Here is a 72,089-nt window from a genome sequence, read left to right as displayed (position 1 = left end):
TATAATTGTTTGACAAATATATACAGTGTTCCCTTGATTTTCACAGGTTCGAACTTCGCGGAAAGTCTATACCACGGTTTTTCAAAAATATTAATTAAAAAAATACTTTGCGGAGTTTTTCCCTATACCACGGTTTTTCCCACCCGATGACATCACATATCATCGCCAAACATTCATCTGCCTTTAATAAATATTTTTTTTAATAAACTTTAATAAATAAACATGGTGAGTAATAATCTGAATGGTTGCTAAGGGAATGGAAAATTGCAATTTAGGGGTTTAAAGTGTTAAGGGATGGCTTGTAAGCATCTGTTCATAGCCAAAAATAGTGTACTTTGCGTAAATTCAACTTTCGCGGACGGTCTTGGAACGCATCCCCCGCGAAAAGCGAGGGAACACTGTATAAATAAAATAAATAAGTAAAATAAATAAATAAAATAAATATAAGTTATTAAAAATACTATTAAGATACTGTTTCAAAGATCCAAGTCTCAGTTTGCTTACATAGATGCTAAACAGATATTATCTTGAGAGGTAAAGGTAAGCCTTGATATTGGCATGTAAAATAATGAATGGACTTATTCATAAAATAGGTTGAAACAAATAGTTCTAGCAGGTTGAACTGTGCACATTTTTATAACCAAACCAGGGCTAAAAGTGCCAAGAACACTGACTTTTTACCTAGAAAGTTGCTTCTTTAGTGCCAGGATTAGTACTAAATATGTGTTGCATTTCATGAGATCACTTGCAAAATACATACAGTTAAGTGCGCAAAGAAGATGAACTGAATTGGACCTAAGAATTAACTCCAATTTCCCCCCCTTGCTTCTTTCCTGAACCTGTTAATAGTTTCTTCAGTTGTAAGAACTATCCAGGGTAGAGGAAAAAGTATTCCGACTACCCTTCCTGATTAATTATCTTCTGCTATAGGCCATGTCTAGAAACTTAGCCTTTTGGGAACAGAACACAGCTGCTGTTTATCTTGACTGAACTCAACAGGATTCACTTCTGTGTAGCAGGCATAGGATTATGCTATAAAAACCCAAGTCTCAGCTTGGGAGAAATAAACTAAGCCATTTCAAGGCAAAGATACTTTATATTGCAGTTCCATGTTGGGAGCCAGATTGGAAGCTTCAGGTTGTGGTGGATAATTTGAGATTCCTGGAAGCTCTTTTGCCCATAATTTTGATAAACCAGAAAACTAATAAAACCCTATTGTTTAGCTTTGATTTTTTAATGTGTCTTGATGGTCTACATAAAAAGGTAATCACAATTTTGCTCTAGGTGCAAAAGTTTGCTCAGCCACGATTTACTCCCTCTGCAGATTGCTTAGCAAAGTAAATCTATTCCTCAGTTGTGCAAATGAGGTACATTTCCTTGTGTAAAGTGGTTTGTTCAACCTTGAGATGTGTGTGTTTTCTCATTCATGAGCTTTAGCACCCCTTGCTTTTGTAGATCCCTCAACACAAACATAAGATGGAATATACACTGCTCAATAAAAAGGGGAACACTTAAACAACACAATATAACTCCAAGTAAATCAAACTTCTGTGAAATCAAACTGTCCACTTAGGAAGCAACACTGATTGACAATTTCACGTGCTGTTGTGCACATTTAATTTTGTACAGAACAAAGTATTCAATGAGAATATTTCATTCATTCAGATCTAGGATGTTTTATTTGAGTACATATTCCCTTTATTTTTTTGAGCAGTATATTTTTGTTGACTTACAAACTAACAGTCTGTTGTAGTATCACCTGTTGAACAATATGTATACTGGGAAGGATGCCAATGGTTCCACAATTAAGTGTTTCCAAGATGTGTACAAAGGAATTGTTGCTCTTTAGTTCAAAGTATATAAATCCAGTTCAACAAAACAATGAATTAAAGTGTGTAATGCTTCCCTACCTCTCCACACACACAAAAAGGACAGTTATTTACACTGGTACTTGGAAAAGAAATGGCCTAGAATTTATAATAGCCAGAGGGCTGAACTTTTCAAGACAAGAATGCAAACTTCATGCATTCACATTAGTGTCAATGCATCTTAAAAGCAAATATTTCCTTGTAGTCAGTTCTGGTTTACTAAACTGAATCAGAAATAGAGAAATTCATTCTTCTTGGAGAATGTGACACAACCTAGAAGGCTATTTGATTCTGTTGCACTGGCATCACAATCTCAGTTTAGGACCATACATTTGCTTTACCTATTTAGTTGCTTTTTCGTTACTTAGCTCTTTACTTTACCTTCTGAAGTCCCAATCAACCAGAAATAAGACTTTTTATTTACCATAATGGATGCCATTTCTCTCCTGATTCCATTTCCTGACATAAATTGTTTCAACTCCTACCCTCAAAATGACAACATGTAGAGCACTGCACACCAAGATACAAGAACAGTTTTTTCCCAAATGCCATAATTCTGCTAAACAAATAATTCCCTAAACACTGTCAAACTATTCACTGGCTGCATTACTGTTACTATTAGTCTTTTCATAATTCACCCATCTCCTTCCATTTATGACTGTATGACTGTAACTTGTTGCTTGTATCCTTACAATTTATATTAATATTAATAGCTTCCTGATCGCTTATTTGTGTATGACCAGTGAAGGGATACCAAAATTTTTACTACCACACTGTGGGCATGGTTTGTGCAGGATGTCCTGCATTTTCTTTCAACATCTTTCAATGGAACTCTATTTTTACTACCCCACTGCGTTCCCCCCCATCTGGGCAGTAGCCCACCCCTGCCTATGACAATCATTAAGTGTTGTACCTCATAATCCTTGACAAATGTATCTTTTCCTTTTTGTACATTGAAAGCATATGTACCAATGACAAATTCCTTGTGTGTTAAATCACAATTAGCCAAGAAAGAATTCTATGCTATGCTATGCTATGCTATTCTATTCTCCCTTTACCTCTGTGTAGCAAACGAATAACAATTCTATGGTGACCAGGGAAGGGCCACTTGTCTCTGGCGCTACTGGTGCACCCTCCAAGGCTGTTGCAGGTGTGTGCGTGTCTGGCATGCATGCGTGTGCTCGTTGGTGTGAGATTTGGCTTCTGTGCATGCGCGGAGAGTGAAATCTCACGTGAGGACCCACACGTGAGTGAGATTTTAGCGATTTTTGCTTCCGTGCATGTGCAGAAGCAAAGAATCAGCAAAAATCACCGAAACTTTGCTCACTCGAGCATCCCCACAGGAAATTTTGCTTTCTGCGCATGCACAGAAGCCAAATCTTGCACCAGGGGGGGGGCACAGTTGCACGGGGGGCACATCCTGGAATTTCCTACCGGAACTGCGCACCAGACCACATAACCAGCAGCTTATTTACTGAATTGGTGACCCAATGACGGGTCAAAGGAAAGCTAACCCATCCTCAACTGCTAATAATCAAAACACACGTGTCAAAAGCCCTGCCTGTGCTACTCGAGGAGGTAGCCGGGTTGGCGGTGGAGTTCCCCGGACTTATTGTCCTGGGGGACTTCAACCTGCCGTCACTCGGCGAAACCTCTGGGTTGGCACAGGAGTTCATGGCCACCATGACAGCCATGGACCTGACTCAAGTAGTACAGGGTCCGACTCACGAGGGAGGGCACGCACCTGACATGGTATTCCTTTCCGAGCAACTGAGTAATGGTCTGAGACTAAGGGGCTTAGATGCGTTGCCTTTGTCATGGTCAGACCATTTCCTACTACGGCTTGACTTCCTGGCTCCAATCCTTCCCCGCAGGGAGGCGGAACCAATTAAGATGTTCCGCCCCAGACGCCTGATGGACCCAGAGGGCTTTCAGACGGCGCTTGGGGTTATACCAGAGGCACTTGTCCACAGTTCGGCAGAGTCTCTTGCGGAAGCCTGGAACAAGGCCGCAGCGGAGGCTCTTGACCGGATTGTGCCTTTGCGACCTCTCCGAGGCGCTAGACCCCGTAGAGCTCCATGGTTCAACGAGGAGCTCCGGGAGTTGAAACGCCAGAAGAGACGTCTAGAGAAGCGATGGAGGAAGAGTAGGTCTGAATCCGACCGAACACTTGTAAGAGCTTTTATTAAGACTTACAAAGTGGCGCTCAAGGCGGCAAGATGCGCGTACCATGCCGCCTTGATTGCATCAGCGGAATCCCGCACGGCCACTCTGTTTAGGGTGACCCGCTCCCTTCTTAACCAGGGGGGAGTTGGGGAGCCCTTGCAGAGTAGTGCCGAGGATTTTAACACATTTTTCGCTGATAAAGTCGCTCAGATCCGGACCGACCTCGACTTCAATTGTGAAACAGAGTCGACTGACAACGAGTCAGTCAAGGTGACTGGGGCACGTACTTGTCCACCTGTCTGGGAAGAGTTTGATCTGGTGACACCTGATGAAGTGGACAAGGCCATTGGAGCTGTGAGTTCTGCCACCTGTTTACTGGATCCGTGTCCCTCCTGGTTGGTTTCGGCCAGCAGGGAGGTGACGCGGAGCTGGGCCCAGGAGATTACCAACGCTTCCTTGGGGAGGGGAGTTTTTCCATCACTCTATAAAGAAGCGCTCGTGCGCCCCCTCCTCAAGAAGCCCTCCCTGGACCCAGCTGTGCTTAACAACTATCGTCCAGTCTCCAACCTTCCCTTTATGTGGAAGGTTGTCGAGAAGGTGGTGGCACTCCAGCTCCAGCGGTCCTTGGAAGAAGCCGATTATCTAGGTCCCCAGCAGTCGGGTTTCAGGCCCGGTTACAGCACGGAAACAGCTTTGGTCGCATTGATGGATGATCTCTGGCGGGCCTGGGACAGGGGTTTATCCTCTGTCCTGGTGCTCCTTGACCTCTCAGCGGCTTTCGATACCATCGACCATGGTATCCTTCTGCACCGGCTGGAGGGGTTGGGGGTGGGAGGCACTGTCCTTCAGTGGTTCTCCTCCTACCTCTCTGGCCGGTCGCAGTCGGTGTTAGTGGGGGGCCAGAGGTCGACTCCTAGGTTTCTCCCTTGTGGGGTGCCTCAGGGGTCGGTCCTCTCCCCCCTGCTATTCAACATCTACATGAAACCGCTGGGCGAGATCATCCAAGGACATGGGGTGAGGTATTATCAATATGCGGATGATACCCAGCTTTACATCTCCACCCCATGCCCAGTCAACGAAGTGGTGGAAGTGATGTGCCGGTGCCTGGAGGCTGTTGGGGCCTGGATGGGTGTCAACAGACTCAAGCTCAACCCGGATAAGACGGAGTGGCTGTGGGTTTTGCCTCCCAAGGACAACTCCATCTGTCCGTCCATCACCCTGGGGGGGGAATTATTTACCCCCTCAGAGAGGGTCCGCAACTTGGGCGTCCTCCTCGATCCACAGCTCACATTAGAAAAACATCTCTCAGCTGTGGCGAGGGGGGCGTTTGCCCAGGTTCGCCTGGTGCACCAGTTGCGGCCCTATTTGGACCGGGACTCATTGTTCACAGTCACTCATGCCCTCATCACCTCGAGGTTCGACTACTGTAATGCTCTCTACATGGGGCTACCTTTGAAAAGTGTTCGGAAACTTCAGATCGTACAGAATGCAGCTGCGAGAGCAGTCATGGGCTTACCTAGGTATGCCCATGTTTCACCATCACTCCGCAGTCTGCATTGGCTGCCGATCAGTTTCCGGTCACAATTCAAAGTGTTGGTTATGACCTTTAAAGCCCTTCATGGCATTGGACCAGAATATCTCCGAGACCGTCTCCTGCCGCACGAATCCCAGCGACCGATTAGGTCCCACAGAGTGGGCCTTCTCCGGGTCCCGTCAACTAAACAATGTCGGTTGGCGGGCCCCAGGGGAAGAGCCTTCTCTGTGGCGGCACCGGCCCTCTGGAACCAACTCCCCCCGGAGATTAGAACTGCCCCTACTCTTCCTGCCTTCCGTAAACTCCTTAAAACCCACCTTTGCCGTCAGGCATGGGGGAACTGAAACATCTTCCCCTGGGCATGTCTAATTTATGTATGGTATGCTTGTGTGTATGTCTGTTAGTATATGGGGTCTTTTTAAAATCGTTAATATTTTAAATTGTCAGATTATTTATGATTTGTTTCCACGTGTTGTGAGCCGCCCCGAGTCTTCGGAGAGGGGCGGCATACAAATCTAAGTAATAAATAAGTAATAAATAAATAAATAAATAATTACCAAGCAATACTAGTATCATGATGCTGTTGCCATTGTCTCTCATTTGCTCCCATTTTCCTCATTTCATGCTGGTGATATATGGAGTTTTCACACTACACAAACATGGGAGAACCCAACCCCTTTCACTTTGGGCTAAAACAGCTTACAGCAACGAATTGCTAAAAATTGTCACTCAGAGATATCTGTAGGGCTACGTGTTGAAACACTATACAAAGAAAGTCATTCTATGGACTTAGGTTTAAGCTGGCTGCAAAAAATGTGGATGGCTGCTAAAAGGCAGGAAAGAATTTGTCTAACCCTTAATTATTGTCCAGACACAATAGCCCTGAAAGCTGTATAGGAATAGCAGCCATCTTAAATCTTCTTTTGTTCCTTCGCAAGAGGCAAATGTTTTAAGCTAATATTACTTTAGCAGAGATATTTTGTAAATCATCTACTCTGTGGGAGAGGTGTCAGTATCTATTTCTGTCTCACTAACATGATGGAATCTGATTTCAAAGAACAATCTGCAAGGGACTGTATAGCCGAGGCTGCTCACGGTATTCAGCACTTGCTCTCCTCTGTATCACATGCCTACATGACAGAAGGAGTAGCCAGTTTGGGCACATGTAAGGAAGTACTGGGTTCCACTTACCTTTGCTACTGGTTTGGGAATGGGAGTGTGCGGGAGTGTGCAGAGTGCTTCTGTGCATGTGCAGAGCATTTTTCATGATGTTCAGGAGGGTGGGCAGAACCTCCCGCTGTCGCTGTGAACCAGTAGCAACCAGTGAAGGGCCACTCATTTATGCCGCTACTGGTGCGCCCTCTGAGGCTGTCGTGGGTGCATGCACATCCAGTAGGCCTGCACCTGCCCATTGGTGCAATATTTGGCTTCTGCGCATGCGCAGCAAATGAAATCTTGCACAAGGATGCATGTGCGAGCAATTTTTGCCAATATTTTTGCTTCCATGCATGCCCAGAAGGAAAAAATTGGTGAAAATCACCAAAATCTTACTCTCGCGAGTGTCCTCATACAAGATTTCGCTTGCTGCACATACACAGAAGCCAAATATGTTGGGCAGAGAGTTTTGCGCACACGGAAGATATCCCACCAAGTAGCCACAGTTAACCACTATTCCTAATGGGTCTAGAAAGTTTAGAACTACGACGCCTTAAACATGATCTAAGTATTGCCCACAAGATCATATGCTGCAACATCCTGCCTGTCAACGACTACTTCAGCTTCAACCGCAATAACACAAGAGCATGCAACAGTTTAAACTTAATATTAACTGCTCCAAACTTGATTGTAAAAAATATGACTTTAGCAATCGAGTTGTTGAAGCGTGGAACTCATTACCGGACTGCGTGGTATCAATCCCCAACTCCCAACATTTTTCCCTTAGACTTTCCACAGTCGACCTCTCCAGATTCCTTAGAGGTCAATAAGGGGCGAGCATAAGTGCACTAGTGTGGCTTCCGTCCCCTGTCCAATTGTCGCTCCTATATTTTATATATTGTTCCCTGTCCAATTGTCTCTCCTATATTTTATATATCTTTCCCTGTCCAATTGTCTCTCCTTATTCCATTTCCTGACATATATATATTATATATCTTTTCTCCCATTCATATATCCTTTCCTCTAGTCTTCATTGACGTATTCTATTCTCATATCTTTTCTTATATTCTTTCCCTGATATTTTCTACTACATGTTTGTATTCTCTTTAACTTTCAATTTGTATTGGACAAAATAAATAAATAAAAATAAATAAATAAATAAATAATTGAAGTCTTCAATGAAACACATCAACAGTTTTCTTGTAAATATATATATTTACTTCTCTTACATCAAACTATCATACCATACTTTCATATAACTCTTATAATATCCACCATTGCAATCACTAAGCACTAAGCACTAAACTACAAATCATTCTATAACAAACCACTCTCTGTAACAAACCACCCACAGTAACAAAACCACACCCATTCAAGGGTGTTCCTCTTTATATAGGATACAGCCAATCAGGTTGTAGCACAATCAGCAAACCCATGATTACATACTGATTATGGCTTACATCAGCCTCTCCCATGGTTACAAACCGTTTACTTGCATTGTGATATAACCTTCTGAAATGAAATTATTTCTGACATAGGGGCATGCTTGCACACGTTAGGGATGCACAACTGCATGCACATACTGGATTTCCCTACCAGGATGGCGCACCGGATAGTTTAACCTGGAACCCATTACTGGTAGCAACCCACCACTGATGCAAGGTACATATGAAGTTCAACACACTCAGCTTGCTTTCCAGGGAGGAACATAAAAAGCATCACTGGTAGATTGCAGCTTGAGGAGGAAAAAAAAACATCTCCCAAGGCTGAAATGATTTTCAAATTACTTCTGATATTACTCTTTGCCCTGTTCCTAGCTCAGACTAACAACACATCCATCTTGCTGAAATTTAATCGGAGGGTTTGGAATCACAATTTAGATATGGCAATAGAGCTGCAGTTATATAGTATTTATAGAAACCTTGACTAGAAAAATAAGAGGTGGGCTCCAACAGTACAGTAATATACAGAAAATCCTTGATTTACAGCCATTTCTTCACCAGTCATTAAAGGGTACAACAACACAGTAAAAAATGACTTATAACTGGTTCTCACACTTATGATTGCTGCCGCCTCCCTACATTCATGTGATCAAAATTTGGTACTTGGTAATTGGCATGAATTTACAACAGTTGCACCTATCCAGGGCCATTTGCCGTATATTTCGGAGTATAGGAAGCACCTTAGTTTTGGGGGAGGAAACTAGTGAAAAGAATCTGTTTATCAGGTATTCATCTGGCTAGTGCCCTTAGCCAGCACATAATTTTATCCTCTGGTTAGGGCTTTAAAAAACTTCATTCGGAGAGAGTAACAAGCCAGTAAGAGCTGGGAACATCATTAGCACCTGGAAAGAAACTTTTGGAGCAAATAGAGCAATGGAAAAAACCCTTCAAATACTCAAGGCTTGGAAAATATTCTTTGCAGAGAGTAACAATAAAAGAGCTTGCAAGCTGGTAAGAGCTGGGAACATTGTAAGCACCTGGTTAGGGCTGGAAAGAAACTTATTTGGAGCAAGTTAGTGCAATGAAAATAACCTCTGGAAAATCTTAGGGCTTGGAAAACATTCTTTGCAGAGAGAAACAATGAAAGAGCCTGCAAGGTAAGAGCTGGGAAGATCGTTAGCAGCTAGTTGGGTCGGGGAAAAAAAAGCTACATTCAGAATATAAGACACACCCAAACTATCAGCATCTTTTAGGGAGGAAAAAGGTGCATCTTATACTCTGAAAAATACAATAATTGCCATTTGTGATCTTCCTTGCCAGCTTCTGAGAAGTGCAACCAATGTGGGAGGCAGAATTCACTTAACAAAGGTTTGATTCACTTAACAATTGAAGTAATTTACTTAACAAAATATTTTTTTAAAGACTGTAAAATCAGGTGTGACTCACTTAACTGATTACCTGTACACAGTATGCCCTACTGCCTAATTTCTTGCCCTCAGACAGGTAGCTAAATCTGCTTGTTCCTGAAATTTGTCATGTTGTAGCAATTTTCGTTTCCATTCTCACAAATGTGAAAACAAAGCAAAGCAAAACAAAACAAAACAACAACCCTTCAAAATCTGCAACTCTATGCAGACATTTCTTCAAAGCATCATTTGAAATTGGGGTCATTTCTGCATAACAGACTTGTGCTCTCGGTGACCACAATTGTACATTACCAGCAGGAAGTCAAAAGTTATATTTCTTAAGCAGTTTTCACACCTTGCTGTATGTCAAATGACCATAATTTTGACTTCAGAACACTTACCAATAAAATAACTTTGAAATGTAAATTAGAAAATAACCTGCCTGATATTGTTTCCAGATCAGAAGAGAAGATAAAGATTTCTTTAGCTAAACTGGTGATAACTTCAGATGGAATCAGATTAAAGATCAAATTGCATCTTTACCTTGAAGTTAGTCCATTAAGGCTAATTTTATCTAGTTGAACAGTCTTTCAATCGTTTAGCTTATTTTATAGAGTTATTTTTTTCTTACTCTGCTGTTACATTCCAAATGAGGCTTTCATCTAGCAATAACCATTCCATTAAAGTTAAAAAAATAGAATGTTGATAAATATATTACTAGTGGAAGTCACCAGGGTTAATATAGTTCTAAACCACATTAGAGCGGGAAATAAACTGATGGCTGCCATAATGTTTCACAAGACTTGTTAAGTAATAAGGAAGTACATACTTCAAAAATATTTCTATAGAATTATTCCTGATCAAGTGCATAGAAATCAAGTGCAGTACTTCTATGATGATCAGCAAATCAGAAAAAAAATCATTTTCAGGAGCTGATTAATTAAACTTAATGCTAAATTCGGGATGTTTATTGCCACACCTTTAAAAAACAGGATGCACTGATCTGTCCATACTATAGTTACTGCCTTGCAGTAACTACTCAGGGGTAAGCAGGTTACAGTTGTATTTGCTGTTGGTTAATGATGTCATTAGAGAGTCAGATTGGTTAAGGCAGGGGTGTCTAACTCATATAATCACATTCACAGGTGATGTATCGGGACTCCCCCCCTTCATTAAACTGTGCATGGGTGCGGCCAGCAGAGAGCTGGGGTGGTGCATCAGGTAGAGTGCTGTACTGCAGGCCACTGAAGCTGACTGTAGATCTGCAGGTCAGTGGTTCAGATCTCATCACCGGCTCAAGGTTGACTCAGCCTTCCATCCTTCTGAGGTGGGTAAAATGGGGACCCGGACTGTGGGGGCATTAGGTTGGCTTTGTTAAAAAGTGCTATTGCTAACATGTTGTAAGCCGCCCTGAGTCTAAGGAGAAGGGTGGCATAAAAATAAGTAAGTAAGTAAGTAAGTAAGTAAGTAAGTAAGTAAGTAAGTAAGTAAGTAAGTAAGTAAGTAAGTAAGCAAGTAAATAAATGCATGCATGCATGCATGCATGCATTCATTCATTCATTCATTCATTCATTCATTCATTCATTCATTCATTCATTTATATGCCGCCCAACTCCCAAAGGAGTTGCATGTGATGCATCCATCCCATGGACCAGGAGTTTGACAGCCCTGACTTAAGATGCCAAACTCACTGGGTCACATTGCTGTTATGTGACGTTTTGTGACATTTTTCCCATTCAAGGAGCTGGGATGGGAATGGCCTGCATGTAACACATCCGACTCATGGGCTGCCAGTTTGACCCCCCTGGATCAAGCTAGAAACCTGAGATTTGGTGCATGGAAACTTATGTTTTAATAAAAGAGTTTTTAAGATGACACAAGATTCTTTGTTGTTTCTACAGATAAGGAAACCTTGGCTTACAGTCTTCAGGGAATGCCTAAAGAAAGATCTTAAGACTGGCATTTGGGTCAGTCACTTTTTCTTAGCCCCAGGAAAGAGGTAATGGCAATAATTTCTGAACAATCAATCTAGGCCAGGGGTAGGCAAAATTGACTCTTCTATGACAGGTAGACCAACTCCCAGAATTCCTTAGCTAGCATGATTGGTTTAGGAATTCTGGGAGTTGAAGTCCACAAGACCTAGAAGAGCCAACTTTGCCTATCTCTGATCTAGGCAATCTTGGAGGAATCGAATAAAAGTGAAAGGAAGAAAAAGAACATCATTAATACATTACCTACATATAGTTGAGGAGGGGATGTTGTACTCTAATATGTTGCCTATATTAACAACAAAATATCTGGAGATTTCTAGTAAGATGTTGCCAGTCAGGAAGGGAGACTACTCAGGCAATCTGAGTTTCTGGAAGAGAGGGGAATAAGGGTTGCTACTAGTTATTGAGTCTTTTCACTTCCACTAAAAGGCTTGGAGTCTTTTAAACTTCTTTTTGGAAGTCCAAAATTTTTACCCAGGAAGCTAGAAGAAAACTGTGCAGGTGACAACAGATACAATAGCCGCATCTGTTTAGAGCTGATCTGTAAACTACATGTCCTCAGACTCAGCCATCAAAGGAAAACAAATTGTGTTTTCTTTCCCAGAATGGATGAAAGAGGTAAAGAAGCAAAGGAATCCAATAATAGGGACTCTGACCATAGCAACCTGGACAGAATATTGGGGCATCGCCAGCAGTGGGCTAGGAGCTGGAACGCTAAATTGCGCTCACCGCTGCGGCTTGTAAATTCTTGAAGGGCCAGCGCGATTTTGCTGCTTCACCTGTGGAGGCAGAGAAATCATGCACGTAGCCACAGGTGTGCCCGTGTTTCAGCATGCACAGAAGCAAAAAACCTTGCCGAAACACGGGCGCACCTGCGGCTCCATGTGTGATTTTGATGCTGCACCTCCACAGGTGCAGCATCAAAATCGTGCTGGCCCCGCAAGAACATATGAGCTGCGGTGGTGAGTGCAATTTAGCGTTCCGGCTCATAGTCCACTGCTGGGCATCGCCCTGCACAAGTTAGAGAAAAGAGTTGAAATGCAGAAAAGCGGGTTTGAAGTCAGCTTCTGTTCTAAATTATTTGCACCTGGAAGACTGGTAATTTATGGTTTTGGTATGGACAAATCCCTGTGACAGAACCAGATAGTTTGACAACTGCAGTAGAGAGCTATTATGAGGGCTCAGCAATTGAAAATAATGGCTGGAAAGCTACAAATGATTTGGAAAAGTGCATATGTGTGTCTTCCTTTCCCAAAGTATGTAGAGTGGAGTGTGGAGAGAAAGAATCCCTTGCTTCTACTTTAACATTATTATAACAACTTCTATTTCTTGCATTTTATTCCTATCTGACATTTTTTTCTTCGCTCTACAGCTGTACGAGTGTTAAGTATCTGACAATTTGAGATAAAATGAGATTTGGTGCATGGAAACTTATGTTTTAATAAAAGAGTTTTTAAGATGACACAAGATTCTTTGTTGTTTCTACAGATAAGGAAACCCTGGCTTACAGTCTTCAGGGAATGCCTAAAGAAAGATCTTAAGAGGAAGTATGGAGCAGCTCATTTAAATGCTAGACAGTGTTCGGAGCACAGCATCACTTACACATACTAATAAGGATCAATTTGTATGCATTAGCTAAAGACTTGCTGGAAGTAATTTAATATTTTGTAAAACAAAGGCCTTTATCATATTTGAGTTGCAGCATGACACTGAGCAAGGTCACCAAATAAATTTGTTTATGTGTATCTGGTCTAGGCTTAAGATAAGAGCACTATAGTTACCAAAGACAGGGATCAGGGTTCTTAATAGCTTTTTTGGGTTTTTGATAAGCAAATATCTTTTTGTACCTAAGGATTTATTTGTTAAAAGGTCTTAAGATATTCAACAGTGACTGTTTTCCAAAATATTTTCTAATGGATGCACAGAACCTTCATTCTCCCCTGTGTCCTTTTTTCCAATATCTCAGCTTTTGAAGAACATGTACTTATTTTTAATAATGTGAACTTTATTAACTCTATAAAGGTATAGCCTGACTGTAAATGTTAGATATTTCTACACCATGTTGATCTCCCATGAAATGTCCTTTTCTCAAAACTGGATATTTTGCAGAAAAACTGCATGAATGTTGCTATTATTCTGGTCAGCAAGTTTACTTTCAAGATATTAATATGTTCCTCCTACCATTAACTATTTTAATTTCAGAACTTTTAGAAATATTCTTTGAGGCGTTCCATGATTTAATTGTGTCCTACTGAAAATTAGATCATTCCATCTGAAAAAGTAATTGCCATATACATTATGTCAGCTAAGACACGACTGTTTTGTTATTTACAAATCCTGACATTGTCTAATCCCACAGAAGTATATTGTGACCAGGAATACTCATGTTGGAGAAAACCACTGGTTGAATTCTTGCACAACTAACCTGGATTGAATTGTACTGTTCTGCTCTCTTCACAAGACTCCATCCCTCTGTTGACAACATACAGCAGCATGTGGACACAGGTAATAGGGATCGAAATTCCATTTCTTCCTAGTTCCTTTCCATATTACAAACACAAGTTGGATAGCCCCCAATTAGTACAAGATATAGCTGTTAGAAATCTAACAGAATAACAATCTGAAAATAAATATTTTTACATTTTTCAGGGACTAAGAATCTAAGAACTTGTGCTAGCCCAATCTGATAGTCAATTTCTTAGAGGCCCTTGTGACATTACTACTGTCCACCCCTTTCTTTCATGGCTGCCATTTTAGAAATAGTAGTTTCAGGAAAGAGCAATGAACTCCGTCCTTTCTTGTTATCCAGAGTCTATTTTCTTCAGCCCCGTCCTCTCAGAGACTGTGGTATAATTGAGTATTTTTCATTCTATTCGCTGAGGAAACATTTGTAGCATTTGCTTGTTGAGAATTCATTCTGTGGCATAAATTGCCTCACCTGACAGGACTCTACCCCTTCCCTAGGACAGATTTACACTTTCTGCCCTGACTCAGCAACAATCCAGACCATCCGTCTCTCTGTGGGTGCAGAATTGGATGTCCTTTTGACTTCGTTCTTGCATTTTGAAGCTTTGATTCAAAACTGTCTTAAGCTCTTCAGAGGGTATGGTTTTCCAACAATTTCATCTGACAGAACCCCACTCCCTTCCATCATCTGAGGATTGGCCCATGAGCTATTTTGTCCTGGATGTGGATGTTTTCATTTCTTTTTAATCTTGCGGTTGATCCAACAATGGCCTGATAAGTTCATGAAATATCCTTACTCTTAGGAACTCATGCTTCATACAACCCTTTCATCTCTAAATGGGCAACCCATTCAATTTATAGATGAAGGAAATTTCCCTTGCTTCTGCACAGTACTGCAAGTACTCCCCCCTCCCATTTCCCTTTATGTATGTATGTATGTATGTATGTATGTATGTATGTATTTACTTATTTACTTACTTACTTATTTACTTACTTACTTAGTTACTTGTTTACTTGTTTACTTGTTTACTTGTTTGTTTGTTTATTTATTTATTTGTTTGTTTGTTTGTTTGTTTGTATGCCGCCCCTCTCCGCAGCCTCGGGGCGGCTCACAACTACTTTGTTTCTATGAGACTGAGCCATAGCTTATTCTTTGCTATAAGATTTTCATGGACCTACAGAGGAACATGGGAATGAAAGACCCCCATATTTGTTACATTCTCAGAGTGAAGCACATAGGCCTCAGTCAGGTCCTGACTGAAGGGAAAATAATGGAGGGAAAATACTGACTGCTGATTGGATGGACTCTCTGGCAGCTCTCTGAAAAAGGGCTGCCTGTCAAACAGAGCCTTTGCTGGGTTGTAAATAGTTGCCAAATAAACAGCTATTGTTTTGAAGCCACTTCTATCTGCCTCTTCTGTTCACCCTGTGTAACAATCTTGTGATTTGTTTTACTTTGGTTAAAAAGAACAAATTCTTTCTCTACATTCTGTTTTCTGAATTATTGTAATTCAGAAAATTCTCTCCTGCTGTTTTGCAATAAAGCCTGATGCAATACAATTTTTTAAAAATAATTGGATTCCAAGCAGGATTCAAAATACAATGTATTTAACAGATGTTTCTGAGGCTTGAGGCTGCTATTTCTGAAAACGGATGTATTAGGTTACGAGGTGTCCACTAATCTGAAGAGGAAAAAAACACAACAATATTCATTTTAATGTGGATTTCATTGTAGAGAATATCAGCCTGTGGCAAATAGGATGCTGCAGAGGCCACGGGTTGCATATATGTTGGAGGGAGAGACCCAGTGATGGGCTCCTACGGGAACTGTCACGAATGCAGTTCCGGTAGCAAAATTTGGAGCTCCACCCCAGAGCACCCAATTTGCACTGAAAGATGTTGAAACAAAATGCATAAGCCATGTCCAGGGTGTGGTAGTAAAAACTTTGGTAGCCCATCACTGGAGAGACCTATCAATTAAATTAGGAAAAATAGGTATTGTTCTACTGGGCTCTATGGTATGAGTCTCCCGAAAATTCAAGGGTTAGGGCTAGGGTTAATCCTAACCCTAACACACACACTTGAAAGTTCAAAAACAATGTTCTTTATTACAAAATTCAAAAGAAACAAAGCACCCTTTTTGTATTGCAAAGAACACTCGTCCCAAAACAACCTGGTAGTCTGTACAATCCCTTAATCAATCCTTAAGTACTTAGCTAGCAGCTGTGAAGGAACGTCACAGCTCTCCTTCTTCCATGAAGTGAAACACACACACTTTGCTCTGTTTTGGTTTCAAAGTCGTGAAAAATCAACAAAGTCTGGAAACAGCAAGGCACAGTCCTGAAGAACAACGATCAGATAATCTTCCACAACGGCCAAGCCAGCACACTGCTATTTATATCAGCAGCTCTAATTACTGGAGCCCCACCCAAACGCAGGTGGCCTCTCTTATCTCCTGTAATATTTTTTCAATTGGTCTCTTCGATGCATAATTCTGCTCATGCATGGGTCTAACACGTCCTCATCCGAATCGACCGAAGATAATGGAGATTGGCTTCCTGGGCTGAGTGCCAAGCCCCCCTCTTCCAAGTCACCCCCACCTTCTTCTTCGTCTGAGGAAATTTCACTACCTGACTCTAGGACATGTTGATGTTTCCCCTGCATCCACCTCCACATTTCTTGGGGCAGGAGCTGGGCCAGAGCCAACCACAACAGGCATATTAGTTGTTAGTGGAGAAGCGACCACAACTACAGTATTAGCACCCTATCTACTGGACAGCGTAGAAAAACTAGCTTGGTGGATAGCAGGTATCCCACTAACTTTATTTTTTACTTCTTGGTATCAATATTTCTACTCTGTGGCAACATTAAGGAGGAAATGAAAGGAGTTTCTAATATCTACAACAAGAACTTTTTTCTCCAAGCATTAGACAGATTCTAATACGTTTAAGCGGAGTTCAGCCTAGTATTTCTCAAACTCTATGAGCCATAAATAATCTTGCTGGAGAAATATGGGAGTTCTATGTTTTCCAGACTTAATGAAACCTTGCAGAGCTGAAGTCCACAATTACAACCTTTGCTACAGATCTCTATTTAAACCAGAGGTGGAATTCAGCAGGTTCTGACCAGCTCTTGAGAACCAGTAATGGAATTTTGAGTAGTTCAGAGAACTGATAAATACCACCTCTTACCGGCCCCGCCACCATCTATTCTCTGCCTCACAAGTCCCAACTGATTGGGAGGAAATGGGGATTTTGTAGTAACCTTTCCCTGCAGTGGAGAGGGAATAGAGATTTTACAGTATCCTTCCCTTGCCATGCCCACCAAGACACACCATGCCCACCAAGCCATGCCCACAGAACTGGTAGTATTTTTTCAAATCCCACCCCTGATTTAAACCACAACACTGCAAACACTATCCAATAATAGACAAGCAAACAAGCAAATATTAGGGCAAACTGCTGCATTATGACTATAGGGACCAAAGTTCAAGTCTATTCTCAGCCATGAAAGGATGACTTTGGGCCATCCTTTCCCTCTCAACTCAGCCAACCTCACAAGGTTGCTGTTGCAGATCTCATGAAGGAAGTGGCCCGTATACAGGTAGTCCTCAATTGGCACCTGTTGTGACCCATCAGTAGCCTGCGCAGCTGGCATCTGAGTCACACAGTGGGGAGGCTGGCGAGGACTCAGTGCCAGAGGCAGGGATGTAACCAGGGCCTTTGGAACCTTCAGCCCCTCTTGGCAGTGATGAGGAAGGAGGGCTTCTCCTCCTCTGAATGCAAGAGCACATAGGGCTGCCAAGAAGTAGGAATGGTTACTCTGGAGGAGGTCTCCTCGGGAGACCTCTTTGGGGCTAATTGGCCACTCCCCTAATCTATTTAAGAATAATAGAGGCAGCTGGAAAGCCGTAGGAATCAATTCATTCAAACTCGGACCTCTGTCATGCCTTGTATTGTGAAGTTGTGAAGTCCTGGTTTTTCCTATTGGATTTCTTATCACACCTGGGCATTTAGCCAAGGCTTTGGATATTACATGAGATAAGCAGAACTAATTGTCTTGTTTTGAACTAAGACTGACTGAACTTACTCCAGCTGCTAATGAATACTAATTAGCAGCTGACCTTTTGCAAACAAGGATTGCTTCTTTTGATTTGTGTGTTTTGCTACTGTTAAGTCAGTTATTAACAATGGTTCATTAATTAAACTAAGTTCATTCAAACAGTGCAGTTTTTTGTTACATTTGTAACTGGGAATAGAACCAGAATTTCCATTTCTAAGTAAGATGTTTGTTAAGTGTGTTGCACCTGGCTTCCACAGTATGACTAAATTATAAAAGATTACAGCAGTACACAGACACTGGAAAGCACTTTACCAACAAAAATCTGTGTATTCAGTTGTTACTCAGTTTTTTTAACCTTTGTAACATAAATCAGTTGAAAGTCAGAAAATCAGAAAGCTATCAGAGAGATTTGGACCATATTTGCCACTTACACAACTGTCTACTTTTTAGGATGGTTTTTGTGGGCAAGCACTTAAAGTAGTGCTTACCTTACTTTTCATACTAATCTGTCTTTTGCTGATGAGAAATAGAAAACATTCAAACTGTGTGATGTGTCATATCTCCCCATAACATCTTGATTATGATTAGCAGGCACACTCCATTGCCAAAATAATCCCTTTTGATTTAGATAGCTGTTCCAAGCAGTGTCTGCTCTATTTTATTGTCACATAACTTATTCTTTACAATTGAGTGCACATAAACAAAAAATAGATATAAACCAAGACTATTAAAATCAAAGACCCATTGCAGCAGGGGTCCCCAACCCCTAATCCCCGGATCTGCATTGGGCTGCGGTATGCCAAAAACCAGGCCATGCAAACAAGCAAAGCCCCATCAGTGGAATGTAGGCACTATGTAAAACCACATCCCGTGGAAAACCCTCTTTCCACAGAACTGGTCCTTGGTGCCCAAAAGACTGGGAGCTTCTGCATTAAAGGCTAGTTTAACCCGAAGGATTAGCTGGAGGACCCAGGTGACAAAAATAGATTTTGAGGAAGCAGCATTAGATTAATAGCATATACAGTGGTACCTCATGATACGAACTTAATTGGTTCCAGGAGGAGGTTCGTAAGGTGAAAAGTTCGTAAGATGAAACAATGTTTCCCATAGGAATCAATGTAAAAGCAAATAATGCCTGCAAATCCTTCAGGAAAATCCCAAACTTTAGAAGGGAGGCGAACAGAGGGCAGGGAGGAGCAGCTAAAGGGGGCGGGTGGAAGAAGCAAGGCTAGGCTAAAGGGTGAGTGGGAAGGAAGAAAGGCAAGGGGGGGCGCCCCTCCCTTTTCTTTCTTCAAAAGACACCGTTTCAGTTCCTTTGCAAGCACGCTGTTCTCTGCAAAGTCTTTCCCCCTCCAAGCCGCCCCTCCCTTTTCTTTCTTCAAAAGACACCCTTTCAGTGCCTGCAAGCACACTGTTCTCCTACTTTTGTTAATGCAAAGTCTTTCCCCCTCCAAGCCGCCCCTCCCTTTTCTTTCTTCAAAAAAGGGGAAAAAAAGAAACCCCTTCATCCCAGCAGCAGTGGCTTGGGTTCGTAAGGGGAAAATAGTTCGAAAGAAGAGGCAAAAAAATCTTAAACACTGGGTTCGTATCTTGAAAAATTCGTTAGAAGAGGCGTTCGTAAGATGAGGTACCACTGTACCACTGTACCTAGAATAAAGAGTTACATGTATAGAAATGATATAAACACAATGATTTTAGAAGAAACACTGGAAGTTCAAAAATGTATGGGAATATTATTTACTTTACTTACTTATTTGACTTAAATGCCATCCTTCTCCAAGGACTCAGTCTGTTAAATATGAGATGAACTAGGGAAAGGTAAAGAAGGAGAAAAAGCAAGTAGAAAGGTGAAGGGAGAAGAGAAGGAGTGGAGGGAGGTAGGAAGGGAGAGAGAATGAGTAAGAAGATAGAAGGAAGAGATGGAGATAGAGGGAGGGGAGTGTAAAGAAATGAAGAAAAACCACACTGATGAACAGCAATACAAAATAGGGGCAAGATAGGATATTGATTTATGACTGATTGGATAAAAATGTATAATTATATATGTTATTGATATATTTTAAGGTACGGTATATTCATTGATATGTATGTGTATGTGTGTGTGTGTGTACACACTAAGATATTCCCTTCCCTTTCATTATCAACAAAAAATATATTTCATATGTTGTGGAGAAAAAATAAAAAATACAAAAAAAAAGGATTACCTGGAGGCCAGTTGCAAATAAGAAACATATAATTTTAATGGCAGGTTAAAAAAAAGAACAGCTACATTACCTTTCACTATTTACCCTAGAAACAAACCCTCAATGGTTAAAGTGAGATGAAGTACAAATACTAAGGAGCTTATAAATATCCCCCTTTATTTTAGAAAGGCATAACTAACATGGGTGATGCATAATGACATCATTTTCCAAGTCTCCAGAATAGTTTTCTAATTTTAGTTTAGATTGTCCGAGTATTATTTCATTGGTATCCATGAGCTTTAAATAATCCCTTTCCTCTATGCAAATAATCAGAGATTTGATTCTAAATAATTCTGTCTGAAAAGAGAGAATGGAGCAAAAAAAAAAAAAAAGTCATTCAGAATGCCTGAAACTAGTCTACCAGCAAAAACCTTTTTTCCTGGACAAGGGAAGTTAATGAGTCAGGGTCAAATCCTAATAGCCTAAACCAGAGATCTTCAAACTTGGCAACTTTAAGCCAGTTTATGCTGGCTGGAGAATTCCAGGAGTTGAAGTCCAGAAGTCTTAAAGTTGTCAAGTTTGAGGACCCCTGGCTAAACTGACAAACAACAATTCTCTATTGTCTCAGGTAGAGTCCCACTCTTCTTCTACACTCCTACACTCCTGCAGACTGAATGTGAGTTGTTGTAATCCCTGCTCACAAAGTTATATATTGCAAAAAAGGGGGTAGTTCCTCTAATGTTTTTGCACAATACTTCTGTATTTGACAATTAATTTAATATTATTTTGTAGTGCAGATCTCAGAACTTCATGATTTATTTATTTATTTGATTTTATTTGATTTTATTTGATTTTATTTGATTTTATTTGATTTTATTTGATTTTATTTGATTTTATTTGATTTTATTTGATTTTATTTGATTTGTATGCCATCTCCGTAGACTCGGGGCGGCTCACAACACAATAAAACAGTTAATAACAAATCTAATAATTTAAAAATTTAAAATATATTAAAAAACCCATTATTAAGTAGACATACGTACAAACATACCATACATAAATTGTATAGGCCCGGGGGAGATGATTATTATTGTTGTTGCTGCTGTTATTCTAAAAATAGAAAAAAGAAAATTCTACTTCAATATGTGTGTGTGTGTATATACATACACATACATGCACAAATAAATGCACCAGAGTAGAATTCCTTTTCTAACATGTTAATATTTTATCACCAAATAGTGTGGGTGTCTTCTCGGCAAACTTCAACCATTTTATATAATACCGGTGGTCATATCTACATGGAGGTATAAGGGGTTCTCAGTAAAAACCGAGAATATGTTAATCATTTACAAAGGCTATCTGCTTTCTAGTCTGGGAATCTAGCTATATCCACTTTCTCATCCGAGCCACATGGTGTGATTTAACACAATGACATAAAGCAAAGGCTTCTCTGTGCTATCTCTGTGCGTCTTTGGAACACTGTGCACTGTATCAGTGTGAAACAAGGACTAAAATGATAGTATTCATTAGTGTCTATCAAATAGTATATAAGTTGTAAAATGATATGGTACCTACCTAAGCGCATAGGAGGGCAGGCTTCCTGGATGTTCTGTTTTAGGTTAGAAAATTGAAGTTCCAGCCTCAGTTGGAAAATGTTTTGTGAAACCCTCCTGCAGTTTATAGCTACCATTTGCTATTTAGACACAGGCATTGGAAAGAAGGCAAGCCTTCCAATTTCCAATATATGCCTGTGGATGGATTTGTGCACAGAAGGGGAGACTGCTTGATACAGAAGGATGCATATTTCAGCCAGCAGGCATGAACCAAGATTTCCAGGATAAATTCTATTTATTAGCTTTTAATCTTTTTCTCTGAAATCATAAGAAAACATGGAAGCTAAGATAATGGGCAGGAAAGGCAAAATTCAATTTCAGTACACAGGCACAACTGTGTACTGCAGAGTTTTTTTCATGCATGTGACCCTGTTCAAATATTTTTACATTTGACTATTCGCAATATTTTTTTTTTTGCCTTAGTAATTCAATTGAATTAGGGAAAAATATTTTAGTTTCTCTATGTTTAAAAACCAGGCCTGCATTCATTTTCTATATGTAATATCTATAGAATTAAGATGTATGAAATAATGCTATTGTTTTTCAAGAAATTCAGACATAATGTGTATGTAAGCCTTATTAGTTTAAGTAAACCCAATACGTTTATATTGACTTTTTAACCAAACACACTGAAGCTGTTAAGAAGGAGTAAAACAATATTTTCTCTTCTTCAGAAGAAAATTCTGTTATGCCTCCCACCAGCAATGCTGATAGTCATTCTCAACATTAGATATTCCGAGAAATATGATGCATTCTCAATTAATCCATTAGCTTTCCACGAGCTCAGACTAGCCTTGCATTACAATGGAAGTTAACTTTTATCACTAGCAATAGCATAGGGGAAGGTTTGGTAGGGAAAGTTTGCCTATTTGCCGATGACTCTAAAGTGTGCAATAGGGTTGATATTCCTGGAGGGGTCTGTAATATGGTAAATGATTTAGCTTTACTAGATAAATGGTCAAAGCAATGGAAACTGCAGTTTAATGTTTCCAAATGTAAAATAATGCACTTGGGGAAAAGGAATCCTCAATCTGAGTATTGTATTGGCAGTTCTGTGTTAGCAAATACTTCAAAAGAAAAGGATTTAGGGGTAATGATTTCTGACAGTCTCAAAATGGGTGAACAGTGCAGTCAGGCGGTAGGGAAAGCAAGTAGGATGCTTGGCTGCATAGCTAGAGGTATAACAAGCAGGAAGAGGGAGATTATGATCCCGCTATATAGAATGCTGGTGAGACCACATTTGGAATACTGTGTTCAGTTCTGGAGACCTCACCTACAAAAAGATATTGACAAAATTGAACGGGTCCAAAGACGGGCTACAAGAATGGTGGAAGGTCTTAAGCATAAAACGTATCAGGAAAGACTTAATGAACTCAATCTGTATAGTCTGGAGGACAGAAGGAAAAGGGGGGACATGATCGAAACATTTAAATATATTAAAGGGTTAAATAAGGTTCAGGAGGGAAGTGTTTTTAATAGGAAAGTGAACACAAGAACAAGGGGACACAATCTGAAGTTAGTTGGGGGAAAGATCAAAAGCAACATGAGAAAATATTATTTTACTGAAAGAGTAGTAGATCCTTGGAACAAACTTCCAGCAGACGTGGTAGATAAATCCACAGTAACTGAATTTAAACATGCCTGGGATAAACATATATCCATCCTAAGATAAAATACAGAAAATAGTATAAGGGCAGACTAGATGGACCATGAGGTCTTTTTCTGCCGTCAGACTTCTATGTTTCTATGTTTCTATTTAGACTTATACATCGCTTCACAATACTTTACAGCCCTCTCTAAACTGTTTAGAGTCAGCATATTGCCCCCAACAATCTGGGTTGTCATTTTACTGACCTCATATAATACACTAAATGTATTATTGAACCATGGCTGCACAGTGGTTAGAGTGCAGTACTGCAGGCTACTTCTGCTGACTGCCGATTGCTTGCAGCTTGGCAGTTCAAGTCCCACTGGCTCAAGGTTGACTCAGCCTTCCATCCTTCAGAGGTCAGTAAAATGACAACCCAGATTGTTGGGGGCAATATGCTGACTCTGTAAACCTCTTAAGAGGGCTGTAACACACCACGAAGCAGTATTTAAGTGTAAGTACTATTGCAATTACAAATTCTAACGGCATTTCCTTTGTTACTAATAATAGATCAATTGTATTTTTAAATTTGAATTTAAGAAAATGAAACAAATTCCTTCCCAACAAATTTAATACATTTTAGAAAGCATTTCTTTTTTTAACAAAAAATAATATTTTTTTTAATGTACAATACAAAAACTAACGCCGATTGAGACAAGATCAAGGGGCGCCCTTAAATCGAATAGTCAATAAAGATATTAGAGAGGGTGAAATAAAAATTCTATCAGTAAATATCAATGGCTTAAACTTGTTAATAAAAAGGAAATGTGTTTTTTTAGATATGGGTAAATCAAATTTAGATATCATTTGTATGCAGGAAATGCATATAAAAGAAAAATATAATAAATTGTTGGAATGTCCAAAATTGGGGAAATGTTTTGTACTTCTGCACAAGTAAGGAAAAAAGGTATAGTTATGTACATCAAAGAAAGCATTTCTTAGTTCCTGGATCATGGTTTATAGTCTTAGATCTTTCTCAGGTCTGCTGTAGCATATTAGCACTGTCATCCATATTTCATATTTCTAGAGATAGATCTATCATTCATAAACCTAGTCAGAGAGTCCTTCACAGAAAATCTCCTGGAATTTACAAATTGAGTTGTCAACATTTTAGAGTGGAGTTTTTAACCTTTAAAAAATTATTGTTTGTTTGATCAGCCTTTCTGGGTATTGGCCTTCTTTCCATACACTTTGTCTTCTCTCAGCACCAAGCCATCATAACTTGAAGCAATTTATCCCAGCGACCAGTTAGGTCCCACAGAGTGGGTCTTCTCCAGGTCCTGTCAACTAAACAACGTTGCTTGGCGGGACCCAGGGGAAGAGCCTTCTCTGTGGCGGCCCCGGCCCTCTGGAACCAACTCCCCCCAGAGATTAGAATTGCTCCCACCCTCCTTGCCTTTCGTAAGCTTCTTAAAACCCACCTCTGCCACCAGGCATGGGGGAAACCGAGATACTCTTTTCCCCTAGGCCTTTACAATTTTATGCATGGTATGTCTGTATGTATGTTTGATTTTACAATAAAGGTTTTTAACTGTTTTAATATTGGATTGTTATATGCTGTTTTACTACTGTTGTTAGCCGCTCCGAGTCTATGGAGAGGGGCGGCATACAAATCCAATAAAATCAAAATCAAATCAAATTACAATAAGGAATTCCCCCAAAATTAAACACATCTATTCTTCAGAGGTTCCCTGCATGAAAGATAAAAAAAACCCCAAAACCAGAAAAACAACAGCTTTATTAATGACTGAATGTGATCCAAAACTAGAGGGCACCACAACACAACCAGCTCAGTTGGTACAATATGGCAGCAAAAGACTTGAGGATGATTAATTCCCAATCCCCAGATATTGTAGACATCACCTGTAGAATTTTTCAGTGTGTAGGATTTATGTGACTTATAATCAATGTTTGATTAATTTGCAAAAGTGCTCTTTATATACTGCTGACTGCTCTGTATTTCAGATTAAGAACTGAAAAAGGAAGATTCTAAGATAAAGAGATTTTAATGACCAGCAATCTATCCTAACCTTTCTACTTATGAGATTGTATCTTCCACAGAATTCCTGGATGATTGGAATAGAATTAAACATGCTGGCTTCAGCTGATTCAGGCACATGCTTTAGAACCAATAAACACATTTGTCATTTCACTCACAAAACTGCTATCATGCGATTGTGCTTGCCTGGTATAAAGTGGCCGCAGTATTAGTCATGGTGGTCCCACAGCACTCATTTACTACTGAGACAATTGGGGTGATTTGTTTCTAAACCTTCTGGCTCCACTCTTCCTCCCATTTTATGCTTGTTTTTTGAGGACAGAAAATGAGCTGCAGCAAGAGAGCACTTTTGTTTCTTAATAATGGGTGTGGGGTCCAGTTTTGCAAAAAAGACAATGGTCAATGTTTGTTGGTGCCAAGCTTGCATTTTTTTAAAAAAGTTCATAGTAGGTTATCTGGCAATTGTCCTTCATATTGCGGCCCTACCTTGACCAGGAAGTGCTCTGCACAGTCACTCACGCTCTCATCTCCTCCCGTCTTGACTACTGCAATGCGATCTACATGGGGCTACCCTTGAAGAGTGTTCAGAGACTTCAGCTGGTGCACAATACAGGAGCATGTGCAATAACGAGTGTACCAAGGTACACCCTTATTATTCCAACTTTACGTGAGCTGCATTCGTTGCCAGTCAGTCTCCGAGTGCAATTCAAAGTGTTGGTTATCACCTTTAAAGCCCAAAATGGCTCAGGGCCAGACAATTTGTGGGACTACCTCCTCCCTCATGCCTGACTGCAGCCAGTAAGGGCCCACAGAGTTGGCCTTCTCCAGGTCCCGTCCACCAAACGATGTTGGTTGATGGGACCTTGAGGAAGAGCCTTCTCTGTGGCGGCTCCGATCCTTCGGAACCAACTGCCCCCAGAAATCCACACTATCTCCACCCTACTGGTCTTCTGGAAAGCTGTTAAGACCTGTCTTTTCCAGCAGGCCTCGAATTAGGTTGATTGTCAGTATGTATGGTTTTTTATGTTTTTATTGTTTTATTGTATTATTGGCTTTTGTTATTAGTTTTTAATTGTTTTTTTATTGTTGTTGTATTTATTCCCACTGTTAGCTGCTCAGAGTCTGTTTTGGAATGAGCGGAAATTAAATTAAATTAAATTAAATATTAAATTAAATTAAATTAAAACATACATTAGCTCCCCAACAATAAATCTGAGGTAAATTGAGCTGGATAGAAGTCACCGTATGAGTTTCCAAAACTGAAGGTAGTTTTGAATTTGCATTTACCCAACAGTAATCCTAAACCTGAACTAGTACACCAGTGGTATCAAACTCACAATGACATGTTGTCGTCATGTGACATATTGTATTTCCCCGCCCCCTTTTCTAAAATGGAGGTGAAGGTAGCCAGCATGTGACACATCCGGCCTGCGGGACCCGAGTTTGACATCCCTGCACTATACCATGCTGTGATTTACAACAGGTTAACTTTCCATTTTTAATTAATTACTTTTAAGTTAAACGAAATAGTAAAACTGAAGGATGGCTCTTTTAGGCAGTGTATATCACACAGCTGAATGAGCTGATAAGGTTCTGCATATTGCAGAAGAGACGGAGTAACGACTCGGACACAAGAGCTGGATTTAAACTTGGGTCATTTTTATTATAATAAATTTGCATAATTTATTAATTAAATTAGCATAAATTTGCATAAATTTGCATAAATCAACATACTCAACTATGACCCGGAACCAATGGACCTGCAGGGTCAAACAAACACTTCCGGGGCGGAAATGACGTAAAAGGTCAACATTCCTGGGCAACTATGGGCGTAATCGATGCTGGTCCAGGTGAGGGACCTCTCCCTCACCTGAGACCCTGCCATACACTCGCATGAGGGGGGTCCCGCCGGCTCACCCCTACCCTGGGACTTCAATAGCGGGACCCAAAGACAGGTTCCCCCCAAGTGCGCAGGTAGCACCCACCATGGTCTTGGAGAGAACCTGTCAATCATCCCCAAAGATGCCCAAGGGAGAACGCGCAGTTGCTGAAACCACCCAGATTTCCGCCCCTAACCTGCCTACCCAATGACCAGAGGTAAGCCAATTAACCTAATTAAATGCAAACACCCCCTAACCGCACATCCATCTCCCCAGTGTGGAATGGGCGAAAAAACAGCCTGGCCTAATGGGCGAGGCTGCAAAAAATTCCCATTCGGCCCCCGCAGGCGACCCCTAGGCACACTGCAAAATAGGGAAGGGCGGGTGGGTGTCTGCTCAGGCAACCAGGTCCGGGCGAAAAGGCTGATTCCGGGCCTGCTGTCCCTTAAATAGGGCCAGCAGGCCCCGCCCGGACCTGACGTCATGCCCGGCCACGTGGGCAGGGCATTCCCGGCCGAAATCTCGTCTCGCGAGATTTCGGCCGAAAACAAGATGGCGGCCGCCATCTGAAGGGTCCGAGTTTGCCCGGCCCTTCAGCAACATCGCCGTGGGGCCGGTGAGTCAGCCGGCGTTATTGCAGAAGAGACGGAGTAACGACTCGGACACAAGAGCTGGATTTAAACTTGGGTCATTTTTATTATAATAAATTTGCATAATTTATTAATTAAATTAGCATAAATTAGCATAAATTTGCATAAATCAACATACTCAACTGTGACCCGGAACCAATGGACCTGCAGGGTCAAACAAACACTTCCGGGGCGGAAATGACGTAAAAGGTCAACATTCCTGGGCAACTATGGGCGTAATCGATGCTGGTCCAGGTGAGGGACCTCTCCCTCACCTGAGACCCTGCCATACACTCGCATGAGGGGGGTCCCGCCGGCTCACCCCTACCCTGGGACTTCAATAGCGGGACCCAAAGACAGGTTCCCCCCAAGTGCGCAGGTAGCACCCACCATGGTCTTGGAGAGAACCTGTCAATCATCCCCAAAGATGCCCAAGGGAGAACGCGCAGTTGCTGAAACCACCCAGATTTCCGCCCCTAACCTGCCACGGAGCGGGGGTCAGATCTCTATCTTGGCCCCCCGACTCCCCCCTCTCTGCGCCAGCTCACGCAGAGACCTCTGCAGGTCCTGTAAGAAAATGGCGTTCCCCTGTTCTGACAGGTGAACGCCATCGGCCCGGTAAAGCCACGGCCGATCTACAGTGATGAGGGGATGGGCCACTACAATCCCCCCTAATTCTTTGACAGTTTTTCCCACGGCCTTATTCACCCTGCGTCTAACCCGGTGGATGGCCCTAAGGGAAATGGCGTCCCTCCAAACGATCCTTGGGAGGATCTCTGACCACACCACTTGCGTGGTGGGCCATAACGTGCGAAGCCGCCGCAGGTCTTCGCGCGCCTGGACGATCAACGGTAGACCGCCAAGCAGGCATAGGTCATTGCCACCGAGGTGCAAGACCAGCCATCTGGGTGCGGCTATGGGATGCCGACCACCCAGTCCCATCTGGGCGCGACCCTGGGTAGCCGCCCGCCCAGCAGCGCCGGGTACCGCCCTGAGATGCTGAGTACCCAGCAACGTCGGTAGGAGACCCTCCCACCGCATACCCCTCCGGCCCATCCAAACCACATTGACCCACCGTCCCAACGACAGCTGGGTCCCGATGGCACTTCTGGCTGCTGAGCGGCCGGCCCAGAAGACCATGCTGTGGCCACACAGCAGCGCCGTCGGTTTCTGCCTGGACTGGGAACCTGGAAGAGGACACACACAGAGAGGTTACCTAGCCTAAACCCTGCCCCGGATCCTCAGCGGGCCTAACATAACCCAAATATGCCGCTGACCGCCAGCGGCCGATCTCCTGAATCCGTTGGGCCGGGAAACCAGAAAGTGCCGCGCTAGTGGCGGCGCCGATACGGAACGAATGCGTTCCATAACCGGCGGGATCCATGCCTACCTGAGACATAGCCTTAGACACTATCGCCCAGAATTGATACCGGGTCAGGGGGGTGCCATCCTGGTGTAGAAAAAGGTACCCTCGCCCTGACCCACGCAAAACACAAAATTGCTGCAAAGCAGCCACCGGGCAAACAGACTTATCGGTGGCTGCGCTAAGTTCAAGTCTAACCCCTCTGTGTAACTGATCTGTCTTGGAGTGTCTCACCAAAAGAGAGACACCCCCCTGTCTAAAGGTCAGATCAGCGAGCTGGAAGGCGCGGAGCGACAAGTCAGACTGCGAGGAGGCCATTGCCTCGCTGACCCTGAGGGCCCCAAAAAACATAACGCAAGTCGCTGCCCTGAACAGCCGAGCCTCGTAAAGAGAGGCACACAGACTGCCAAATGTCTGATTAATCAGAGACAGCTGCTGAACCGTCAGGGCCCGACGAGTGTCAGAGGGAAACCCCTGTCGCTCCCTCACCCAGCCTTCCAGCATCCTCCGGATGCGAAAATCACCCGAAAAATCACCAAACCCCCCCGCCTTGGACAGAAAGGCGAGGCCGGCTAACCTAGCCCTGATAGTCCTCACTGAAAGGCCACGCCCCTTCAGCAGGACACAGAATTCAGCTAGGTGCTCAACCGGGGCAGGCCAGCAATGGGGGTAACCCTTACCCAGCCTGAAATCCCCAAACTCCTTACCTGCACGCTGATAAGCTCGCAGGGTGCTAGGAGCTACCGATAAGGCGATCGCCCTGGAGGCCTCGTCTCTCCAGCTCTCGAGAGCCCGCCCAGGCTCCACAGGTGGGCTGGAAACACCTCTGGCGACTCTCGGGCCCACGGGGCCAGGGTCCGAAACCTGGACAACTGACCACGGGACAAGGCGTCAGCCACCCCGTTATCTAAACCAGGGACGTGCCTAGCCAAAAACAAGGCGTTCAAAGACAAGGACCTGTGCACAAAATGGCGGACAAGCCGCATCACCCTGTCACTCTTAGAGGACAGGGCGTTCACAACATGGACAACCGCTAGATTGTCACACCAAAAATGCACAGTCTTATCCCTGAACTGCTCCCCCCAGAGCTCTAAGGCCACTATTAAGGGGAAAAGCTCCAAAAAAGTTAAGTCCTTAACCAATGAACAGGCACTCCATTCCGGAGGCCATGCCGACCAGCACCACTGGTCACCTAAAACTACCCCAAAACCGCAAGTCCCTGCGGCGTCGGAACACAACTGCAGCTCCGCTTCCAAAAGAAGCTCCTGCCGCCAGAACGACAACCCATTAAAACGTTCCAAAAACTCCCGCCACACGCAGAGGTCAGCCCTGACCCCTGCACATAAGCGGGTACGATGGTGGGGCAAACTTAGCCCCTTCATCGCATCATACAACCGGCGAGAAAAAGCCCTACCAGGCACCACTACCCGACAGGCAAAATTAAGAATCCCAGCCAACTCCTGGAGCTGCCGAAGAGTGACCTTCCTGCAGCCCAAGACCGCCTCAAGCTTGGACCTGATTTTAATCAACTTATCCAGGGGCAATCTGGAAGATTGCTCCACTGAATCCAATTCAATACCAAGGAAGGTAATCCTGGTGGCAGGGCCTTCGGTCTTCTCGGAGGCTAAAGGCACCCCCAATTGAGCACAAAGGGCTTCGAAGTCCCGCATCAAAGCAAAGCATTGCTCCGATTGCGCAGGCCCGGCCATCAAGAAATCATCAAGGTAATGAACGACGGACCCCAGGCCACTCCGCCGCCGGAGCACCCACTCGAGGAAGGTACTAAAGCTCTCAAAAAGGGAGCAGGAAATAGAGCAGCCCATCGGCAATGCCCTATCCACGTAAAACCCACCTTCGAAATGGAAGCCCAGCAGCTCGAAGTCGCCTGGGTGAATGGGGAGGAGCCGAAATGCCGACTTAATGTCGCATTTACCCATAAGGGCCCCCACCCCACACTCCCTAACCATAGCCACGGCCGCATCAAAAGATGCGTACCGGACAGAACAAAGCTCGTCAGGAATGAAATCATTCACTGACTCCCCTTTTGGAAAAGACAAATGGTGAATCAACCTAAATTCACCACTCGCCTTTTTGGGGACCACACCTAAGGGGGACACACGAAGATTCGGAAAGGGCGGCTCCGGGAAGGGCCCGAGGACCCTGCCCTCAGCCACCTCCTTTCGAATCTTAGCCCGTACAATGTCTTCATGTCCGACAACCGACCTGAGGTTGTCGGACATGAAGGCCCTCCTAATACCCACATAAGGGATCCTAAATCCCTCGGAGAAGCCCCTCAAGAGCAACTCAGCTCTCGGGCGAGGGTGGTAGTCGAACAACCAACCCTCGAGCACAGACACCCTAATTGGACTGGGCCCCTTTTCCCCCAGCTGGTGGGGGAGGTTTTCCTGGACCCCCGCCCTTTTTCTCCGCCCCTTTCTTAGGGCGGGGACAGACTGAAGCTGCATGGGACCCCCCACAATTCCCGCAGGCATGCTTGTACTTACAAAAGGGACGAAAACACGCCCCCTTTGCAGCAAACTCATGACAAGCGGGCGAGGCCCCTTTGCCAGCCACACCCGGAGTCGCCTTGGCCGGCGAAGCCGCGCCAGGCTCCTCCTCCATAAAGTGCCCACTATCCGTGCGCTCACACCCTTCCTTCCCGGACATATGCGTGGCCCGGAACCAAAGGTCCGGGACCACCATATCCCACGGCAAGTTAGGCTCCACCGACATCCTCATGCGGAAACCCTTATCATAATGGCGCCAGATGGTGCCCTTATATTCAAAGTGGGCCCTGGCAATCAAGTCTATATACTTAAACATGGCAGAGGCCATAGCCGGCTGCCGTTGGATCACCACCGACCCATAGGTAAGAAAGGCATACAGCCAGGAGCTGAAGCATTTCGTTACCTTGGTCTTCTTCGTTTTCTCCCCCGGGACAATCTCTTTCTCCTGCTTGGGAACCTCGCGGTTCAAAAGCGAAAAAAGATCCACGTATTCGCCCCGCCAAATAGCCTCCTTGACCGACGGGTGAAGGTGGCATCCCAGAGGGGTGGACGGCAACCCGCACGGTATGGCCCCCGCCTTGATACAAGCGAAGGGGTCCCATACCGAGTTGGCCGCCACACCAAAAACACCCGCCCCATGGGGATAGGGGAAAACCGGGAGCGGGGGCATGACAGGCGGGGCCGGAGGAACCCACCCCCCTGCCCCTGGCACCGCTGGTGTCCCCGCCGGACCCGTCCCAGACAACGGAGCAGCGCTGGCCGCCGGCGGCCCCGGAGGAGGAACCGGCGGGGCCCACACCTGCCCGCAGGTGCCCGCGGGGGACCCCAAAAAGCTGGACCCACTCCCGACCCCCGCCGGGGGAAAACCCGGGGCGGGGGGAGGGAGAAAAGACAGGGATGTGTTGTGTGGTGCAGCCTCACCTGCCCCGTACGGGGTTGAAGACATCCACGGGGGGCCCAATGGTGCGGGCCCCGGAAAAGCCGCCATTGGCCCTGCAGGGGCCTGCCGTCCGAACGGAGCCGGCTGCCCAGCCTGGGCCGCCGCCGGATCTCTCCCCAACGCCGCGGGCACTTGATCGCTGGACGCTCCGGGGACCGCACCGCTCCTCCACTGCTCGAGCTCATCGAGCCTCTCCAACACCCTGGCCCAAGACATAGCAGGAGAAAAATCAGGTTGAGGGGCAGGAGGCAACGAGACCACCCCCCCCTGTTCAGGGACCACCTCAGCAGTCCCCTCCCTGCTGGCCCGGGCCTGGGCAGAAGGCCTAAGGGCCCTCCTGGGGCGCGCTGCTGGCGGAGCCATAGGAGCAGTGGCAGGCCTCTTCTTAGGAGCCATCACACTTTTCCCTTGGTATGCAATGAGCCACTAAAACCACCTAGGCCGAAACCCACAGCACGAGTGGCAGGCCCCACTCCCCCACCGCAGGGCCCTACCTAGGGCCTGGGAGCCCCTGCTACCCCTTCAACCCTTGTATTGGGTATAACACTCACAATGATATATATAGTGACACAGTATTTATTGTTTAATGTAGTATTACGATTGCAAGCCTCCCTGCGCAGGCAGGCCTTAAAGGCCTACAATCCAGGAACACCAACCGCCCAAGACCGGGGGCCCAGACCCAACACCCCCCACCGCGCCCTCCTCCCAGCCGGGAGGAGGTTACCAGTCCCCCTCGGGCCCGAGGGGGATCGCTGAAGACAGCTCCGAGTGAAAGGAGTAAGGCCTCAACGTCGTCTTGAAGCAAGAGAAGTAATTAACAGCACTTTTCGCCCCCTCGGTAGGCCACAAAATGGCGGCCGCAACACGAGGGAGACACAAAATGGCGGCCGAGCAGCACTAAACAAGTGTCTGCTCAGGCAACCAGGTCCGGGCGAAAAGGCTGATTCCGGGCCTGCTGTCCCTTAAATAGGGCCAGCAGGCCCCGCCCGGACCTGACGTCATGCCCGGCCACGTGGGCAGGGCATTCCCGGCCGAAATCTCATCTCGCGAGATTTCGGCCGAAAACAAGATGGCGGCCGCCATCTGAAGGGTCCGAGTCTGCCCGGCCCTTCAGCAACATCGCCGTGGGGCCGGTGAGTCAGCCGGCGTTATTTCCTTGGAGGAAGACCAGCTGCATGAAAAAAGGGGAAAGAAACAGTATTTGAATTTCTTGCTCTCACCAGAATGCAGTTAACATGGTTTAGTAGCTGTTCCACCATTAAAACATCTTCCCTGGGATTTGATAGAGGTTCTTCCCATTGCCCTACAGGTGAAAAGCAGTTTTAGAAAAACTTCATTTTTAAATTAATCAAATACCTTCACTTGTTCTACATTATATTTGTATTTAAGAAATGAATGCAATTATATTATTAGGAATGCCCATGGAATTATTATTGGATGAATGTTTGGAGTATATTAATTAAAAATAGGATTCAAGTTAAGCCGCCTAAAAGTTTACTGGTATGCATTCTTCTAGGACAGTGGTTCTCAACCTGGGGATCGGGACCCCTTTGGGGGTCAAATGACTGTTTCACAGGGATCAACTAAGACCATGGGAAAAGACAAATTTCCCATGGTGTTAAGAACTAAAGCTTCTATTCTGGTACCTGGGAACATATTTTTACAATCTGATCAATCAGGCATTTGCAGTGGGGTTGTCCCTCTGACCTTCCTGCCAATCAACTTAAAGCTCTGTTGGGAGAATTGGTGCTAGACTTATGGTTTGGGGTCACCACAATACGAGGTATTGTATTAAGCTATCAGAAAGGTTGAGAACCACTGTTCTAGGACTTTTGTTTTAACACAACAAACACCTGCAGGACTGGGTTCCACTTACCTTGTCTACTGGTTTGCATTGCAAGGAAAGTGCAGGTTTTGTGTGTGCGCGCCTCCTTTGCTTGGGCCCCTGTTACATCATGCAAAACGCCTGAAAATGACTTTCGGTGCATGCACTGAAGCCTTGGCACATGCACAGGATTTTGGATTGTTTTGCAAGCTGCGGTGACTGGAGGACCCATTCAGGAGTGTGGACCACTAGTCACTGCTGTCAATTCAGTGAGCAGCAGTAAATATCCGCTACCGGTTCTAAAGACCAGTCCAAATTAGCAGCAACCCACCATTGTCAACCTGGCATTTCCTAACAGTTTCAATTGCAACAACTCAACAGGACTGGCACTATTGAGCTTTATTACGATCAACTATTATATATTTAAAATGTTCATTTGTTATATAAAGCTATCATGCCCAAATATGAGCATATATCCCAGTGGTTCATGAAATGATTTCCCCCCAAAATTACTAAACCAATGACAAGCCCTTTATGTGTAGAATATAAATTGACTGGAAAAGCGAATCAATATATTTTGCCTTGATATTTATTCCATTAAAGATATACAATCACCTTTTTTTGTGATAGTTGCATGGAAATCCACTGGTGACCAGATAGATGAATTAAAAGTTTGTAATGCCAATTAATTAGATTTTGCATCTGAGCTAACAATGCATATAGTAAATTAGTTACTAGCTTTTCAAGATTTTTTATTACAATAGGCCATAGAGATAATAATGTTATTACTTCACAATACACTTTAATGCATTTGTAATTGGTTGTTTCCAAAACCTGAATTTTTTTTGCTAGGGTTAAGTCTAAGAGGTTCCTCTGTTTTGACTTATGTACTTTGTCAGACTTTGGTACACAAATACATAATGGCATCCTAGCAACATTTGCATAATGATGCCCGTAAGCCCATACCTTCATTTTGATCTCATTACGGTGTGGAAGTTTTCTAGCAAGAAACTGAATATGGCAAATAAGCAAATAAAACAAGATGATTTTTTTGAGTCTTTTATAAAAGCATGCAGTTTAAAAGCAAAGGATTAATGTAATCAATTGTCCTTGGTTTGGGTACGCTCACCCAAGTCATCATTTACTGAGAAAGATTGCTGAGCTTCCACAAATAAAGGCAGTAAGTCTTAGAATAGCACATAATGTTACAAATGAGAACTACATGAGAACTGGCAACTACAGGCCAGTTAGCTTGACATCAGTTATAGTTAAAATGATGGAGACTCTACTCAAAAAGAGGATAAATCAGCACCTAAAAAACAATAACTTATTGGACCCAAATCAGCATGGCTTTACTGAAGGCAAATCATGTCAGACTAATCTCATTGATTTCTTTGACTATGTCACAAAGATGTTGGATCAAGGCCGTGGATATTGCCTATCTGAACTTCAGCAAAACCTTTGATAAGGTTCCACATAAAGAGCTGATAGATAAATTAGTGAAGATTGGACTTAATCCCTGGATAGTTCAGTGGATTTGCAGCTGGCTGAAGCGTAGACATCAGAGAGCTATTGTTAATGGCAAGTATTCTGAGCAGAGACAGGTTACAAGCGGTGTGCCACAAGGGTCTGTTCTGGGTCCTATTCTTTTTAATATGTTTGTGAGTGACATAGGGGAAGGTTTGGTAGGGAAGGTTTGCCTATTTGTCGATGCCTCTAAAGTGTGCAATAGGGTTGATATTCCTGGAGGCGTCTGTAATATGGTAAATGATTTAGCTTTACTAGATAAATGGTCAAAGCAATGGAAACTGCAGTTTAATATTTCCAAATGTAAAATAATGCACTTGGGGAAACGGAATCTTCAATCTGAGTATTGTATTGGCAGTTCTGTGTTAGCAAAAACTTCAGAAGAGAAGGATTTAGGGGTAGTGATTTCTGACAGTCTCAAAATGGATGAGCAGTGTGGTTGGGTGGTAGGAAAAGCAAGTAGGATGCTTGGCTGCATAGCTAGAGGTATAACAAGCAGGGAGAGGGAGATTGTTATCCCGCTATATAGAGCACTGGTGAGACCACATTTGGAATACTGTGTTCAGTTCTGGAGACCTCACCTACAAAAAGATATTGACAAAATTGAAAGGGTCCAAAGACGGGCTACAAGAATGGTGGAAGGTCTGAAGCATAAAAAGTATCAGGAAAGACTTAATGAACTCAATCTGTATAGTCTGGAGGACAGAAGAAAAAGGGGGACATGACCGAAACATTTAAATATGTCAAAGGGTTAAATAAGGTTCAGGAGGGAAGTATTTTTAATAGGAAAGTGAACACAAGAACAAGGGGACACAATCTGAAGTTAGTTGGGGGAAAGATCAAAAGCAACATGAGAAAATATTATTTTACTGAAAGAGTAGTGGATCCTTGGAACAAACTTCCAGCAGACGTAGTTGGTAAATCCACAGTAACTGAATTTAAATATGCCTGGGATAAACATATATCCATCCTAAGATAAAATACAAAAAATAGTATAATGGCAGACTAGATGGACCATGAGGTCTTTTTCTGCCGTCAGTCTTCTATGTTCTATGTTCTATGAGAAAGAAAAAGATGCTTATAGATCAGGGGTGTCAAATTCATGCCCTCACATTGTCATGTGACACATCACTTTTCCTTCCTTCGCTAAAATGGGGGAGGGCATGGGCAGTGCGTAATGCACCTGGCCCGTGACCAGTGAGTTTGACACTCCTGTTAAAGATGCTTGTTTTTCAATCTAATGTACCTCCCAAACCTTGCATTTTTGAGATATTTTATTCCTTTCTCAGTTCTCCACTCAGTGAGGTTAAAAGACAAGGATGGTGAGAACCGTTGTTTGTAAAGGGACTGGTATTAGAAATGGACCCAATACCAGTCCTGAAAATACATCGTTTTAGATATTCACCAGCAAGTTATTAGTTAGAGTTATGGCAAAAGAATAACACAGAATTAAAGGTAGCTAACAAAGTTATAGGGAGCAGAGGTATAGAAGTAGACCAAGGGACAGGGATGGAAATAGAAAATAAGAACATTAATGAAAATATAGGAAGAGTAGAGCAGATAATGTACAATGTTATAATGTACAATGTGGGTATATTTCTCCCAGATGTGTTGGCCTGTGTTTGCTGGCTGAATAGAGAAAGCTCCCTCTGAAACTGGAATATAGTATTGTATCACAGCTTGCTCTGTAACAGTACAGATGTGCCTGGAAATAATATAGAATTCAGTGATGAGACTTAATGAGGTGCTTTATGGATGAGATTCAATGTTAACTTTGCATTTTCTGGTTATGTTGATTTTGTCACACCTTAGCACTCTTTTGGCTGCAAAACCATTAAGTTATATTCTCCCTCCTGTGCTGCATTCTAAACAAGATTTATTATGCTACAGTGAGATAAATCTTGCTTTTAGATTTGAGTAATAGCATGATTTATTTGCACAGCAGTCCAAGGGTCAAAAAAAGAGCTAGATCTGAATGAAAAATAATACTTGTTAATACAAATGTGCATTATTTTCCCAGCTACTGAAGAAAAATCACATTCAGGAATCAAGAATGAATAAATCAGCTTTCTAGTTCTGAATTGTACTTTATTTTTAACGCAGTCAAGATCAAAAACTCTCAAAAGTTTTTTTAACTAATAGTGAGGGCTGTTAGGAGATCTTACTGGAAGTCCATTGTTCTACATCTTTGATGAATAGCAATTATATAGAACCAAAAGCATCTTCTAATATTGAAATAGCTAGGAGATGAACAATATGGCCATGTTTATGGAGCACACTTAAGGACATATTGATAGCTCATAATTACATTAATAGAATTTAAAGTACCCATTTTGGGGAGTCCCCGTGCCCTTTCTTCAGAAAATGAAGTCTACTCCTAAGACTTTGCTCTAGAAGAGCAAAGCAGTGTGACATGAACAGAAGGTTTCTCACTGGATCAGCAGTGGACACTGAAAGGTGATAGAGACAGAGGGAGAGAAAGAGGGAAGAATGGGAGAAGGGGAATTAAGAACCCGAGAAATGTTCTAAGATCCAGATCACACTAACATTTATTGGGACTATTTTGCATTAAATAAATCTCTCCCCAATCACACAGTTGACTGTGTTTCTGCAGTAGTTCATGTTGGGCAGAGAGAGTTTTGCGCATACAGAAGTTAACCCACCAAGTAGCCACAGTTAACCACTATACCTAATTGAAGTGTTCAATGAAACACAGCAACAGGCTTTCGTGTAAAAATATATTTTACTTCCCTTTTATGGTTAGGTCCCACAGAGTTGGTCTCCTCCTCCCCATCAACTAAACAATGTCGTTTGGCGGGACCCAGAGGAAGAGCCTTCTCTGTGGCGGCTCCGACCCTCTGGAGTCAGCTCCTCCAGAGATTAGAACTGCCCCCACCCTCCTTGCCTTTTGTAAACTCCTTAAAAGCCACCTCTGTCCTCAAGCGTGGGGGAACTGAAACATCTCCCCCTGCCTATGTAGGGTATTTTTGTGTATGATATGACTGTATGTATGTTTTTTATATATTGGGGTTTCTTGTTTTTTAGACTTTTTAAATGTATTATTGTTATTTTAGATTCTGACTATTAGATTTGTCATTGTATATTGTTTTTATCATTGCTGTGAGCCGCCCCGAGTCTACGGAGAGGGGTGGCATACAAATCTAATAAATAATAATAATAATAATAATAATAATAATAATAATAATAATAATAATCAAACTGCTTCTCTAAATAAACTATCATACAATACTAGTGTTGTGATTCAGCCTGAGGCTCCTCAGGGACCGGCTGGAGCTCTGCCGGATCCATGCCCAGAGGAGGAGGACAGTGAACAGGAGGGGGAGGACCAGGCAGACGGGGGAGAGGAACGTCAGGAAGAGGAGGAGGGAGAGCAGCTTGAGACCCCCGGGGGGGGGGGGCTCTCCCCAGCTAGTAGCCTGGATTCATTGGATGAAGACGCACAGGCTATAATAGACATGAGGCAGCGAGGTGCAGCTCAAAGACGGGGCCAATTAGAAAGGTATTTCCATCCCTGAATTGGCAACAGCTGGGTTTGGGTGTGGTTCTCCTCAGCAGGATTGAAAAGGCAGGCCCTCCCTTACAGTCTTGTGGAGAGTTATCAACTGGGAGTCCTGTGACCTTGCTTCGATTCTTGGCGTCTCTGATCTTAGCTTGTGGCCTAGAAGTCTGGAAGACTTGGGGGAGGCGTGGGGTTTATTATCTCCAGCGTTGTTTTTGCCAGCAAGAATCCTGTTTTATTGCCTGGCCTTCGTGAAACCTCTGTGAAGCTTCATAGTGTTCCTGTCTGTAAGAACAGTTTTTGTTACCTGTGTTTGCTTTCAATTATATAAACTGCCTTTGCTTTTTACCAGTGTGTCTGGATACTCTTTTGGGTTGGTGTTGGCGTCTGGGGGGACCCAGACAGAACAACTAGTATATAACTCTTAGTATATCCACCACTGCAAACACTAAGCACTAACCACTAAACTACAAACCACTCACTACTATAACAAACCACCCACTGTAACAAACCACTCTCTGTAACAAAACCACTCTGTATCAAAACACTGTGTAACAAACCACACCCATGCAAGGGTGTTCCTCCTTATATAGGATACAGCCAATCAGGTTGTAGCACAATTAGCAAACCCATGCTTACATGCTTACATCAGCCTCTCCCATGGTTACAAACCATTTACTTTGCATTGTGATATTACCTTCAGAAATGAACTTGATTCTGACAGTTCACAACATTCACGTCTCAACTTCATTGACAACAATGTCCATGAAGCAGAAATAAAGTATATTAAAGAATGTTTGGCCTCTTCCTCTCCTTCTATACTGCCCAACTATAGAACAACTAATCCTTCATTATTCCAGAATACTGAGCTATTCTCGAGAGGAATTCAAACAAACTCAAAAAGAAATTTCACTGAACATTTACCCAAGCTCATAAACAGATCTTTATTTTCTTCAGATTTGTGATTTAGTTCTTTAAGCAAACAAATGTGCATATAAAGAAGTGTGTACTCGAGAAATCACCTGTGAAGGATTTTTCCCCTTTCAAACTCCTACTGTGATGCTTGGCCAGAAGTGCCAGGGACTAAGAATAAATCAAGGTTCCTCCGGAAAGTTAAACTGAAGAGATAAACCTCTCTCAGTGCAGGAAAGAGTCTCTGAGCATATTGTTCCTGCCATTTTGCCCTCTGCTGCTCGGCACACTTTACTCTTTACATGCTCAGGAACAAATTCCTACCTAATGTGTTGTGGTTTGCTCTGGCCCAGCTCCTGCCCCAGGGAATGTGGAGGTGGATGCAGGGGAAACATCAACATGTCACAGGCCTGTTTTATTGCCGACAGAATCAGGTAGTACAGTTTCCTTGGACGAAGAAGAAGGTGGGAATGACTTGGAAGAGAGGGGCTTGGCACACAGCCCAGGAAGCCAATTTCCATTATCTTCGGTCGATTCGGATGAGGAAGTGTTAGACCCACGCATGCGCAGAATTATGCATAGAAGAGACCAATTGCAGAAATATTACAGGAGATAAGAGAGGCCACCTGTGTTTGGGTGGGGCTCCAGTAATTAGAGCTGCTGATATAACTAGCAGCGTGCTGGCTTGGCCGTTGTGGAAGATTATCTGATCGTTCTTCAGGACCGTGCCTTGCTGTTTCCGGACTTTGTTTGTTGATTTTTCATGACTTTGAAACCAAAGCAGGGCAAAGTGTGTGTGTGTTTCACTTCGTGGAAGAAGGAGGGCTGTGACGGTCCTTCACAGCTGCTAGCTAAGTACTTAAGGACTGATTAAGGGGACTGTACAGATAACCAGATTGTTTTGGGACGAGTGCTCTTTGCAATACAAAAAGGGTGCTTTGTTTCTTTTGAATTTTTGTGATAAAGAACATTGTTTTTGAACTTTCAAGTGTGTGTGTGTGTCTGAAATTTGTACCCTTGAATTTTCGGGAGACTCATACCATAGAGCCCGGCAGAACATAATGTATCATAGATGTTATCCCTTTGGAAGAAAGCAGATTCCATATTCACAAAATGGGCATGAAAATGCATTCAGACTCAAAGAGAAAAATAGACTGATGTGGAAAATGACAAAACATAATTCAGACCAAAGAGAAAAAGAGAACCGGGTCGAGAAATACATGGGAAATGTTCTCAGGAGAAAAGCAGAATACAAATCAGGGGTGAAATTGAAAATTTTTCACTACCGGTTCTGTGGGCCTGTCTTGATAGGCATGGCAGGAGAAGGAAATTGCAACATCCCACCCCACTCCAGGGGAAGGATACTGCAAAATCTCCATTCCAGGGATCAGTTCTGGTTTGCCTCACTGCCAGTTTGCTCATGTGCAGTACTTAAGAAAAGCTCCTGTACATGCACAGAAACTAAAAACAAGATGGCAGTGGCGATGGCAGTGCCTATGGTGGTGCCGATGGCGGTGCGAGAAGAACTAGCTCAGGGGTGTGAAGGCCTGGGTTGCTGCCGGTTCTAGCGACCCAGGCCACCAAGTTACTACTGGTTCTTTAGAACCAGTTCAAACCAGGAGGAACCCACCTCTGCTCCATTCCCACTCTACTCTGGGGCCAGGCAGAGGTGGCATTTGCTGGTTCTCTGAACAACTCAAAATTTCCCTACCTGTTCTCCAGAACCCATCAGAACCTGCTGAATTTCACCCCTGATATAAGTAGATAAAGGTAATTTAAAATGATTATGGCAATTGTGCACATACATAAATGTATGTGCACAATTACGTATGTACAATTACGTATGTACAATTACATGTGCACAATATATGTGCATACATTGGTACATACATGTGCATACATTGGTACATACATGTGCACAAATGTATGTACCAATAATACGTGCAAAACCTGCACGTATTATTGGTCATTTGTAATTCATTTTAAGCTGATTGTTGGTATCCAATATTTTCAATGTCTTGAAGGATTAGAGGTCAGAAAAGGGAAAAAGAAAAGATTCTTATTTGTTGCCAGATTGCTTTCTCTCAACATTTGCTTCCTAACAAGTGGGAATTTCCCCCCCCTAAAGTACTTGCTTCATTTATATTACTGTTATTATGCATCCTATACTCCACACTGTAGTAGGTATGATAAGCACTAGGAAAGACAGCTGATTGCCTCATGTTTGTCACAGCAGTCATGATTTTAATGATTTTTTTTGTTGTTCATTCTGCCACTCAGACTTTGGTTGCTGTCTTGAAAGGATAGCAAATTGTGTTTTGCCTCCAAAACCTTGCAATATGATGCTGACATTCTCCACTAAATATTATCTATAGCATAAGTTTATTTTAAGATGTTTACATATTTTTAAGTTCACTGCTTCGCTTTATACCCCCGCTGCTATCACTAGGACCATTCCAATAACTTAATAGCTGTAAATAATGACTTGCCCTGACTTCTCTTACTACTGCATCGTATTAATCCAAACATGTAGAATGGACATATATTGTAAATAAATAAATCTAATTGCCAGTAAGCAAACTTAAAATTAGTTTTTTAATAAACACAGGACTTCCCGATTTATTACTTTGATACTAATTAATGCAGGGCAATACAAACAATTCCATGCATGAGCATTTACCAAGAATATAGAGTTGCAATGCACATTATTATTATTATTATTATTATTATTATTATTATTATTATTATTATCAATACAACACAGCAAACAAGATCACTATGCAGATTTCGTACTTCATCATCCCAAGTACCTAGGACTGTGTGATGTAGTGGCGAATTATGTTTGCCGATCCCAGTAAAGCAGCTTTTTGCAATTGACAGATGGAGATTTTGTCACTTCCAATGGTTTTCAAATGTCCGCTGAGATCCTTTGGCACTGCGTCCAGCTTGCCAAGGACCACTGGAACTACTTTTACTGGCTTATGCCAGAGTCGTTGCAGCTCTAATATTATTATTATTATTATTATTATTATTATTATTATTATTATTATTATTATTATTATTATTATCATCAATACAACACAGCAAACGAGATCACTATACTGGATTTCGTATTTCATCACCAGTCGGGTGCTTCCCAAGAACCTAGGACTGTGTGATGTAGTGGCGAATTATGTTTGCTGATCCCAGTAAAGCGGCTTTTTGCAATTGACAGATGGAGATTTTGTCACTTCCAATGGTTTTTAAATGTCCGCTGAGATCCTTTGGCACTGTGCCCAGCGTGCCAAGTACCACTGGGACCACTTTCACTGGCTTATGCCAGAGTCGTTGCAACTAGATTTTTAGATCTTCGTATTTCACTAATTTCTCTAGCTGCTTCTCCTCAATTCTGCTGTCTCCTGGGATTGCGATGTCGATGATCCATGCTTTCTTTTTCTCCACAATCAGGATGTCTGGTGTGTTATGATTCAGAATTCGGTCAGTCGGAAGTCGGAAGTCCCACAGTAGTTTTGCTTGCTCATTTTCGACCACTTTTTCAGGCTTTTCAGTTCTTTGCCACTGGTAGATGGTAGTTCTGGCACAAGTTCCAGTGGATCATTTGTGCCACAGCATTGTGTCTATGCTCGTAGTCAGTCTCTGCGATCTTTTTGAAGCAGCTGAATATTTGATCAATTGTTTCATCTGTTTCTTTACAGAGTCTGCACTTTGGATTGTCTGTTGATTTTTCAATTCTGGCTTTCACAGCATTTGTTCTAATGGCCTGTTCTTGTGCCACTAGTATTAGTCCTTCTGTCTCCTTTTTGAGTGTTCCACTTGTAAGCTATGACCAGGTCTTTTCTTTATCCACTTTGCCTTCAATCTTCTCCAAGAACTGGCCATGCAATGCTTTGTTCTGCCAACTGTCCATACGACATTGAGTTACAGTTTTTCTGTACTGGTCCTAGTTTGCTTCACCTTGAGAATCTTCCTATTGTTGACCTCCATCAACGCTGAGTCTTTGCTCTCCTTCACATAGTCAGCTAATGCATGCTTCTCTTCTTCCACTGTCTGCTTCACTTACAAAAGTCTTCTGCCACCTATTTTCCTTGGTAAATACAGAGTGTCGACATCACTGCGGGGGTGTAGTGCATGATGGATGGATCGTCATTCATTTTCTGGTTTTCCTGTCCAAGTTGTCCAGCTCTGCTTCTAATAATTAAAACTATAATCTAAAATCCCATTGCATTAAAAACCAGTCAATTTACTCAATCACATCCACACATAACATTTAATGGTCAGAGAAAAGAGGGCAAGATCTACCTGCCCCATGCCTGGCCACATAGATGGTTCTTAAGGCTCTTGCAAAAGGCAAGGAGGGTGGGCTTAGTACGGAACTCTGGAGGGAGCTGATTCCAGAGGGTTGGGGCCGCCACAAAGAAGGCTCTTCCTCTAGGCCCCACCAGACAACATTGTTTGGTTGATGGGACCCGGAGAAGGCCAACTCTGTGGCACCTATTTGGCCGCTTGGATATGTGTGGCAGAAGGCGGTCCCGTAAGTAATATCTCCCATGATAAAGAGTAAAAGCTGATTATAGACACTTTCCTGTGTAGACACTTATTCTTTCTGTTCCTCATCATGCTGTTAATTCCATTTAAGGAAATCAGTTTTTCTTTTTGACCTTTCTGCTCTAACTGTACTGAGTCGTTTATCACAATTAGCACTGTACACTATCCAATTTCAGTATATGGCACTGCACCATAAGAAAATCATGTAGGAACTAGTATGTTATGTTGCTTGAGAACTCTGCATGGTCCCATCACATCTGACTAATCTCCTGAGCTTATTGAGTGGCTCAAAGTCCCTCTCAATCATCACTAATCCGTTTAACAGAATGAAAACACTGCTTCTTTTCCTTCACTGTAATGGTAAAATATAGCTTATGAGTAGGTTGTGTTCATATTGGGAGTGTCTCAGCTCCTGGGTCCAAGTCAGGCTTAACTCGAGTCACCCCGAGAAGGGTGGCATAGAAATCAATCAATCAATCAATCAATCAGATAGATATATAAATAAATACATAAATAAATGCATGTATACATACATGCATACATACATACATACATACATACATACATAAATTGCTTCCTGTGACAGGGTTTCAAATAGCATCTGAAACTAAATCAGAGTCTACTTCTTATTTAATATTATTTCAGGGATGAAATCTTTGTTAGTGTGGGATCTACCTAGCTCAGAGAATAGGTGTATCAACTTTAAAATATATGGGAATTGGCTGGCTTAGGAATTCTGAGAATTGAAGCACACTCATCCTATACTTCAGTATAGTGCAGAGTTATAGATATCAATGGATAAAAGGGATTACTTGCACATAATCTGCTTCAAACAACTCTTTTAGATTCTTCTGCGCTCCTTATCAAAGAGGAAAAAATTGTATTGCAAAAGAAGATTGCCACACAGATCAGGAAAGTATCCTAAATTACCTTGTAAACTTGCTGCTTGGGTCAGCCACACTCCATATGGGATACAATCTGACTGATTTTTGTAAACTCAAATCTTGCTTATTGCTTGCATTCCCAATTTAAAAGGCACAATTTCCTGTCTAACATGTGCAGATTTTATTATGAGTAGCTTGCTCCCAATCACCGAAGAACCTGCCTTTTCCTTCTCCCAGTGATGTGATATAGACTGATTTCCAAATTAACTTGGACACAACCAAGACCACTGGCTGACTTTTATGTGACAATATCTTGTGCAGGATTCATTTGATTATAAATGATGTAATCTTTATTGTTTAGAAGGTTTGGAGAATGGAATGAGGGTGGTACGAAAGTAAGCATAAAAAGAACCACGAGAGGGGAAAAAACTATTCTTTAGCATGAGTACTAACATTTTTCAGCAATTTGTTGAGAAAATGATATTAGAAGTTTTAAAAAGAATTCTAAAGAAATATTGTCTATCAGTACACTTCACCACCTACATGCTTGTTAAGGGCAACCAACAATCTTAGATAAACGCAAGGATAGAATATACTGTGCATTTTTAAAAGAATGTGGTATCTCAATTATTACTATTCAGAGATAATCACTGCAAAGGGAATATTTTGAGTTGGTAAAGTATTTTACGGTTTTAAGAAAAGGAACAAATTTAACTACTGGAAAACAGCTGTTTAAAAGAAACATTTGAAGTGTTCAAGTGTTCTCTTAGGTCTGAGGAACAAATTTAAACAATCATTAGCAGAAGCTGCTCATCAAGAAACATTAAAATTCATATAAAAAGAAAAGTGAATAGAGCGTAACAACACAAAAGCAAATAATTTTAGAACAGATATAAGTCTAATAACTACAGTGGTAGCTCTACCTAAGAACGCCTCTACTTACGAACTTTTCTAGATAAGAACCGGGTGTTCAAGATTTTTTTGCCTGTTCTCAAGAACCATTTTCCACTTACAAACCTGAGCCTCCGAAACTGTAACTGGAAAGGACAGGGAGAAGCCTCTGTGGGGCCTCTCTAGGAATCTCCTGAGAGGAAACAAGGCCATAAAAGGTGGGGCCTCTCCAGGAATCTCCTGGGAGGAAACAGGGCCTACACACAGGGCCTACACACTTCCTGTGGTTTCCCCATTATTTGCTTTTACATTGATTCCTATGGAACAAATTGCTTCTTCTTACAAAACTTTCTACTTAAGAACTTCACGGAATGAATTAAGTTTGTAAGTAGAGGTACCACTGTATTTTTACTATAGTTTCATGCAGTTATGGTTTCTGTGTATTATGGGGAAAATTGAAATTTCTGTCAAGTTTTATATACAGCTGAAAACTTTTAAATGGTTCTGGATCTAGAGGAAAGATAACACCTGGAAAAAAACCAACAAGGAAATATAGGAAGTATAAATCATTCATATCTTAAATGCACACTTGTACAAATACGACTTTTATTTCATTATCACCTACAATACTAAGTCCATTCCCTACTTCCAAATTTTTAAAGAGTTATTTTCAGAACAAGATAAAGAAATTATTATGCTCGGAATGTTACAAATGTTCAATAAATGGGAAATAAATTGGTGTGAATCTGCTATTTTCATATAGCGCTTTGAAGCCAGAAAACAGTGACACATTATGCCTACAAAATACTGAAATGAGTTTATTCAACCAGGTGAATGTTATCTCTGCGTAATAGAAGGAGAAACAGTGATTTGGTTGCAGGTTTTATTTGAAGAGTTCTTGCATTTTGGCTTGCATAATTTTAAAAATAAAAAATAGAGCTGAAAAAAGACTTTGTTAGGGCGGAAAAGGAATTTCTTTCTTTGGTGAATTCAGTTAATGGAGAGCAGCAGGGGTGGAATCCTCCCGGTTCGGGTGAGTAGGTAGCAGTTGTAGCAGCTGATTTGGAGAACTGGGGTGGCAATGGGAGGCTCTGCCCACCCACCCCAACATCATCACTTCCTGGTTTTTAAAATGTTTTTTTTGAAAAACTTTTTAAAGCCATTTTCCCCCTGCCAATTCTATTAAAAGAAAGAAAAAAAGAAAAAAAGAGTGGAGAGGGAGGGAGTTGGGAAGGAAAGGGAAAAAGAAAGAGAAAGAGAGAGCTGTTAGAAGGAAAAAACCAGGACTCACTTTCCAGCCAGGAGATCGCTTGGCAAAGAAGAAAAACAAATGCGGTTGCTTTATTTATTTTTTAAATATTTTTATTATTCTTTTTCATTAGACAAACAAACACAAACAGCATTTAACATTTAAGGAGCTACCATTGCCCCTCTTATCGCAGAAGTCTAACTAATACAAAAAAAAAGAAAACTAACTATAATTAGATCAATGCAGAAATATAGCATACATATACTATATTCTTGTTAGATTTAACTCTATATTCTTTATGTTGATTAATTTTCTTGTCTATAAAAATGTCAAATACTTAAACTAATATTAAAGTATAAAAAATAAGACTTTAAAATTTATAATATCACAAAAATACTCTATATTTATGTTATTTTTAAAATATTACATTCTATATATCATTATCATGTTATAGATTTTTTAAAATGCTTTTGCTTTAAATCAGGAGTCTCCAAACCTAGCCACATGGCTGGCTGAGGAATTCTGGGAGTTGAAGTCCACAAGTCTTAATATTGTGAGCTTTGGAGACTCCTGCTTTAAATTGAAAAGTTGCTTGGAAGGAGGTTTTTAATTGCAGATATGAAGTGACATTCAGCAGTGGATAAAAGGAAGGATTCTTATATGTTTCTACTTCTTTGAAATTTTGGGGTTTGTGGCAGCGGCGGGTTGCACTTAACTGCAAACTGCTGTGCTATGTGCATGCGCAGGAAGCAAAATTGCACCAAAATATCATGAGGAAATACTTGTGCATGCAAGTTTTGCAATTTTTTGCTTCCACAAGTGCGCAGAGGCAAAAAATTTGCTGAAATCTCCCTGCATGAGATCTTGCTTCTGCGCATGCAAATGCAAAAAACCCTGAAAAAACCAAGAAAAAGATGGCGCCACCCAACAGACCGGCGCCAGAACAGTCGTGTGCAAATTGTGGCATCTGGCTGCCAGTATCAGTATGGAACTGCCTATCGCACCAGTAGGAACCCATCATTGGTTTGTGGGCTTTGTGTTTCTAAAAGGGTTTTGGTTGATTCCCATTGGGGCTAAATTACTTTCTTCCTTTCGATCTTGAGTGTGTGGCTGCTTATTCTGATTCTGCTACTGTGTTTTGTTAGCTGGCAAATCTTGCCATGGGGAAATTTCAAAATATCCCATCTTGAATGGGTTTTCTAGGCATCTGTTTCCCTGCTTGTGTGAATGGAGTCAAATGTCAGGCTTCCACTTTCTATATGGTCATTATCTTTATCAGGCAGAAATGTGGAAAGAGCTTCAGGCAGGTTCTTTGTTAGCAACTTGATTTTTCTTTGTTTTTCAGTGAGCCTTTTATTATGAGTAATATTTTATTTTAGGGGAGGTTGCTTCCCAGAAAAAGAAAGAAAGAAAGAAGGAAGGAAGGAAAGAAAGAAAGATAGAAAGAAAGAAAGAAAAAGAAAGAAAGGAAGGAAGGAGGGAGGGAGGCAGGACCACAAATCTCCTGGCTAGCACTAGATATAGCTTCAGAGGATGCTTTGAAACAGCACAGCAAAGGCTGGCGGCAATCTCAGAGGTCATCTAGTTTAACCCCCTGCTCCCTGGAAAAATGGACTAGGTTAGGTTTAGGTTTATTGGATTTATATGCCGCCCCTCTCTGCAAATTGGCCGCACCCACCCAGTCATATGACAATTTGGCCATGCCCACCTAGTCACATGACCATGCCCACTGGAAGCCACACCCATTTGACTTCCAAGGCACATCCACAAAACAAGCCATACCCACAGAACTGGTAGGGAAAAAAATTCGCATTTCACTTCTGGATAGCAGGAAAAAGAACAAAAAGAGAAGTAGATGCATACATAGTTTACATAGGAATTATAATTTACATAATTTATCCAAGGAGTGTACCGTATTGGGTGACCTGAACATGAGTTCCTAAAAGTAGCTGGCAATATTGAAAGATGGAGATTTTCCTTACAATGAAGGGTGAGAATAGGCAGGACTCTATAGCAGGAGTCCCCAAACCCCGGGCCATGACTCGTTCTAAACCAGGCCATGGGAGAAATGGACAAGCACACAAATGTGGCACTCCATACACACACACACGGTGTGCAAGTATGCTCCACTTGTGAACAGAAAGCACTTGCACCTTCACATGTGAGCACAAGCACCCTCTACTTGTGCATTCATGTGAGCGGAGGGCATATACGTGCCGCTCACACAAATGGAACTGGGTGCGCATATGTGCGCCTGCCACTCATACGCCTTCCCAGCTCAAGTGGCAGGGCTGCAAAGCTGAAGAGGTTGGGAACAGTTGTTCAAGAGGTATGAGGAAAGCCATAGGAAACTATGAGCCGGGGTGGCGCAGCAGGTAGAGTGCTGTACTGCAGGCCACTGAAGCTGACTTGTAGATCTGAAGGTCAGCGGTTCAAATCTCATCACCGGCTCAAGGTTGACTCAGCCTTCCATCCTTCCGAGGTTGGTAAAATGAGGACCCGGATTGTGGGGGCAATAGCCTAGCTCTGTTAAAAAAGTGCTATTGCTAACATGTTGTAAGCCGCCCTGAGTCTAAGGAGAAGGGCGGCATAAAAATGGAATAAATAAATAAATAAATAAACTGCATGGTCAAATGTGGAAGGAACCAACTTTGTGTGAATTATTGCGAGGAATCTAACATTTTGAAAAGTTTGGAGGCTAAGTGATGCAGTCTGCAGGATAGTTATTGAAAATTAATACAACATTTCCATAGGTAGAGATGTGGAGTAGGTCATGTGACCAAAGACCAAATCTGTAAGAGAAAGTGCACTGCAAACTCCACTCTTAGTAGCACTGATGATGTTACTTAATTTGGGTAATGAAATGTCTGTAAGAAAGGACCCCTGCCTACAGCTGTCTACAAGTCAAGATGGAGAAAATATTTCAAAATGAAATTTTCCCCTTCTTTGGCTGGCTGGCCAAAAGTCAAGGTTTTTTGTGTGAGTTGATGCAGATTATTCAGACAAATTTTTGACTGATCTCATTAAGGGACAAGAATACAACAGGTTTATTTGAAACTATTTGGGATACATTCAGGTGGATCTGCATTGACTAGATTTGTGATCCTATTAACCTTTCAATTAGGGCTTGTGCTACTTTTACAAAATGAAAGTTTTATCCCTAGAGATGATATGGGTATTTCATTTAAGCAAAGGCTGAAAGTTGCATATTTGCAAATGGGAAAGGATGGTTCCTTATAAGCATTTGCCTAGCAGGAAACCCATGTCTCTTCAAGTATCTGCCCTATAATGAAGTCTTTCTCCTCTGTGCAAGCTGAATTGGGATGTCAGGGTGAAAATCAGGAGAAGCTGAAAGGAAGTGATTTCTTATCAAATTGAAAGTTTCATTACAACTAGAATACTCAAGGCTACTTGAAGAGATCAACAGAGGCAAAGGAAGATGGAAAGGCTTTTCTATTTTCAAGCCTTTTACAAATGGAATTATAGAATGACAAATACCCCACTGGCAAATAAAATATAACAAGCAATAAACTAGTAGCCAAATAGGAAAGAACCATGTGCAGCATAGCATACATATTTTAAGAGTACCCTAAAATCAAAACTGAAGGTTAACGTTGAAGGCTGAAACTTTAGCAATGAGAAGGAGGGATATTCTTTTTATTAAAGCACAAATTGTTTATTGACAGAAGTGGTGGCAGCTGAGGCTAACCTGAAAAAGGAGCAGTGATGAAAGGCCTGTGTAGAGATTTATGCTACATATATGATTAATGCAGCCAAAAAACCCTGATTTCATAGAGTAACATAAATTAATTGGATAAAGCAGCATCTCTTGGGTCTAGTGGGGGCAATGGGGCACTATAAAGTACTGAGGCACTACCATAAGGACAACTTTTTATGAATTATTCTTTGAATAGATACTGTTGCTTTGTTAGTTTGCAAAGTTTTATCTCTAAAGGGCCTTGCTTCCCAATGCTGATTCTATTTCTGAACATTTAAAAAAAAAACATGTCTAAATGTTTGTGTAATCGTGCTAACAGTTTATTTGCTCTGGGAAACAATATTTGGGGCAGGGTAATTGTCTAATCCTTATTAACACATATTTTTTAAATACAAAACACAAACATTGAAATATGCAAAAAGCATTTTGTTAGATAAAAAGTAAAGAAAACATATGGCTCATTATGAGATAAAAATGAAAGTGAAAAATCCGGGTTAATGCTAAATATTTAGAAGACAAGGGTTGTGTAAACATACGTCTTCAGTGACTTTGCAATTGATGACAAAGTAGTGTAGCAAAGTGACAGATAGTTTTGTTCTCTTGGGCTCAGTATATAGAGATGGAATATGTTGGATAAATAAATAGAAGCTTATATATTATTACATTTTTGGTCAAATACTAAAAGAATAAAAAACAATAATAAAAAAATTGCTAACATGTTGTAAGCCGCCCTGAGTCTAAGGAGAAGGGCAGCATAAAATCGAATAAATAAATAAATAGAATAAAAAACTTATATATAAAACAAATAAAACAAAAAATAGCTTGAGAAAAAAAATAAGACTAAAGAAGAATCTAGTACTAGTGGTGGCACAGTGGTTAGAATGCAGTATTGCAGACTGACTGCTCACTGCCAGAAGTTCAATCCTGACCAGTTCAAAGTCTTCCAGCATTCTGTTATTGATAAAATGAGAACCCAGATTGCTGGGCGAAATATGCTGACATTTGCAAACTGCTATAAAGTGCTATAAAGCATTATGGAACAGTAGATAGGTCTAATTTTTTTTAATTGACCAAGTGTAGGCCACACAAGGAATTTGCCTTGATGTATATGTTCTCAGTGTACATAAAATAAAAGATACATTTGTGAAGAATCATAAGAATCATACATTTGTGAAGACTCTTAATGATAGTCTGGGTACAAATACTCAATCAAATCATATTAGGAACCAGTCAATATAAATCGTAAGAATATTCTTTCTGCGCCAGCTCAGGAAGCTCAAACTGCCCAAGGAGCTGTTGATACAGTTCTACAGAGGAATCATTGAGTCTGTCATCTGCACTTCTATAACTGTCTGGTTTGGTGCTGCAACCCAACAGGACCGACACAGACTTCAGAGGAGAATCAGAACTGCAGAAAGGGCAGCGCCGGACTTACCCGGCAGGCAGGCTTTGCTGGAGGGACCGGGAGACACGGTCCCTCATGGCGGCCGCCATCTTGGATCCCGGGCGAAGTCTCGCGAGGCGAGACTTCGCTCGGGAGATCAGGGCCTGATTGGCCAGGCTCCTGATTGGTCCGGGCGGGGCCTGCTCGCCCTATATAAGGGCGAGCAGGCCCGGGGCTCTCCCTTTTCGCCCGGACTGCAGAGAAGAGCAGACATTCATTTGTCTGCTCCCGGCGGCCATTTTGTTTGGCGACCTCGTGCGAGGCGCCATTTTGTGGCCTGCAGAACAGCGAAAGCCTTTTTACTGTTACAGCGGAGCCAGCATCGGCTGGGCTCCGCTCCGGTTTGGAGCCTCATTGCCTGGTTTGGGTTGTGGGGGGGTGCTGCCTTCTGGTGGCCTCGCGGGCCCGCAGGGGTTACCGGGTGGTCTTTGGCCTGGGGATAAAGGCCTGGTGGGGGGCCTTGCTTCCCATTGGGAGGGGGGTAGATTCGCTTCCTGGGAAGTCTGCACTGCTGAGGCCTGCTGCTTCAGGCAGGCCTTGCTAAGGGGTGCAGGGTCCTTTGGGGGGTTTGGTCACGCCCTCTCTCCTTCCCTCGGTTAAAAAATAGAACTAAGCTTAGGTAATGGCCCCTAAGAGGAGGCAAGCTCAGGCCCTCCCTGCCCCACCAGTGGTGCGGCCTAGGAGGGCTGCCAGGCCGTCTGCCCGGGCTCGGGCTGTGGCAGAGGGGCCCCCTGGGGGGGTACCGGCTGGGGGGGGTGGTTTATACCCACGGTCCCTCAACCCGAGATGTCCCCTTCTCTCTCCTGGGCCAGGGTCTTGGAGCGGCTTGATGAATTGGAGAGGTGGCGGTCGGGTGCAGGCCCGGAGGGGCTTCCCTCGACTGCCACTGCAGCATGGGGCACAGACCCCGAAGAGGAGTCGACCCCAGAAGGGCAAGTGGCCCACAACGTGCAGATGGCCCACACCGGGCAGACGGCCCACACCGGGCAGACGGCCCACACCGGGCAGATGGCCCAGTCGGGGCAGTGGTCATCGTTCCAGGGCCCAACCAGGATGGGCCCACCGTGGATGGCTTCTACCCCTTACGGGGCAGGTGAGGTTGCACCACATGTAGGCACATCACCGCTCCTTCCCGTACAGGGTCCCGGGTTCATCCCGCCCGCATTGGGGGGTGGCAACAGCTTTATGGGGACTGCTGCAGGCACCTGTGGACAGGTCTGGTCCCCGCCGGCTCCGCCAGTAGGGGCGTCAGGGGTACCTGTCCCACCCGGGGCGGGGGTGGGGGGTTGGATCCCTCCTCCACCGGCCATTATGCCACCGGTCCCGTTCATGTATCCACCGGGGCTTGGGGTGCTGGGCTTGGGGGCCACCACGGTGTGGGACCCGTTCGCCAGCATCAAGCCTGGGGCCATCCCTTGTGGGTTGCCCGCGACGCCTTTAGGGTACCATCTTCACCCGTCAGTGAAGGAGGCAATCTGGCGGGGGGAGTATGTCGATCTTTTCTCCATTTTAAACAGGGAGGTCCCTAAACAGGACAAGGAGGTGGTCCCTGGGGAGAAGGTTAAGAAAACAAAGGTCACAAAGTGCTTCAGCTCGTGGCTGTACGCCTTTCTGACCTTTGCGTCGGTGGTAATTCAGAGGCAGCCGGGTAGGGCCGCTGCCTTGCTGAAGTACATCGACCTTATAGCGAGGGCCCATTTTGAATATGGGGGCACCATATGGAGGCATTACGACAAGGGGTTCAGGATGCGTATTGCCCATGACCCCTACTTGCCTTGGGATATGGTGGTTCCGGACCTGTGGTTCCAGGCCACGCATATGTCAGGGAAGGAGGGCTGCGATAGGACCGATAGTGGTCACTTTATGGAAGAGGAGCCCGCGACGCCCGCGACGGCCATGGCCGTGGCGGGTGCCATTGGAAAAGGGGCCTCTTTGGTGTGTCACGAGTTCGCTGCAAAGGGGGCGTGTTTCCGTCCCATTTGCAGGTTTCGGCACGCCTGCGGGAGTTGTGGGGGGAACCATTCCACAGCCGTGTGCCCCCGCCCCAAGAAGGGGATTGAAAAGAAAGGCTCGGGTCCCCCAAAGCCTCCCCCACCTGCTGGGGGAAAAGGGGCCCAGCCCAATTAATTTAATGGTGCTTGAGGGTTGGTTGGGCGACTACCACCCTCGCTCGAGAGCGGCCGCTCTCTTGCTAGGTTTTTCGGAGGGATTTAGGATCCCTTACCTGGGTGTTAGGAGGGCCTTCATGTCTGACAACCTTAGGTCGGTTGTTGGTCATGAAGACATTGTTAGGGAGAAGATTCGGAAGGAGGTGGCCGAGGGCAGGGTCCTCGGGCCTTTCCCGGAACCGCCCTTCCCGAATCTTCGCGTGTCTCCCTTAGGTGTGGTCCCCAAAAAGGCGAGTGGTGAATTTAGGTTGATTCACCATTTGTCTTTTCCAAAAGGGGAGTCAGTGAATGATTTCATTCCTGACGAGCTGTGTTCAGTCCGGTATGCGTCCTTTGACGCAGCCGTGACTATGGTTAGGAAGTGTGGGGTGGGAGCCCTTATGGGTAAATGCGACATTAAGTCGGCATTCCGGCTCCTCCCCATACACCCAGACGACTTTGAGCTGTTGGGCTTCCATTTCGAGGGGGGTTATTACGTGGACAGAGCCTTGCCCATGGGTTGCTCTGTCTCGTGCTCTCTTTTTGAGAGTTTTAGCACCTTTTTGGAGTGGGCGCTCAGGAGGCAAAGTGGTCTGGGTACTGTCGTTCACTACCTTGATGATTTCCTGTTGGCGGGGCCTGCGCATTCGGAGCAATGTTTCGCTCTGATGCGGGACTTCGAAGCCCTTTGTGCTCAATTGGGGGTGCCTTTAGCCTCTGAGAAGACCGAAGGCCCCGCTACCAGGATTACCTTTCTGGGTATTGAATTGGACTCAGAGGAGCAATCTTCCAGATTGCCCCTAGAGAAGTTGGTTAAGATTAAGCGGAAGCTTGATGAGGTGCTGGGCTGCCGGAAGGTGACCCTACGGCAGCTTCAGGAATTGGCAGGCATTCTTAATTTTGCCTGTCGGGTAGTGGTTCCTGGTAGGGCTTTTTCCAGGAGGTTGTATGATGCGATGAAGGGGCTCCGTTTGCCCCATCATCGTACCCGCCTTGGCGCTGGGGTCAGGGCTGACCTCGGCGTGTGGCGGGATTTTTTGGTTAGGTTTAATGGTTTGTCTTTCTGGAGGCACGAGCTTCTTTTGGAAGCTGAGTTGCAGCTCTGCTCTGATGCCGCGGGGACTTGTGGTTTCGGGGTGGTGTTAGGTGACCAGTGGTGCTGATCGGCATGGCCTCCGGAATGGAGTGCCTCTTCGTTGGTTAAGGACCTGACGTTCTTGGAGCTCTTCCCCTTGATAGTGGCCTTAGAGCTTTGGGGGGAGCAGTTTAGGGACAAGACCGTGCACTTTTGGTGTGACAACCTAGCGGTTGTCCATGTGGTGAATGCCCTGTCCTCAAAGAGCGACAGGGTCATGCGGCTTGTCCGCCATTTTGTGCACAGGTCCTTGTCTCTAAACGCATTGTTTTTGGCTAAGCATGTCCCCGGGTTAGATAACGGGGTTGCTGATGCCTTGTCCCGTGGTCAGTTGTCCAGGTTTCGGACCCTGGCCCCGTGGGCCCGAGAGTTGCCAGAAGCGTTCCCCAGCCACCTCTGGAGTCTGGGGGGGATCCAGAGTGGTGGAGAGACGAGGCATCCCGGGCAATCTCCTTGACTGTAGCGCCCGGCACCCTCAGGGCATACCAGCGTGCAGGTAAGGAGTTTGGGGAGTTTAGGCAGGGCAGGGGTTACCAGCTTAGTTGGCCTGTCCCTGTAGAGCATTTGGCCGAGTTTTGCATCCAACTTAGGCAGCGTGGCCTGTCAGTTAGGACGATCCGGTCCCGGTTAGCCGGCCTCGCCTTTCTGTCCAAGGCGGGGGGGTTTGCAGATCTTTCGGGTGACTTTCGCATCCGGAAGATGCTGGAAGGCTGGCTTAGGGAGCAAGCGGGGGCCCCTGGTGACACTCGTCAGGCTCTGACGGTGGAGCAGCTGTCTTTAATCAACGTGGTTTTTGACAGTCTGTGTTCCTCATTGTACGAGGCCCGTCTTTTTAGGGCAGCGGCTTGTGTCATGTTTTTTGGGGCCCTTCGGGTCAGCGAGGCCATGGCTTCATCTCAGGCTGACACTTTGCTCCGAGCCTTCCAGTATGCTGATCTGGCCTTTAGACAAGGGGGGGTGTCCCTTGTAGTAAGGCGGTCTAAGACGGATCAGCTGCGCAGAGGGGTTACCATCCAACTTAGTGCGGCCACCGACCAGTCAGTGTGTCCGGTGGCCGCCCTACAGCTTTATTGTGGTCTGCGGGGGTCAGGTCAGGGGTACCTGTTTAGGCATTGGGACGGCACCCCTTTGACCCGTTTCCAATTTTGGGCGCTGGTATCCAGGGCGATGGCCTAGGTGGGCATGGATCCCTCCGGTTACGGAACACATTCGTTCCGTATCGGAGCCGCCACTAGCGCGGCACTTTCTGGTTTCCCGGCCCATCGGATTCGGGAGATCGGCCGCTGGCGGTCAGCGGCATATTTGGGTTATGTTAGGCCCGCTGAGGATCCTAGGCAGGGCTTAGGCTAGGTAACCTCTCTGTGTGTGTGTCCTCTTGCAGGTCCCCAGGCTAACACGAAACCGACGGCGCTGCTGTGTGGCCACAGCATGATTTTCTGGGCCGGCCGCGCGGCAGCCAGGAGCGCCGTCGGGACCCATCTGTCCCTGGGGCAGTGGGTCAAGGTTACCTGGATGGGCCGGAGAGGTATGCGGTGGGAGGGTCTCCTACCGGCGTTGCTGGGCGGTCAGCATTCTGTGGCTGCGCCCGGCAATATGGGGGGCGGCTCCTGGAGTCGTGCCCAAGGGGGTCTGGGTGGGCAGCGTCCTGTGGCCGCACCCAGGTGGCTGGTATTGCACTTAGGTGGCAATGACCTGTGCATACTGGGAGGCCTGGCGCTGATCATCCAGGCACGCGAAGACCTGCGAAGGCTTCGTGAGGTATGGCCCACCACGCAGGTGGTGTGGTCAGAAATATTACCTAGGCTTGTGTGGAGGGACGCCTCTTCCCTTAGGGCCATTCACCGGGCTAGGCGACGGGTGAATAGGGCTATGGGTAAAACGGTTAGGGAATTGGGTGGAGTGGTAGTACCCCATCCCCTTATCTCAATAGACCGGCCATGGCTTTACCGGGACGATGGCGTTCACCTGTCTGAGCGGGGGAACGCCATTTTCTTACAGGACCTGCAGCGGTCTCTGCGTGAGCTGGCGCAGCTAGAGGGGGGAGTCGGGGGGCCAAGATAGAGATCTGACCCCCACTCCTGTGGCAGGTTAGGGGCGGAAAACTGGGGTGGTTTAGCAACCGCGCGTTCTCCCTTGGGCATCTTTGGGGATGATTGACAGGTTCTCTGCAAGCTCATGGAGGGAGTTTCTGCCTGAGCAGCTGGGGGGAACCTGTCTTTGGGTCCTACACCTTTAATTACCGGATTCCGGTTAGCCGGTGGGACCCCCCTCATGCACAGCATGGCAGGGTCGCAGGTGACGGCCTGGCCCTCACCTGGACTTGCATCGAGATACGCCCATGAGTTGCCCAGGAATGTTTTTTGGCATAACGTCATTTCCGCCCCGGAAGTAGTTGTTTGACCCTGCAGGTCCATTTCCGGGTCATAGTTGATTATGCTAATTTATGCAAAGTATTGAATAAATTATGCAAATTTATGTTAATAAAAACGACCCAATTTAAATCCAGCTCTGGTGTCCGTGTCGTTACTCCGTCTCTCCAGCAAGGGCAGCGCCGGACTTACCCGGCAGGCAGGCTTTGCTGGAGGGACCGGGAGACACGGTCCCTCATGGCGGCCGCCATCTTGGATCCCGGGCGAAGTCTCGCGAGGCGAGACTTCGCTCGGGAGATCAGGGCCTGATTGGCCAGGCTCCTGGTTGGTCCGGGCGGGGCCTGCTCGCCCTATATAAGGGCGAGCAGGCCCGGGGCTCTCCCTTTTCGCCCGGACTGCAGAGAAGAGCAGACACCCGCCCGCCCTCCACTATTTCGCAGTGTGCTTAGGGGTCGCCCTTAGGGGGCCGAATGGGAATTTTTTGCAGTTCCGCCTCTTAGCGGAGCTGTTTTTTCGCCCATTCCACACTGAGGTGATGGACGTGCGGTTAGGGGGTGCTTGCATTTATTAGGTTAATTGGCTTACCTTTGGTCATTTGGGTAGGCAGGTTAGGGGCGGAAAACTGGGGTGGTTTAGCAACCGCGCTTTCTCCCTTGGGCATCTTTGGGGATGATTGACAGGTTCTCTGCAAGCTCATGGAGGGAGTTTCTGCCTGAGCAGCTGGGGGGAACCTGTCTTTGGGTCCTACACCTTTAATTACCGGATTCCGGTTAGCCGGTGGGACCCCCCTCATGCACAGCATGGCAGGGTCGCAGGTGACGGCCTGGCCCTCACCTGGACTTGCATCGAGATACGCCCATGAGTTGCCCAGGAATGTTTTTTGGCATAACGTCATTTCCGCCCCGGAAGTAGTTGTTTGACCCTGCAGGTCCATTTCCGGGTCATAGTTGATTATGCTAATTTATGCAAAGTATTGAATAAATTATGCAAATTTATGTTAATAAAAATGACTCAATTTAAATCCAGCTCTGGTGTCCGTGTCGTTACTCCGTCTCTCCAGCAAAAACAATTGCTGCCAACCTGCCTTCCATTGAGGACCTGTATACTGCATGAGTCAAAAAGAGGGCGGGGAAAATATTTACTGACCCCTCACATCCTGGACACAAATTGTTTCAACTCCTACCCTTAAAAATGTCGCTACAGAGCACTGCACACCAAGACAACTAGACACAAGAACAGTTTTTTTCTGAACGCCATCACTCTACTAAACAAATAATTCCCTCAACACTGTCACACTTTCTACTAAATCTGCACTTCTATTCTACTAGTTTTTCTCATCATTCCTTCACCCATTTCCTCCCATGTTGACAGTATGACTGTAACTTGTTGCTTATATCCTAAGATTTTTTATTAATATTGCTTCTTCATTGCTTATTTGACCTCTATGACAATCATTAAGTGTTGTATCACATGATTCTTGACAAATGTATATTTTATTTTATGTACGCTGAGAGCATAAGCACCAAGACAAATTCCTTGTGTGTCCAATCACACTTGGCCAATAAAATTCTATTCTATTCTATTCTATAAGCAAAAAAGTTAAAGTCATACAGTCATTAGTGGGAGGAGATGGGTGATGGGAACGATGAAAAGATTAATAGTAGTGTAGATGTAGTAAATAGTGACGGTGTTGAGGGAATTATTTGTTTAGCAGAGTGATGGCATTCGGAGAAAAAACTTTTCTTGTGTCTAAATGTTATTACTCTTGTTATTTATTCAGGTTCTTTTTCTTATTGACCTTCTGTTTCCTGGTTATGCCATGTATACTTCTTAAGTACCCCATTCTCCAATGTATTTAATTACTTTTGCATTTCTTCTTCCAATGAATTATATCCTTTTCATATGACAAAATGGGCAGGAATATTGCCTTATACAAGCTCTTCCCATTTCCTTTGAGAAATATTTATTCCTTACAATAGTCTACAGACTACCTAATATCTATATCAATTTTTTAAGGACTTAAACATTCACGCTCTATTTTTTCCACACATTTAGTAAGTATTCTACACACTTAAACAAATTTGTCTATTTACTTTTTCAACATTTATATATAATTTGTTCACTCAATTTCCCCCCCGTCAAATTTCTTGATACATTAATTTTCAGACTGATTTCACTTCATTCCTTCACTTCATTCCATTGAGAGCTAGTGTGGTTAAAGAGCTGGGATTAGGAATGGAAAGATTTAGGTTTTATTTCTTTAAGCATGGAAACTAGTTGGATGTCCTTGTCTTTTCTTCTCAGCCCTACCTAATCAATGTCAGTTCTGTAACAAGGCACCTGAAAAATGAAGCCTCTTATCACATCACGCAATGACAGGTTCACAGTGTGAAATAAGTAATCACAGTAGATTGCTAACTAAAACCAAGTGGATCTTTAACTAAGCAGAGCACATGCAAAGAAGAACAATAGTACTTTTAATAATGCAATCTAATTTTCAGTGCAAATTTTTCAGGTTTTTAACAATTGACAAATGTTCCGCATACAAAAATATATTCATATTTCCAATACGCAACCATCTATTACCAAAAGCATTCTTATTTGTTTGTTTGCTTATTTAAGGGTTAGGCAAAGTTGGCTCTTCTATGACTTGTGGACTTCAACTCCCAGAATATCTGAGCCAATCATGCAGGCTGAAGGGAGGAAGCTGTTGCTGATGAACTACACTACAATGTGACACCACTGAGTGAGTTTTCCTACTAGTCTGTTATAGCTGATCCAAAGCAGTGATGGTAGTTCTACTGGTAATCCAAAAACTCAGGCAGGTGATGGTGTCTGCTGATTTTGGGGATGATTGAACCCAAGCCACACTCATTTAAGAGTGATCGACCCATTTGTAGTTGCGCAGGACAAGTCCAAGTTACCCAAAGTTTTGAATTGATGGGCTTTCTTTGCAGTCTAATTTGATTAATATTGTTTGCGTCATTCTGGTCCAACCAATGATTTTGTTATTTCTATTTGCCCTGGTTCAGAACTCCTGTAGCTAGACTCAACTTTGGTGCCTTTTATCTTTTCTGGATTTCCTTCTTCCAGGTCTCTATTTTTCTTTCATTTCTCTCTCGGTGCCATAACTTAATTTATTTATTTATAAGAGACCAATAAGATCGCACAGGGTTAGCCTTCTCTAGGTTCCGTTGACTAAGCAATGCAGGTTGGTGGACCGTGGGGAAGGGCCTTCTCTGTGGCTGCCCTGTCTCTGTGGAATCAACTCACCCCCCCAATGACTGTCCTACTCCCACCCTTCTAGCCTTCTGAAAGGCTGCAAAGACCTGGCTTTGCTGCCAGGCCTGGGGACCGTGAATATTTACCTATGTCATGGCCGAATAGTGTTGAGTGGCATCCTTTTGTGTTGATTGAATTGCTTGTGCTGGAATTTTATAATTGGGGTTTTATTGTTTTAATATTTATATTTGACTTCTTTTATTATTGTAATTTATATTTTTACATTGTTGTAAGCCACCCTGAGTCCCATTGGGATTGGGCAGCATAGAAGTCGAACTAACTAACTAACTAACTAACTAACTAACTAACTAACTGTAATCAGTGAGATCTTTTTTTAAAAAGATAGCTTGCTGAAAAACAAGAGTAGAGTTTTAATATAAGGTAGTAAATAAGGTTTTCTAGTGAACTGTTTTGTGAAATGTCCTTCTTCCAATATCTCCTTTTAATATAACTATATAAATTTTTATACTATTCTGTAACATAATTTTTCCATGCTGTTCCAAGCAGATTCTATATCCTTTTTCCTTATATATGTAGTGTTCCCATTCATTCTGCTGGGAGAATATCTTCTAATATTATTCATACTTTCTCTTGCAGCAGCATTTTCACATTCATTTATTTAAAAAAAAAAAATCAATATCCATTTTTTGTCAAGCTTCATTCTTGACATTATGATGATATTGTCTTTCTCAGATACAGAACTTCTAGATAACCTTGCATCCTTCACCAATTCTTTAAATTTTCTATACAAACATTTCACTTTAAGTTTTACATTCATAATTTTGCACATCTGTGTATGAATATATTTAAGCTATAAACTTACATTTGAAACTGGCAGAATGGAAATTCACCACTCATGCTCTTGAAGATTTTATTTCCTTTAAATTGGAATGTTGCACAACCTTTTGCAAAAATTCCAATCAGAGGTTCTTCCATTATTATCATAATTAATTAGAGCATGATGTAATCAACCTATGATCAATTCATAATAACCTTATATGACAACAATTCAGAAAACATCCCATTCTTATGTAGATGTTTATAAGCTCATTTATAACTAAGCCTTACACTTCCCTGATGTATTTAAGTCAACTCCAGAAGACTGGATCACCTTCATTCATAGCTATTGCATTATTATATTTTTACAGATATACAACATTATTGTTTGGGGTTTTTTTTGTTCTTTTATTTCATTTCTGTCCTTTATGATTTATTTCTCTTATAACCAATGAAGGGCTACCAAAATTTTTACTACCACACTGTGGGTGTGGCTTATGCAGGACTCCCTGCATTTTTTTTCAACATCTTTCAGTGCAATTGGGTGCTCTGGAATGGAGTTCCATTTATTTATTATTTATTTATTTATTATTAGAGTTGAAAAGGACCTTACAGGTCATCGAGTCCAACCCCCTGCTTAAGCAGAAAATCCTACAGCAACCCAGCTAAATGGCAGTCCAATCTCCTCTTGAAAATGTCCAAAGTTGGGGAGTTGACAACCTCCGCTGGCAGGCCGTTCCACTGGTTGATCGCTCTGACTGTCAGGAAGTTCTTCCTTATCTCCAGGTTGTATCTTTCCTTGATCAGTTTCCAACCGTTGTTCCTCATCTGGCCCTCTAGTGCCCTGGAAAATATTGTGAACCCCTCCATGGCAACCCCTTAAGTACCTGTATATAGCTATCATGTCCCCCCTAGCCCTTCTTTTTACTAGACTATCCATGCCCAGTTCCAGCAACCTTTCCTCGTATGGCCTGGTCTCCAGTCCCCTTATCATTTTAGTTGCTCTTTTCTGCACCCTTTCCAGAGTCTCTATATCTCTTTTGAAGTATGGTGACCAGAACTGGATGCAATACTCCAGGTCCGGTCCGACCAGGGCCTTATAGAGTGGTATTATTGCCTCTTTTGTCTTGGAGTGTATCCCCCTGTTCATGCAGCTTAGGATTGTGTTGGCCTTTTTAGCCGCTGCTGCACATTGCTGGACCATGTTTAGCTGGTTATCCACCAAGACTCCAAGATCCCTTTCACAGTCACTTATGGTGAGTGTGGTTTCACCCAGTTTGTATGCACGTTTTTGGGGTTTTTTTGCCTAGGTGCTACCCCACTGCGACCCCCTCCTCTCGTCCGGGCAGCATCCCATTCCTGCTTATAATCTATCTCACAATCTTCTATATGTCATAACTGTCACCAGTGGGCTTACAGATATTGATGTCTATTGTCCAATATAGTTTTGATTAATTGAGGCTTGCACATGGTGTTTTTAAGTAAGGTAGAGAAAGTTTAGATTAGTTTACCAGCCTTAATTATAACAATGCCGTTTCCTATCTTCTTGTAAGGAGAGTACCAGTGAGTTTGATATATCTTGGCCATTATAAACTAAGTAGACCCAAAACTCATTTTTTTCCAAACAAGTTCACAGTATCCTATGCAAATTAGGATTCATAACCAAGAGATTAATGTTGTCTGTATCCCATCAACTAAAATGTGTACTGCTACAAATGTCTTTGAAGTCTTTAAAAGCAGAAAGATTGCCACAGGCTACTAATTTCTTCCATCTGTGATAATAAATCAGTGACTACCGTCATCTTTATGTGTGCTGCATTTTGAGTAGAAAAACCATCTATTTCTAGCCAGGATTTCTGTCCTTTAGAGTGTGAAAAGACAAAGGTTTTTTGTATGTCTATCTTCCAAACATGCTCAAATATCTTTGGATAGTAGGTAGGGAAGATATAAAATATGTGATGAAGTAATGTTGCAAATTCCATATCTTATATAATTGTGTGTAAGTCTTGTTACAAGTATCAAGGCTAGAATTTAATAATAATAATAATAATAATAATAATAATAATAATAATAATAATTAGATTAGATTTATTGGATTTATATGCCGCCCCGAGTTTGCGGAGAGGGGCGGCATATAAATCCAATAAATCTAAAATAATAATAATAATAATAATAATAATAATAATAATAATAATAATAATAATAAATAATAATAATAACAACAACAACAACAACAACAACAACTATAAATAACAATAGGAAGCTTCTCAAGGTGAAGCAAACTAATGACCAGTACAGAAAAAATGTAACACAATGTCATATGGACAGTTGGCGGAACGAAGCTTTGCATGGACAGTTCTTGGAGAAGATTGAAGGCAAAGTGGATAAAGAAAAGACCTGGTCATGGCTTACAAGTGGAACACTCAAAAAGGAGACAGAAGGACTAATACTGGCGGCACAAGAACAGGCCATTAGAACAAATGCTGTCAAAGCCAGAATTGAAAAATCAACAGACGATCCAAAGTGCAGACTCTGTAAAGAAACAGATGAAACAATCGATCACATACTCAGCTGCTGCAAAAAGATTGCACAGACTGACTAAGAGCATAGACATGATGCTGTGGCACAGATGATCCACTGGAACTTGTGCCGGAACTACCATTTACCAGTGGCAAAGAACTGATGGGATCATAAGCCCGAAAAAGTGGTCGAAAATGAGCAAGCAAAACTAATGTGGGACTTCTGACTTCAGACTGACTGAATTCTGAAGCATAACATACCAGACATTGTGATTGTGGAGAAAAAAAAGTATGGATCATCAACATCGCAATCCCAGGAGACAGCAGAATTGAGCAGAAGCAGCTAGAGAAATTAGTGAAATATGAGGATCTAAAAATCGAGCTGCAACGACTCTGGCATAAGCCAGTGAATGTGGTCCCAGTGGTACTTGGCACGCTGAGTGCAGTACCAAAAGATGTCAGCGGACATTTGAAAACTATCGGAATTGACAAAATCTCCATCTGTCAATTGCAAAATACTGCTTTACTGGGATCGGCAAACATAATTCGCCGCTACATCACGCAGTCCTGGGTGCTTGGGAAGCGCCCGACTGGTGATAAAATACGAAATCCAGCATAGTGATCTCATTTGCTGTGTTGTACTGACATAATAATAATAATAATAATAATAATAATAATAATAATAATAATAATAATAATAATTATTATTATTATTATTTAGATTTGTATGCTGCCCCTCTCCGAAAAACTCGGGGCGGCTCACAACAATCATAAACAATGTACACATCCAATATTTAAAAGACAATTTTTTAAAAACCCTTATAATAAAATAATCACACAACCCAATCAAACTATACATCAACCAAGTAGTTAGGGGTGGTGACAATTTCCCCATGCCTGGCGGCACACGTGAATTTTCAACAACTTATGAAAGGCAAGGAGAGAGGGGGAAGTTCGGATCTCCGGGGGGAGCTTGTTCCAGAGGGCCGGGGCCGCCACAGAAAAGGCTCTTCGCCTGGGCCCCGCCAGATGACATTGCTTCATCGACGGGACCCCGAGAAAGCCACCTCTGTGGGACCTAATCGGCCGCTGGGATTCGTGTGGCAGAAGATGATCCTGGAGGTATTTGCTCTACAGTAACACAATACAACAATTAAAATCCCAATAAAAACAATCAATAAAAACAATAATCATTTCAGGGCTGGAGCACAGTGCTACAGTTCAACGGCCCCATGCTTCCCAACAAAATCATGTTTTTAAGGTTTTCTGGAAGGGCAGGTGGGTAGGAGTGGTGTGGATCTCCGAGGGTAGTTGGTTTCAGAGCGATGGGGCTGCCACAGAGAAGGCCCTCCCCCGAGGTCTAGCCAGTTGGCACTGTTTGGCTGATGGGACTCGGAGATCAATTCTGTGGGCTCTAATCCGCCTCTGAGAAGTATGAGGCAGAAGACAGTCCTGTAAATAATCTGATCCTAAGCCTCATAGGGCTTTATAGGTGATAATAACACATTAAATTGCATCCGGAGACCAATTGGTAGCCAGTGTAGCTTGCGGAGTGTTGGAGTTATGCAGGTGTATCTCTAATGGTCCCATCTGACATTTTCAGTTTGTTACAGCCAACCAGCTGGAGCATTTGTATTAGCAAAGAAGATTGAATGGCTAAATTCTACATGTAAAGATTTTGTTATCTTAACTGAATGAATTCATCTTCCTGCAGCTATGTAACATATTGTATTTGAAGAGAAAGAATAACTTCAGACGTGGTAGGTCACATATTTTAGAAGCTCTTGGCAACTTCTCAAACACAACCCAGCTTTTCTCAGGATTGTGTGGATCCTTTACACAGATGCTGCATGGTCCTAGAAAGGGGTATGGTTAAAAATAAGTCACAATGGCAACTGTATATAAACTCCATATTTTTCTACGTGTATCCAACACACATACAAAATGGTTTGATCATACTAATAGGGCCATTTTGACTCTTTGACTCTCCAGAACCGCCTGCTACCACATAGGTCCCACAGAGTTGGCCTTCTCCGGGTCCCGTCGACTAAACAATGTCATTTGGCGGGCCCCAGGGGAAGAGCCTTCTCTGTGGTGGCCCCAGCCCTCTGGAATCAACTCCCCCCGGAGATTAGAACTGCCCCCACCCTCCTTATCTTTCGTAAACTACTCAAGACCCACCTATACCGCCAGGCATGGGGGAGTTGAGACATCTTTTCCCCCAGGCTTTTTATATTTTATGTTTGGTATGTATGTGTTGTTTGGTTTTTAAATATGATAGGGTTTTATATGCTTCTTTTTTAATATTAGATTTGTTTCGCTATAATATTGTTTTTTATTATTGTTGTGAGCCGCCCCAAGTCTTCGGAGAGGGGCGGCATACAAATCTAATAAATAATAATAATAATAATATTATTATTATTATTATTATTATTATTATTATTATTATTATTATTATTATTATTATTTATATCATATTCTGGGAATGCTCCTATCCCTGGGAGAAGATTGAAGGGGTGGCTGAATTGTCCTATTTGACTACTATAATTACAAAACAATTTTTCTCCCTTTCTAAGTACTTCACAGCCCTTTAAATCCAATTTTTAAAGGTAGGTGGGCCTGATCCTATAAGCAGCATGGCAATGTCGCAATAATTGAACATTAAAAAGTCAGTTTCTTTTCTGCATTGAAAGGCTCTGCAGTTATTGTGTTGAAAACATAGGATGACATCATCAAATGCTCTCAGTATCTCTCATTTACTTTGGCAGGAAAAAAAAAATCATGTAACCCCTTCAGTCCAGTTGTGGACATATGGTGATGAATTCTCTGTGGATTCAACATTTCAGCTGAATTCCAATTAGTGTAGGTGGAAGATTCAGGCTGCAGCTATCAGGCGAGAGAGAATGGATATCGAAATAGTGAACTGGAACAATGAATGTGTTTATTCTACATCAACCCAACATCGCTGATGAAGGACATGAAAAAACAAACAAGCACCACTTTTCTTTTCTGTCAATTAGCTTTCTGAGGAGAAGTAAACACAATCAAAGTTACCTCAGCCTGCCAAATAAGCTGAAGTCTCGACAGACTGTTAATATGCATACTGATTTATTATTTATTTTCCTCATGTGCCATACAGAGGAATTATCTTCATTCGCCTGAAACTTTGTGAAAAGTAATACAAAGTAGGGAACAAAAGGAAAAGGGCCAACTTTAAATAAAAGCATTTTGTGTCGGAATAGAGTTTTGTTTGTAACTTACTAGTGCTGGTCTGAAAGAAGCCTAATCGGCAGAATAAGCTTCTTTAAGAAGGCACATAATTAACTTACATATTAAATACAAAAATTGCTAATCCACACGAAGATTTAGAGGCAAATGAAATGCTTTATTTTTCAAACACTTTAGAATTATTCTTAAAAAGCTCTAGTGAACATAAGATTATATATTCAAGGGGGACACACATCTGGTCGCTGTTGTGGTGTGCTGGAAACAGCAAGATGAACAAGTAAATATAATTTAATCATCTGAAGAGAGTAAACATAAACAAATTATATACTTTAAATAATTTCCACTATTATTTTTAAAATTACATGAGGGTGATCTTCAAAGGAGTTCTATAGTTTTGGATTTGTTGAGGATGTCATCTTAGGATCCTGGAATACGATTTGGGACCATAGATTTTATATTTCTGGTAAAGCTTTTCAATTCCTAGGAACAACTCAGTGGTCTGTATTCTTGAGGCCTCATCATCAATCAATCTTATTTATAAAGGTACCTCCATTTCATATGACGTGCAGGTGGCCAGTGGCAAAACTGTTATTTATTTTTATTTATTTTGTCAAATACATATTTAATAATATACATAAGTATAACATTATTTGAATAATAAGGTTACATGGGTTAGGTCCCACAGAGTTGGCCTTCTCCGGGTCCCGTCGACTAAACAATGTCATCTGGCGGGACCCAGGGGAAGAGCCTTCTCTGTGGTGGCCTGGACCCTCTGGAATCAACTCCCCCCCGGAGATTAGGATTGCCCCCACCCTCCTTGCCTTTCGCAAACTCCTTAAAACCCACCTCTGCCATCAGGCATGGGAAAATTGATTCCCCCGGGACATTTCCATTTTATGTATGTTTTGTCTGGGATGTATGACTGTTTTTATATTAAGGGGTTTAAATTGTTTTTTAATCATTGAATTTGTACTGTGTATTGTTGTTGTGAGCTGCTCTGAGTCTTCAGAGAGGGGCGGCATACAAATCTAATGAATGAATGAATGAATGAATGAATGAATGAATGAATAAATAAATAAATAAGATGGGTACAAATACAAGGGAACATTTAGACAGAGAAGGTAGGCACACTGGTGTGCTTATGTACATCCCTTACATAGGAATGGGGTGACGTCAACAGTAGACAGTCTAGGGGGAAAATTTTGGAGATTTGAACGATGCTGAAATTCCACACCCATTTTCCCAAAATCCTTTGACATCACACCCCAAAGAGGCTCAGGCTGTAAGCTAATACCTTTTATTATGTAACTCGTCTTGCCTTCTCAATAATCTCCTATAGTGACTTTCCACTCTAATGTCTTCCTCATCCTCCGACTGGGACCACTCCCCCATTGTCATATCAGCCCCCTCTAGTGGCTCCTCAGGTTCACTCATGTCACTTTCTCCCTCACTCTCACTCCCTGACTCAACTGGCAACTCCCCTGGCCCAGCCTGGCTCCTCCTCTTCAGAATCTGACGTGACCTGAGATGGACAAGGAGCACTCACATCGAACAAACAAGCAAACAAACAAACTTTATCATCAGTAAGACCTTTTTAAAAAAGATAGCTTGCTGGAAAATGTAAGGGTAGCATTTTTAATGTAAGGGTACAGTAAATAAGGTTTTTCTAGTGAAATGTTTTGTGAACTGTCCTCCTTCCAATATTTCCTTTTAATATAACCATACAAATTTTTATGCTATTCTGTAACATAATTCTTCCCATGCTGTTCCAAACAGATTCTATATCCAGTGTTATATATGCAGTGCTCCCATTCATTCTGCTGAAAGATTATATTCTAATATGATTCATACTTTCTCTTGCAGCAGCATTTTCACATTCATTTATTTATTTATTTTTAAAAATCCAATATCCATTTTTTGTCAAGATCCACTCTTGACATTATCGTGACATACAATCTTACAAATACAAAACTTATAGTTTAACCTTGCATCCTTCACCAATTCTTTAAATTTTCTATACAAACATTTTACTTTTACTTTTACGTTCATAACTTTGCACATTTGTCTATGAATATACTTAAGCTATAAATGTACATTTGAAACTAGCAGAATGGAAATTCACCATTCATCTTCTTGAATCTAAACAGTTCACTTTTTCTATATTCTTTCATCTTGTTTTCATCCATCCATTTATGTAACCTAGTAGAAGATTTTATATCTTTTCCAAAAAAATAAAATAAATAAATAAAAGTAATTAAAAATCCAAACTAAAAGAGAAAAAAAAAATTAGGCTCAATGTGGTTGCAACAAAATACATCATTATAAATTGCAGGCATCTTCAAGTTTCCATTCAGGAAAGAGGTCTCTCTACACACACACCACCGCTAATCTGGAAGCAGCTCCTTCTGCTGCTCTCAATCCTCTATCCAAAAGACAAAAATTAACATCTTTAAGAAATCAGCTCCTTCTTCTATTCCACACTTTCAAATGCTAAAAGTGAATACAAAAGAATTCTCTCACCCAGATGACTTTCATCGATTCAACCTCACTCTTGCTGCTTTGCTATTGGAACTTATTATTATTATTATTATTATTATTATTATTATTATTATTTATTGGATTTGTATGCCGCCCTCTCCGGAGACTTGTGGCGGCTAACAGCAATAATAAAACAGCATATAATAATAATCCAATATTAAAAAAAGTTAAAAACCCATTATTATAAAAACCAAACATACATACAGACATACCATGCATAAAATTGTAAAGGCCTAGGGGGAAAGAGTATCTCAATTTCCTCGTGCCTGGCGGCAGAGGTGGGTTTTAAGCAGCTTACGAAAGGCAAGGAGGGTGGGGGCAATTCTAATCTAATAGCGAACTAATGCCTTTAGGTCACGAAACCTAAATTGGCTGCCTGTGAGGTTTTGCGTTAACCCACATGACCAACCCGTTTCCTTTCTTTTCCGACCTTACAGGTCGGATTCAGCTCAAAATTGAGCCCCCAGGCAGCTGTGATTTGGCGCTCCCTCCTGGAACTTCAGAGGGTAGCATCCATCTTGTTCTGGCTACAGCTCTGCCCCTCCTCTTTTTTTTGCATCACCTTTTGAGTCCTTCCTTCCTTTCTTCCCTTTCCTTCCTTTCCTTCCTTTCCTTCCTTCCTTCCTTTCCTTCCTTCCTTCCTTCATTTATTTATTGTATTTATATGCCGCTCATTCCAAAACAGGTTCTGAGTCGCTAACAATAGAAATAAATGCAACAACAATAA

Source organism: Erythrolamprus reginae, chromosome 3 (genome assembly GCF_031021105.1).
Source record: "Erythrolamprus reginae isolate rEryReg1 chromosome 3, rEryReg1.hap1, whole genome shotgun sequence".
NCBI classification, from domain to species: Eukaryota; Metazoa; Chordata; class Lepidosauria; order Squamata; family Dipsadidae; genus Erythrolamprus; species Erythrolamprus reginae.
This window is presented reverse-complemented; position numbering follows the sequence as displayed.